This window comes from Onychostoma macrolepis, chromosome 11 (assembly GCF_012432095.1).
Source record: "Onychostoma macrolepis isolate SWU-2019 chromosome 11, ASM1243209v1, whole genome shotgun sequence".
In the NCBI taxonomy this organism is placed as follows: Eukaryota; Metazoa; Chordata; class Actinopteri; order Cypriniformes; family Cyprinidae; genus Onychostoma; species Onychostoma macrolepis.
In genome coordinates, this window is record NC_081165.1 from 15815017 (window position 1) to 15887105 (window position 72089).

The 72089-nt window shown below is 38.6% G+C and overlaps 4 protein-coding genes across 8 annotated transcripts; 2 read left to right on the forward strand and 2 right to left on the reverse strand.

Moving 5' to 3' along the window:
- The first annotated feature begins 929 nt into the window (after window positions 1-929).
- On the forward strand, window positions 930-5783 carry klhdc7a (kelch domain containing 7A). Its single transcript, XM_058792478.1, has one exon. The coding sequence runs from the start codon at window positions 1819-1821 to the stop codon at window positions 4090-4092; it is 2274 nt and encodes a 757-aa protein (XP_058648461.1). The 5' UTR covers window positions 930-1818; the 3' UTR covers window positions 4093-5783.
- A 152-nt stretch (window positions 5784-5935) lies between these two features.
- On the reverse strand, window positions 5936-40178 carry cfap107 (cilia and flagella associated protein 107). Of its 4 annotated transcripts, none has more exons than XM_058792480.1 (4): window positions 40000-40178; window positions 9792-9902; window positions 8048-8222; window positions 5936-6352 (listed from the first exon to the last, which is right to left on the reverse strand). In XM_058792480.1, the coding sequence occupies exons 1-4, from the start codon at window positions 40012-40014 to the stop codon at window positions 6096-6098; spliced, it is 558 nt and encodes a 185-aa protein (XP_058648463.1). In that variant the 5' UTR covers window positions 40015-40178; the 3' UTR covers window positions 5936-6095. The 4 variants fall into 4 exon arrangements, with proteins under 4 accessions (XP_058648463.1, XP_058648464.1, XP_058648465.1 ...); XM_058792481.1 differs by lacking the exon at window positions 40000-40178 and adding an exon at window positions 13914-14030; XM_058792482.1 differs by lacking the exon at window positions 40000-40178 and adding an exon at window positions 13914-13947 and having other exon boundaries at window positions 9792-9906.
- Window positions 40179-41456: 1278 nt separating this feature from the next.
- aadacl4 (arylacetamide deacetylase-like 4) lies at window positions 41457-46411 on the reverse strand. Its single transcript, XM_058791794.1, has 4 exons — window positions 45638-46411; window positions 45108-45333; window positions 44968-45031; window positions 41457-44871 (listed from the first exon to the last, which is right to left on the reverse strand). Exons 1-4 carry the CDS (start codon window positions 45833-45835, stop codon window positions 44088-44090), a joined length of 1272 nt encoding a protein of 423 aa, XP_058647777.1. The 5' UTR covers window positions 45836-46411; the 3' UTR covers window positions 41457-44087.
- A 2661-nt stretch (window positions 46412-49072) lies between these two features.
- On the forward strand, window positions 49073-58761 carry dhrs3b (dehydrogenase/reductase (SDR family) member 3b). 2 transcript variants are annotated; one of them, XM_058790484.1, is made up of 7 exons: window positions 49077-49353; window positions 49680-49779; window positions 54650-54793; window positions 55077-55196; window positions 56652-56890; window positions 57395-57520; window positions 57605-58760. In XM_058790484.1, the coding sequence occupies exons 3-7, from the start codon at window positions 54710-54712 to the stop codon at window positions 57687-57689; spliced, it is 654 nt and encodes a 217-aa protein (XP_058646467.1). In that variant the 5' UTR covers window positions 49077-49353; window positions 49680-49779; window positions 54650-54709; the 3' UTR covers window positions 57690-58760. The 2 variants fall into 2 exon arrangements, with proteins under 2 accessions (XP_058646466.1, XP_058646467.1); XM_058790483.1 differs by having other exon boundaries at window positions 49073-49779; window positions 57605-58761.
- The last annotated feature ends 13328 nt before the right edge of the window (window positions 58762-72089 follow it).

Genomic DNA, 72089 nt, shown 5'->3' on the forward strand with positions numbered 1-72089 from the left:
AAGGATTAGGTCTAAAGCCTAGGTGGGAGATGTGGTTTTATGGGCTTAATAAAATCAGAAAGATAGGCCCCTTGCCATTTCATTTGCCAAAGGGAAAATTACAGACAATTAATTTGGCGGTTTTCAGGAATATCTGGCTCTTTCCTTGGTTCAAAAATGAATAATGAATATGCCAGTTACAATAATGTAAAGTGTATAAACTTTTTTTTAATAACCATTTTTCATGAACACACATTCTCATGCTGTGAGAAAGTTCAATCAATGTTTAAGCGTCCATCACAAACATTTAAAGGTGTTTTCAGATTTTACTTTTAATATACTCATTTAATGACTTTAATAATAAAGTGTGCTTGCAGACTTTACCAGTGATCAGTAAAAAGAAGTGTAGAAAACCTAATTATATAAGTGCCAAAACAGCCTGTTATCTTATCAGAAGGCAATAGCAGTGATTTACTTTGTTTGGATCCCTTGGAAAATTAAATTTCCAGGAATGCAATACGGGGGCTTGACGTAGTCTATTATATCTTCTGTAATTCATATGTTTAGGTTGCATTAGCTGTGCTGTGGAAAGCAAAGAAAGTAGCTCTCTTGAGTGTCGAGTGATTTTGGCGTAGATCATCTTCAGCAAAGCTAAAGTCCATCTGGATTAGTTTGGTCTGACATTAATTTGTTACTTTGACATTCACCACGAGTTTCAGTCTGTTATTAATTTCACAATTCTTTTTCCACAGCATGTTGCCAAATCCATTGTTTCTCCAGATCAAGAACTTTTTCACCCGACACATGATAGGAGGGGCAGAGGGCTAGTAGACCTTTGCGACACATCCGTCAATTATTCAGCAGTAAGCATGCTTGCTGGTTTAGGTTTCCTTAGTGCAGCTACAAGGTGGCTATCACATAGAAAAACAATGTCTGTGTCAAAAAAGAACACCATTCAGTCTAGCCAAGTGTTTATGGCTATTCTGATCATTTTCTATGATGGTAAGTCAATCATATTACAGTTGGTACCATTACAGGTTATGATACCTTACATTTAAAACAGTGTTCTTTTTTAAGGGTATGCAAATAATGCCTTTGGCAAATGCAAAGCTGCCTTATATCATCTCTCAAAGCCTTGCTAATCAACAACACTGTTATCATGTGTTCATGGGAAAGAACTTTGATCCTCAGCATTTGCTGTGCAAACAGCAGCATCCTGGTCACATAGTCTTGTATATCATTTAAATAGCCTATCAGCCATCTCCACCTCTTAAGTAAATTATATTCACCATTCTCACCGATTATGTTTGTAATAGCCAGGGTATGTTAGCTATTTTCATAATCAAATAGACATCATCCATTAAAACAAGATAATCTGGCATAAACACATAGTCATCACTCCATTCCCAATGTAATTAACATGTCTTGTTTTGTTTCATTGGGTTGCACTTTCTCTGCACTGGAGAAATGTCATCTTTATATATTACAATATGTAAGCTGACTTGCTAAAATTTGTAGTTATTGTCAATAAAATGTTAGTTCTTTGAGGAAACTAAAGGGTTAGATTAACCTCTGAAGCCCTGGTGTAGTGTGTTTTCATAGTGATCACCTGCACCAGGTGGAATGATACTGGTCCCCGCCCTCTGAGAACACAGGATGCAAATGCTCTTGTTGTACGTATCAGGTTTTTAGTCATTCTGTGGGAGGAGAGACAGCTGACAGTGTGCTTCTGCTTGCAGATACTAAACTACAACCTACAACACTGGCTGGAATACACTAGAGAACAAGCTTCAAATAAAATCCAATGTCCAGTGGACCACCATAGATTTCACTACAGAGATGCCAATTGCAGAATTGCTTGGAGTGCACTTTGACATGCAGCTCCTGGGCAAACTGACTCTATCCGTGGCTACCATGCTATTTGTTTCCTTGGTTTTCAGATTCTACAACTCCAGGGCACGAAACAGACGGCGAGGGAGTGAAAGAAGGGGTGTGCAGGCAACGCAAACAAGCAACAGCGCCTGCAATACTGTGCAAGAACCACAGAGTAGAGCTGCAAAGGATGAGTCTGACAGGGAAAATCGTTTTCAACAATCTTCAGAGAAACCCTTGCAAGAAAACCTTAAAAATGACAATTCTGCCTTGAAAAGGATTCAGCTTGAATCTATGGACTTGGACAGTTGTGCAAAGGAGGAACCTGCAAGTAAAAGAAACGCATTTGAAGATACAACTGAGGTGAAGAGTGTCAAACCAAAGTTGACCTTACAACTTCCTGGTGTGACCGAAAAAGGTCCAGGAAGTCCAAGTGGTCGCCGATCCCCAGTCCTAATGAAGAAGCTGGAAGGTGGCACGGGTGTTGGCAGGCAGCTGATACAAGACGTTGGTCACCAGGGCATGTTCTCAAGTTTTCAGTCAAAGGCAGAAATCAAAGTAGAGAATGCTGATCTTATCTTGGATGGGCCAGGGAATTTTAGAACAGGTGTCCATGGAAAGATCTACGAGTACTACGTAGAGTCCTCTTCTCATTTCATCTCAGATTTAAGCCCCACCCCGTCTGTCAGTCCAGTTTATGGTCAAAATGAAAACAGCACTTTGTTTAAATCACAATCATTGGATTTACCCAGTTTTAAGGACCGCTCTCGATCGCCAAGTCCACAACCTTCTAGTTTCATAATGCGAGATCTCGAAATTGCACCACGAATTGCCAACGAGTCTCTCTCGACATTCAAACCAACTGTGAGGTACAGCAGGCAAGTAGTCATCCGTCAGGACAGCTATCTAACTGCTGCCAGTGACTCAGAGCTTCCAATCCCATTGCCTACACAGAGGGCTTTAACACCTCGCAGCTGTTCTCCAGCACAACCCAATGACATCCCTTCAAGCCCATTACACTCTGATATAGCAAACCTGGATGCGCCAGAGGAACCACAAGTTGAAACTGTTGCCGGAGCAAAATTCTTACACTTTTCAGAGAACATGGGAAATGCAGAACTAGAGAGTCTAGCAGGGAAGCTCGATTTAGGCAACTGCTTGGAGGCTTTAACACTTGCAAAAAAACATGGTCACACTGCCCTTCAGCAAGCTGCTCTCCGTGTCATGTCTGATAATTACCTTCAGGTCCTCAGAGACCCAGGCCTCTTTGGCAGGCTGAAAGCAGGGGAGCGTGATCACATCCAAACACAACGCATGAGAGGAAGGAAGTGGTTAGTGGTTGCAGATATGGATTGCCCGGATTGGTGTAGACGTCCGTCACAGTCGACAGATTTAAAGTCTGAATCAGTTAATTTGTCCAGCGATATTTATTACTATGATGATTATAAGGACACGTGGCACCTTCATACCCACATTCCCCAGGAGGTGTTATCTAAAGGCTGTGCCATGTGCACCATGGATAATTATCTATTTATTGCTGTGGGTTTCCAAGGCCCAGACCGCGAAGCAACCCCTTCGAAGAAAGTGTACTGTTACAACCCAGTGACTTCCATTTGGAGTGAAATAAGCCCCATGAATGAGGCAAGGCCTCACTGCAAACTCGTGGCTCTGCAGGGCCATCTGTATGCCATTGGAGGCGAATGCCTATCAACGGTTGAGCGCTACGACCCCAGGACAAACCGGTGGACCTTTGTGGCACCTCTTCCTAATGAGACATTCGCCGTAGCTCACAAGGCCACAGCTTGCAACGGTGAACTGTTTGTTGCAGGGGGCACGTTGAGATACACCCTCTTGCGCTATAATCCCAAGACCAACACGTGGCGAGAGAGCATGATCATGGGCAGTAAGGACAAGACCACAGAAATGGTGGCGGTCAGGAACTTCTTGTACCGCTTTGATGTCAGTCCCCTGGGTATCAGCGTGTATCGCTTTCACGCAGTGGCCCGACTGTGGTACGAATGCTCTTCAATACGCCTCCCACATTGCACAGCCTTTCAGTGTGTGACTATGGACAATATTATCTACTGCGTGAGCCGTCAATTTACCTTGAGGTTCCTTGCAGATGAGGTATCTCCAAGCTTTGTTGCACAGGATTTGAAAGTGCTATCTCCAGCTAAAGGTATTTTGTTTCCATTTGTCCTTGTGCTACCTGACAGGACCACTCAACAAACTTGTGTTTAAAAAAAGGTCAGATCTTTCAAGTGGGAGGCTGTCTGGAAAGAATAAACACTCAGGACCATATTATGAACATGTTAAAGGAATGCACCTTTTTTAATTAGTGGCAATTGAGATAAAATATCAAGGCTATTACATGCAATTATTGTACAGCTAGATCACAATTACCCAGCACTTAATGATAAATAAATCTGCTGACGCAGTGGAGGCTATTTGTTTGTGTGGGCCTTCAAACCACTCTGATGTCTAAATCAACCTTTAATTCCTGGAAATGTCTTGTGCAAGTGCTTAAAATGTTTCAGTAAATATACCGCTTTTGAAACACTGTGTGGATAATGTTAACCAATCAATACTGTGTGTAGAATAAAGCCCCACTGCAATTGCGGAGCTGGCATCATAAACAACATCAATGGCTGCCATTAGTACAATTTATGTAAGCTCTCTAATTATATTCATAGCTTTTTTTTTCTTTCCTTTCTGCATATTTGCCGTTGTTTCTCTGCATATCACATGATTAATCTTACATGATACCGTCATGTTGTTATATAAAATGTAAATCTATGTTGTATCATATTTTGTTATGTATTTTTTTCCATGACATTTCTACAAAATTTGTCATTTGTCAGGGGATTTCTTACAGGTCAGTGGCTTTACTCGTGAAGAATCTTTTAATTTCTTAAAGCATTTTATGTCAACACTTTATGGTTCTTTGCAAAGACAGTTTAACATCACAAGCACTTTGGGGAGCCCAGAAGAAACGCTTATCTTTGTGTATTACATTAAACAATATAGAGAGAACTAATGACTTAATGGGTAAGGAAGGAAGAATCTAATGCTTTGCCTCTTCATGCACTTTTCTGTTTCTATCTTCTGAAGAACAGGGAATAAAATTCTCTCATCTATTATAAGTGAGTCTTGGTTCTTGTGTTAGACTTCAATATATAATGAGTTCTGACAAAATGTGTGGTTGCAGCAAGAGGCGTTTGTGTGACCAGGATCTTAATTAAATTTAAATGCAATTATGCTGTCAAAAGCAAAGCAATCACATAATCAATTTATGTTAATGAAAGTATACAATACAATCACCGTGACAATCGCGTATGCATATGTGATCAAAGTAAGAAGGCATGCAGAGGAGTGTGTGCTGTGAAGCAATTCCCTGTGACGTCTCATTGCTCTCTGTGTGTGTAACTCTAGCACCATCATGTGGGGGAGATCTCAAGGTCTGATGGAATCTCAACAGAACTAATTCAGTGACACATATGCAAAAAGACACATAGTTGGAACGTTCCACAGGCTAGCAGAAGAACACCGTGAGATAAAACCTACACAGTAGGAGAAGTGTGAACAGATGGTTGGATGTAAAATATAGTGTCCGATTCCTTGTAATTAAACACTTTGATTCAACATAATTAAACACTTAATGGGATGGGAGTTAGGAAAGTCCCCTTAGAGTATGTCGATGAATGACTCGGCTGTCTGAACTAGCGCTGTGGTCCAAGTTAACTGTTGATTCAATGCTATTTTAGTGCAATAACGAAGCATGTCATTTCCTGAGAAAGAGCTTTGCAGGTTATTTTTTGGTTAACACAGCTGGGTTCTCTTTCACTCACTGTGTGCATGAAAAACCTGTAAAGCTCTTAAATACTGATGACCATTATTATTTCAGAGGGATTCAAACATTTGATTCTCCAACTAAAGCACAAGCTGCTGTTTGGGTCATCTCAAATCATGCTGAAGAACATAATTTTTACACACACTTGTGGAGTTCAGCTTTTCAATTTAATACATAAAAGTGCTGATAATTAATGCATTAAATACTAAAAGTATTTGAACTTTTGGACCACACTGCAGTGTATATCTTTTATTTGTCTTTGTGCAAACACAGTGAAATGCTCCTGTTTCTTTGGTTTTAAGTGCCATTAATCAATAAAACAAGGCATTCCAAGCCCTCTCTCCAGGTTGGGGCCAGTCTGTGCGGTACTGGAGGGCTGAAGGTGGGGTAAGGGTCACAGCAGGCTGGCTGGATTACTGGAGACCTGCCTGCAGGGTTTGTGTTTCAGTGCCAGGTCCTCGTTGCTGAGGTTGGCAGGGAGCTGACTGCTGGAGAAGCGCTTGGGCATGCTGACGTGGTGAGAATAACAGAAGGCGCTGATGGGGTGCAGAGGGTATGAAGCCCTGTACTCGCTTAGTGTGGGCACAACTGCCCGCTGTTGCTCCATGCGAGCCCGCCAAGAAGACGCCAAGCCAAAATTAGTAGGGGGGCCTGTGTGTAAGAAACAAAGGGAGGCAGAGAGGGGAAAAAGAGACACGTCACAAAGAGGAACATGTTCAAACAGACTGTGTGTAGTTTCTGTGCCACTAGCGTCGAAAAAGTAATGATTCAACAAAAAGACCAACATCGAGAATACCACAGAAAGAACAGGGATATTATCACCAGCGAAAACTATTTAAACATTTCTGTTCAACAAAATAAAGCTGTAATAAAATAGAAATATTAGATGAAAATTCAAAGATAATTAGCAAAATTAGAAAAGAAAAAAAAATTGAACTTGCACCGAAGCACTAAAATTACTACCTAGAAATACAACTGAAATAAAAATACACTGTACCTAAATAGTAATATTCAATGAAAGAAGTGCAAAATTACTGAAAACTAAAATTAAAACTACAACAGAATATAAATAATACCAGCCTATGAATGGCTTACTTGTAGTTTTTTAAAGAATGTAAACACATTAGTGTTAAATGGATAGTTACTTTTAAAGGTGAACTGTTAATCACTGAAACTGGATCAAATCAGTAACTTGAACAGTTTAGCGAATCATTCAGAGATGTTTTATGAACTGGATCAGTTGATTCATTCAAGTCAGACAAATTCTTGCCGTGTCCCAATTTGCATACTATCCATTCTAAATAGTATTCAAAATTAGCAATAGTTTGAGTTTGAAGTGCAGATTCATACACACCCTAACGTCTAATATTGCCCACAACGCTGCATGTTGGATGAGGATGCAATTACAACTACAAACTTTAAAAACTACAAACATGGCTTATACAGTATGTGAGATCAACGATTAAGTAGAGCAAGGGGTTTGAGCCATTAATTAATCAGTATCTAACCTGGTTAAAAAATAATAAGTAAGATTACCAATGTTATATTTCATCTGCAACAACATTGTGAAATTTGGTCATAAACTTTAAAATACATCGTTGTACATGAAGAAAGTTCTTGGCATGAAAGACAAGTGACTGGCATATCAATGTGCCTCTCCATTTCTCTCCAATACGGTAGGAAATGAAATGTGAAGGATGTTAACTGAGATAAGATGATTTACAGAGCAGCTTAAAGGATGACAGGATGCACATAACAAAGTGACAGAGTCATGATGAAGTAATATGTCCCAAACCTTGCCTACTATTATGCTACACACTCAGAAGTATGTACTTTTTCTTCAAAAAGAGAGTACATACTTTTAGGGCATAGTATAAGTAGGCAAATTGGGATGCAGCATCAAAAAAATTATCAATCAAACATCACTACTTTTCTAATGAACTTTTATGAGAACAGAGTGAGTGAATTGCTTTGAGTGAATCACCTCACACAAAGCTATACTGTGAGTCACGAGAATCACTTTTAGGGTATTTCCATCTGTTTAAAACTTGAAAACAAATGAAATCATAAGGGTTTGGAACAACATGCATGTGACTTAATTTTGTGTGAACTATTCATTTAAATTACACACTGACAAATCACTGACATCAGTTTCTCATTCACATTTGCCTTGGTTATTTTTGTCTATGCTCTAATAAAGAAATACCGTACATTAAATAAAATAAAAGCCAATGTGTTAATATAACTGATATCCATAACCATTTACAGGGATGTTCTCCAACATTAATTCAAAACGCAGACTGAACTGCATTAAAACCCATCTGGAGTCAAAGGAATGCTTAATACCTTGGATTGGGTGATCTGACCTCTCTGGGACCCTGGCCAGTTTGAAAGAGTTCCAGGAGTGCAGTGTGGGCAGAGAGGAGGAGGCCTGCCGCCCATACGACTCATCATACTGAGACACCAGGCAGTGGGAGGAGGGGACGTCATGATGAGAAAATAACTGCCTTAAGGGAAGACCCTGAATTAAACCCACACACATGGTTTATCAGATCAGTGAAGGACAAAACGGATCATTCACAATGCAAACTAAATATACATTGCTTATAATATGGAATGCCTGACAGAGATTATAATATATATATATATATATATATATACACACACACACACACACACACACACACATACATATATATACATACAGTATATACATATATATATATATATATATATCAATAACAGATTAATTTGAAGTATGTTATATATATATATATATATATATATATAAAACATACTTCCAGTTCTATCATCCTGAAATCACTAGGTTGTTTGAATGGGTTTAAGAGCATGTAAGAATCTTTTGTTGCTCACAGAGCTTATTTTCTGCAATAATCCAAAGACCAATGGAAAACCCTTTAGTGTTTTTGTTGAGGGAACCACAAAAATGTGTCATCCCTGCAGCAAAGTCGCCTAATAAATAAAATATATATGTGACCCTGGACTACAAAACCAGTAATAAGGGTAAATTTTTCGAAATTGAGATTTATACATAATCTGAAAATTGAATAACTAAGCTTTCCATTGATGTATGGTTTGTTAGGATTGGACGATATTTGATATTTGAGATACAACTATTTGAAAATCTGGAATCTGAGGGTGCAAAAAAATCTAAATATTGAGAAGATCGCCTTTAAATTTGTCCAAATTACTAATAAAAAATTAAGTTTTTATATATTTACAGTAGGAAATTTACAAAATATCTCCATGGAACATGATCTTTACTTAATGTCCTAATGATTTTTGGCATAAAAGAAAAATCAATTTTTTTTTTGACCCATACAATGTATTTTTGGCTATTGCTACAAATACACCCCAGCGACTTAAGACTGGTTTTGTGGTCCAGGGTCACATATGTGAACAATACTGATTGTTAGTTTAAATTATTTTGTAATTTTACTTGCATATTATCTTAAAACATCTGCAAAGAAAGAAAATAGCCCATTACAATGTACAAAACAATTCACCTAACAACAAGTTGAACACTGCACAAATATTACAGTAATATGTATTAAAATTAATATTTAGTATTCTTAATTTTCGCTACAATCGATAAATAATAAGCAAAATGGTGCTAGCTGCAAAGCAGCACTGGTTTTTGTTACCCAGATGAGTGGTCTAAAATAAAGCGCAATCAGAATCAAGTTTTCCAGAGTGCTGAGTAATTATATGTAAGTCAACTTATATATTATTATTATTTAAAGTGAAATATGCATTAGCATGCAAAGAATTGCCTCCCACTACTACCAAAGTTTTTGGAACTTAGTTTGAAAGTCAAAATTAATTTTTACTTTTAAACACTTGAATTCACTTGAAGAGATTGCAAATAAAGTATCACAATTATTATTCAGTTTTACAATAACAGTTCAGAACTCCAAGAAGATGCAAAGGACTGTTATTTTGGAGTTTAATAACATGTTTCACGTCTATGTACGCCTGTCGACCAGCATCAAAACCGAATGTGATTTGCTCACTGTTGTGTTTGTGATGTTTGGTAAATGATGCATGAACTGATGAATTTGTCCCAAACCTCTGATCTGCGAAAAGCCCTTTGGCACATGACAGCATCGGGCCTGTGTGACATGTGGGGCATGTAGTCCATCCTGTAGCTGCTGTTCCCCGTCTTGCAGTCCTGAGTAAACTGTCTCAACACACACACATAAGAAAGACAGAAACACTCAGCAAACAAATCCCACGCTCAGCAGAGCTTGCGGTCCCTTATTGATCGTAGATGTACTGTTCCTGACTAGGGGACTGCAGAACGACTTGCATCAATCCCATTTGTCTGCCTCAAGTCTGTGCTGACCAGGCTGATCAGCAGCGCTAATCACTTTTGCATGGATCTGAGCACTGTCTGAGGAACTGCACCCTTTTCAGGGTTTACACATTGCATACTGACAAGTGCTTAAGTAGTGTGTTAACTACTCGAAACAAGAACGATTAGAGATTGTCTAATGATCACCAATATATGTCAGAAGCTAAAAACATTTTTAATGCAATATTGAAATAAATCAGCAACTTTGAATTCAGTATGTTGGAACAAAATTCTTGGTTTCAGTATTTACTACATGTTATTATGATTTTTTTTGAGCCAATAGGTTTTCATCAGATTCACCAAACCTTTTACAAGCAGATGCGAGGACCTGACGATGTGAATGCCAAATATGAGTATTTTCATATTTACTATTAATTCATTTAATAGTTAATACATTTTAAAGTTTTTAGCCCAATTCAGACAGATCCCACTGAACAATATTTAAGCCCAACATTTTTGTTTCTTATTCAAGAAACCTTTTCATTCAAAATAACTATAACTTACAATTTCATGCTGACTTCAAAGTAGTATGGCCAAAGGCAAAAAAAAAATCACTACAAGCACTAGGTCTGCAATATTGAATTGTATCGAAAAATTCAGTATACTGATTTTTTTAAAATAAAATTCAACTTCTGACTTATAATAAAATTATAGCAGGAACAGTGCATAATGACATTTAGCTTCAGTTAGTATCAGTTTAGAATACTAATTAAAATATATTAATTTTAAAAATACAGGAACAAAATTATTAAATAAACATTCTGAAAGCACAGAAGATAGGCCTACGAATGATAATTGAATATAACTTTACAGTAGTAACAGTAAATACTATATTTTATTTTATGATATGAAAAATAGGCTAAATATGATATTTACCATCTAACCATGTCATGTCAACAAATGGCAAAGTGTCCAGGTATTTATTATGACGTTAATTTTTGTGCCACCTAGTGGTTTAAAAGAGAATAAAGTCAAACCCCGTTGTATTCCACTGCTTCTTGAAATCAGCATTGATTAGACTATATTTATGTATTTATTGTAGACTTTGTTATTAAGCGAAACAAACTTTTTGATATATCCACAATATTATATATAGGCCAATAAATAAAAATAAAAACAGATTAGATTCGCGTGCATTTTGTTATAAAATCAAACAACAATAATTGAGGAAAGAAAACAACTTTCGTTACGTCTGTCGAATAATCACGAGAAAATTAAGTAGTTTTTATTTCGAAACCACGAGAAAATTAAGTCGTGATATAAAACAACTTTTGTTATGTCGAGATCACAAGTCAGTTAAGTCGAGAAATCCACACAACACAATTCTATCAATAAACTATGGATACGAAATTACATTAATCTTGATAAAGCAACACATATACCTACATGTAATCTCTCCTCCGCCCAATTATCAATGAGTACTTTGTTGCTGTATTTACAAGGCTGACTCATTCTAAAGCAGCAGAGCCGTCGATGCAAGTGATCGTCTAGAGTTCTGTTGCCATGGATACACCAAACACTGGGGGCGAATTTCAAACTTACGTGAGCATGATCACTATGACATACTTCCTACTCCCTTCGAAGGGCAGAGCTCTTTCAAGTGGGTTCTTTTAAGGGTGTAGGCCAGTGGTTCTCAACCTTTTTTGGGCCAGCGCCCCCCTACCCATTCTCCAGGTCCCTCACCGGCCCCCAACAAATAAAACAGTCTAATTGTCTTCACTGAACATTACAGTTGATTATTATTTCGTGTTTATAATGAAGACTGTTATTTTTACAGTACTATTCAAATGTATGCGGTCATTATGATTTTTAAGAAATTAAGTTAATTTAAGGATACATTGAATTGATCGAATAAGACAGTGAAGTACTTTTTTTTACAGTGAAATATTTGAAAATAAGTGTAATAAGAATAATTTAAGCTTAGTTTTTAAGCATGTTTGGTGATTTTCATTACTACAGCTTCAATGATGATGAGATCTGATATACCTTGCCCCAAATTTAAAGAGACTTGATAAAAAAAAAAAATATCCTGTTTAGACTATATCCACAGGGACATAAAAAAAAAAAAAAAAAACAGATTTTAGTTTGTTCTTCTGTTCCTGGAACTCTTGTCTTGAACACCCTTTACTACTGTCATATGTATGGATGTTTTCAATTAGCCTTCAGTGAAAAATAACAATATGTATCCCTTAGTTTTAGAAAATACCCTTTTTTTGAATTTCCTTTTTTTCTGACATAGTAGACATGGTAATTTTGGTGGGTAAATACCACATTTACACTTGAAAATGGAAGGAATATAAACCCTCTTTTAATATATTTCATAAATTCTGCATGTGACAATATTTCAAAGTTTGCTTACAAATACTTACAAAGTACAACCCCAATTCCAGAAAAGTTGGGATGTATTGTAAAATGCAATAAAATCAAGAACCTGTGATTTGTTAGTTCTCATTAACTTTTATTTAATTGGCAGAAGTACAAAGAAAATATTTCCAATGTACAGTGGTGTGAAAAAGTGTTGGCCCCCTTCCTGATTTTTAAATATTTTGCATGTTTGTCACACTTTAATGTTTCAGATCATCAAACTAATTTAAATATTAATCAAAGATAACACAAGTAAACACAACATGCAGTTTTTAAATGAAGTTTTCTATAATGAAGGGAAAACAAAATCCAAACCCACATGGCCCTGTGTGAAAAAGTGCTTGCCCCCTCCTATTAAATCATGAAAGAACTGTGATTAACCACATTATTTTAGAAAGCTGAGATAAATTTCACTAGACAAACCCAGGCCTGATTACTGCCAAACCTGTTGAATCAAGAAATCACTTAAATAGAACCTGTCTGACAAAGTGAAGCATGTTTAAAGAGCAACACATCATTCTTAAGAAATTCATAAACAGATGAGAAACAAAATAGTTTACATGTATCAGTCTGGAAAGGGTTATAAAGCCATTTCTAAGGCTTTGGGACTCCAGCAAACCATGGTCAGAGCCATTATCCACAAATGGAGAAAACTTGGAACAGTGGTGAACCTTCCCAGGAGTGGCCGGCCTACCAAAATTACTCCAAGAGCACAAAGACGACTCATCCAGGAGGTCATAAAAGAACCCAGAACAACATCTAAAGAACTGCAGGCCTCACTTGCCTCAATTAAGTACAGTGTTTATGATTCAACAATAAGAAAGAGACTGGGCAAAAACAGCATCCATGGGAGAGTTCCAAGGCAAAAGCCATTGCTGACCAAAAATAACACACAGGCTCACATTTGCCAAAAAAATGCAAGCTGCTTTGCAGCTTCAGAACCTGGATGACTTGTTATAATTGCTGGAACAGCCTGGTCTCATGTTTATATGTAGGTATTAATACGTAACATTTACAAACACAAAATTTAAATTTTTGTAAGTTTTTGTTGATGCTAAAACGTACAATTTAGACATATTTCAACATTTAAAACGTACAAATCGATACGTATTTTTAGCTAAAAAACGTAAAAATATTTACGTATCTTTTATATCATTAAGATATTCGAATCAATGCATTTTTATCATTTTATCTACAAGCGATTTAGACTTTTACACCCCTTAACCTACCCCCAACCTAAACCTACCCATTTTATAGCGAATATAAAATGATATCAAACGCAATTGACCGAAACATGCAGGAAAATAACCATTTTAGTAATAATATAGCATTAAAAATGTTTTTATAGTCGCTAATCCCACTCCTACATCTAAGCCTAAACATAGATATTTCTGTACAGTATAAGAAAAACATGAAAGGCAGGTAAATACAATTACAATCATTAATTTATTGCAAAAATGTCAAAAGTACTACCAAAAGTAATCCAAGTGACGATGCGTTGCAACCGCAGTCCTCTCTGGCGGAATACAGTAGGTTTGTGTGAGGTACAGAGCAGAATTTATGTTATTAATCGCTGAAAATATTACCCAGATTATTTTCCTGATCCTCTCCCTCTCAGTGAACTCGTGAAGGCGCTCGCGTGCTGGCATCATTCAAATACACACCTCACCAGAAACACGGCATGTCGCAATCTGTGACGAATGCTGGCGAGAGCCAATGAGCGTTCGATTATCCTGCCGTAAAACCTGTAGTTTGAAGCGGCAACATTTGAATTCGTAACTAACTCGTCAGTCAGCGCGGGCTTTGCAGTTTACTGTCGCTGGACTCGCTGCTCGGGATGGAGATGAAGATCGCCGGATAAAGGCTTGGATTTGGGTCTGTTCCTCGCAGTCGTATGGATTCTGAAGATCTGGATTACAGCGCACGAATAAAATCGTTTCATTTCGTAATTATGTTGTGGTTTTGATGTTTTTTTTATAGTTCTATTGTCAGTCACAGCATGTCGGAGAAAACGCCTTTTGTGGCCCATGGCAAACAAAGTAAACATTACATGACAAGTAAAGGTTAAACGATTTCAAATGTTATTTATTTTAAGGTTTAAAGTGAAGTCTTGTTTAACATTATGTAGGCCTATTCTTGGAAACGTGCTTGCAGCAGAAATCACAAAACAAAACGAAAAGTTATCATTTCGAATTAAGTAAACGAGTAACGTAAACTATTTAATGATGCAATTGAAAACAAGGTAATTGATATGACAACTAATAAAATTAATGCAGTGATTTCAATATTCATAAGAATTTATTTTTAGATGTCGTCAATACGTCAGTTTTGTACGTTTAAATGCTGAAAATACTTAAATATTTGTACGTTTAGATGCTGAAAATACGTAAGTATTGTACGTTTTAGTGCCTGTAAAAACGTAAGTAAATGTACGTTTTATAGAACCACATTTTACGTAAAATACATACGAATTATCATGAGATCACATTGGCTGGAACCATGAATTCTGCACTCTATCAGAAAATCCTGAAGGAGAATGTCCAGCCATCACTTTGTGACCTCAAGCTCAAGTGCACTTGGGTTATGCAGCAGGACAATGATTCCAAACACAGCAGCAAGTCCACCTCTGCATTCTGCAAAGAAGAGTGGGCCAAAATTCCTCCACAGCGATGTGAAAGACTCATTGCCAGTTATCGCAAACGCTTGATTGCAGTTGTTGCTGCGAAGGGTGGCACAACCAGTTATTAGGTTTAGGGGGCAAGCACTTTTTCACACAGGGCCATGTGGGTTTGGATTTTGTTTTCCCTTCATAATAGATAACTTCATTTAAAAACTGCATGTTGTGGTTACTTGTGTTATCTTTGATTAATATTTAAATTTGTTTGATGATCTGAAACATTAAAGTGTGACAAACATGCAAAAAATCAGGAAGGGGGCCAACACTTTTTCACACCACTGTATATATACACTGCCATCAAGATGACGTCTTTCATGGGAAGTCCATGGTTATTAGATCAAGACAATGCAAGCTCTCATTTTGCATCTGCTACAACAACATGGTTTCATAGACACATGTGCATGTGACTGACTGGCCAGCAGATCTGTCTCCTATTGAACATGTACGGCCCATCATGAAAAGAAGAATCAGACAACGATGACCACAGATTGATGGGCATCTGAAGTCTTGTATCTAGTTTGGGCAAGATTTTGCTCACAAAACTTTTAAGAATTAGTATCCTCAATTTCCAAACAATTAAGCATTGTAATTAAAAGGGAAAATTGATGTGACACAGTGTTAAACATGCCTCTGTCCCAGCTCTTTTGGAGTGTGTTGCAGCCATCAAAATCAAAATTAGTTCATATTTACAAAATAAAATTTGGCCAGTATAAACATTGGATATTTTTCTTTGTACTTCAGTCAATTAAATATAGGTTAAAGAGAATGAACACATAACATTTTCTTGATTGTATGGCATTTCACAAAACATCCCAACTTTTTCTGGAATTGGGGTTATAGAAAGATGAAAATGCTGAAAATGCTTCTCATTTTCAAAATAGTTATTATTTTAGTGCAGTCCTGATTTATATCTTTCTTATATAAATTAAATAATTAAATTGATATTCTTGTTATTATCAATTCAATTTCAAATCTTGCTTTTTCTTGTTGTGGTGTGCCAACTATAATAATAAAAATAAAAAATATTTATTGAGCAGCAATCAGCATAATTTTTCTGAAGGATGTGACACTGAAAGCTGGAGTAATAGAGCTTTAGCATGAGAGGAAAACATATTTCAGAATATATTCAAATAGAAAGCAGTTCTTTCAAATTGTAGATTTACTGTTTTTACTGTATTTTCTATCAAATAAATGCGGACTTGCTGCAGAAAGGATTAGACTTATTAATCTTTTTTGAATGGTGGTATAGGCTAGGCCATATTTTATTTATAATATATATCTTAAAAGCATGTATTTTAACCCAACACTGAATGGCACATGGCATCCATGACATATTTGATTTGACTGGACTTGAAATATTATCATAAGTTTCCCAAGCCACGTGAATTTAGAAATTTGTCAATCAGCAAACAAAAATCATTTATATTATTTTTTTCTAAACAAGAAAAAGCATCTGATGCTTCATTGTGTCTAAATGCATATTGGCTTCACGGGAAGTTCATCAGCTGCGCTACAGAAAGCCGAGCGAACACTGAAGTAAAGAGTCGTTGCTATGGAAATGATACACTGTCTAGTCTAGAAGCGGTAGTTTTAACACTACTACACCGGGCGCGAACGGCGCGACACGTTGCGTCAAAGTAGCCTACATGGATCCCCTTATAATAAGTTGTTCAGTAATGAGTGCAAGCGCTACAGTAAACGGATGCCGCGTTCTATTTCTGACGCACTCAACGCGCTTGCGCTACCGACAAGTTGACAAATAGATACAGAAAGTGCGCTTTGATCCAGTGTAGAGACGGTGTTAGGATGTTGCAGACCATTTTGTTTTGCAAGGTTCAGCTCATATATCCTTGGTGTAAACTCGCCTAAACCAAACGCCCCCCAAGAACAGCTCAGCGCCCCCCTTTCAAAAATATTGCTTCCAGCGCCCCCGGATGCCCTCCGAAGTCCGAACGCCCCGTACCACCCCCGTTGAGAAACACTAGTGTAGGCAATTACTGTTTGGTGTAAGCTTTTGGACCTCCCAGGCAAAGGGTCTGTTTGACCAAATGTTACCTTGACAACGCTGCGTCTGCGGGCGGCTTTCAGTTACAACTAACTAACTAAATAAATATTATTCAATATAATTGTGTCTAATTGTGTCTAAATTAAAGTACTTGAGTATAGGCTTTGTAGTAGCAGAAACTGCTGAACATGCAAATAAATAGATGTCAGATTAAAATTTTTGCCTTTTAGTATTCACAGACGGTCCATATCGCGACTTAATACTTTGTTGGCCATTACTTAGATACTTGTATAAAGATTAATGTTGATTATATACCTAGTTCACCCAAAAATGAAAACTGCCATTTAATCTTCCTCCTGTCATTCCATCCCATAAAAAAGTGTGCATCTTCATGACAAGAATGAAGATATTTAACTCAAAACTCTGACACTTCAAAATAAACCATAAAATAAATCCATATGAATGGTGTTGTTTAATCTAGTTTTGGGCCAAAGTGTTCTATGAATGGTAATGGGCAGTTTCAGTTATATTTCCACTTGAACTTGGTTATGCATGGTCTGATTATTAACCATTTTTGATCCGGAAATGTTAACCAAACATGCTGAACCGTGCTTTAGAATGCCTGTAGTTGCTGCCTGTAGTCATTTTTTGCCTAGCCACCAGTAGCTCTGTAGCTGGCCAAGCGTGCTATTTGAGCGAAGTATACAAGTTAATAGTAAAATTAAAAGAAATATTTCATCCTTCATAACTTGGGTGCTATTTACATCTGGTACCATATCTTAACTCTTGCATTACCAAGGCAATGACTGACACATTGTGTTGCATTCCAAAGAGCTCTGTTAACAGCCCAACAGTGAAAAATGAAACCACATCTGTATCGACTTGGGTCGGATCGGCACAGAATGGAATGGTTAAGCAAAGAGAATGGTTTAGCCCTACGTTGGAAAAGTGGTTCAAGTCTTCTAAAGAGACCTGATCGTTATATATGATCAACTGTCTAAAGTTTTGGGTAAATAGACAATCAGTTGAAGGACAGAAATGTCTCTGATTTTATTGAAAATGCCTTCATTTGTGTTCCGAAAATAAAAACTGATGGGTGAGCAAATGATGACAAACATTTCAAGTTTGGGTGAACTAACCCAATGGCATGGCAGTGTAGGCAGGACACATAAAACTGACAACTGATCACCCACATTTCCCTACTAACATTATTTTTGTTTGGTTTTATACTGGTGTCTGACGTTGATGCAGTCTGGGCACTAGCATCTTTTGGGTTGCTGACTATCATTGAAGATGAAGTACTTCTCCAAATCTTCTCTGCCTTGACCCTGTGTCTTCTGCCATCATTGTTCATAGTACTGTAAAGAACAGTCTCCAGAATCTACCTCAACTATTTGCTTCTGGACTGCCATGTGCTACGTTTGGATTACTGCTACATGTGGATTACCCTAATGCCATTAGAAACACTTACAGTGTGTTGCTTGACTTGGGACAGACAAGGCAATCGGTTTGCATGGTTTTAGCAAGGAAATTAAATTGCTGTTCAAGTAAAACCAACAAAGAAATTCTAAAGTGGCAGGAAATTTTACATGATAGCTCAATTTAATTGAGTTGTTTGAAATAGGCTATGCACATAGTGTATTGCAGTTAATCATTCCGAAAATAGTGATTCTGAGTTACCAAAACCAAACCTTGGTTAATACAAATTACTATTCTTATTTCACTTTACCAGTGTTTTTTTTTTTTCCCAAGCCAATTGATTTTTAATGTAAGGTTTACTAATTAGAATTTACTACTCTCTCTCTGGTGCTTTAAAGTGGGGCAAACCATTTTTTTCTTTTCTTTTTTTTATATTTAGATCTTAGAATGTATTTGTATGTAATTGCCAATTACAATTAATATCCAAGGACATGCAGCATCGTATACCATGTTGTTACGCCAGTGGATGGCAACAAGTGACTGTCTTTATGAGTGAACCATTGAATCAATCAGTCAACCGATTCATTCAAAACACTGATTCATTCAGGAACGAATCAAGTGACTGGCTGCTTCCAAAACTGCATAGGCTACTCTCTGAATAAGTACTTTTGAATAGCAATTACATATTATTTATGTGTACTACTAGATATACTGTTATTTTATTATTATTATTTATTGCCCACTATATAAGGAAGCGGGCATATTTGGATGCAACCACTGTATTTATGAGTGAATTTATTAAAAATATTGATTCAATCAGAAAAGAAACAACCATCTTTATGAGTGAATAACTGAATCATTTAGTTAATCAATTCCTTCAAAATACAGACTGCATCTATACTTACCTACTACATATTAAGCTGTTTTGCTGCATGGATTAAAAATAGGCTAATAAAATAATTCACATATCAGACAAAATTGCGTTGCAGAAAATCCTTTAAATCTTAAGGAATTCAGAGCAGAGCAACATAAAAATCTGAAAAAATATAATTGTGCCTGTTTTAGGCTTTTCCTTATTTTTATATTTTAGACGGTGATGAAAAATGACTGGCCATCTCCTCATTGGACGTGCCTTTAGAGAGACATGCATCTTTACGGATTACATAATGAAAGAGTTTTTGTTTTTTCGATTTGAATTATTTCGTTTTAAAGTAGTAATTTAAAGCTTTCTATAGATATATTTATCATATTTGTGACTCAATTCGTTGAGTTTCGGTTCATCATTGTGAAGCGCTCAAGACGAGACGGCAAGCGCATCCTCTGTTTCCTATTTATTTTAATAAAAGCGCAAGGTTTTGTTGATATTGTGAATTCACACAAATAAAAGTAGACCTTTTACAGTTCCGAATGATGTATTACTCTTACCTTTATAAGCAAAAATATTTTAAGTTGTTTACACTATCAAGAAAAAATGCAAGTGACTGCTCTGGCGCCTCCATGTCCTGCAAAGCGCGCTTCAGCTTCCACTCTTCACACAAACGATTAGATATGCACCTAGCGCACATTTATATAGTTCAAACATTTAAACTAACATTGTGATATGCTTGAACTGTTTCTATATATTTTATTTTAGGCAAGTCGTGATACTTAGAGAAGGCTAAATTGATCAAACATAGGCTGTGATAAGCTCACTGTCTGCAGCTGGCCGCTTTGGTCGTTACTTAAAAAAAAAAAAAAAAAAAAAAGTAAAAAAAAAAAACTTTATAAAAAACCGAAATGAAATATAATCGTTGGTTACGTATGTAACCGTGGTTCTATGACTGGTGGAAGACCACCAGAGGGCGCAACAGAGTGGAAAATCTTCCTGTCAAGAACTACAGATCGGCCCATCGTCAGTAAACTTTGCAAAAATTCCAAAATGTCAGATATGGAACACATTTGGTGATTCAACTGATGATCGATGCACCATCGTAAAAACAGTTTCCACCTATTCTGATACAGCGCCCTAGTCGACGGCGCGCGAGCATTTAGAACAGTGTTCCGGACCTCCTGCGAACAGACCAAAAGTCCGGCATCGCCCCCAACGGCCAGACACACAATTTCAGAGTCTGAGGTTGATTGTGCCGTAACCTGCCATTCAACTGTGTCAGGAGATCTGGTCTGATCAGCAACTGGGTTGGCGGACCCGTTAAAAGATGGTGAAGGAGCCGAAACCACGGTTTGTTCGGCCAGCAAGGGGCTATTAATAACAACGGCTGACCCGTTACTCGAATGCGACTGAGAACTAGCCAAATCATCGGGAATGGAGGAAACGCGTATAGGAGACCACTCGGCCAACTGTGGGCCATCGCATCCAGCCCTAGCGATCCCACTTCCTTGCTCAGCGAGAACCATCTCGGACATTGTGTTGACTGACTCCTCACGAACAGATCCACTTCTGCTGCCCCGTACGTGTTCCAGATTAGCTGCACTATCTCTGGATGGAGTTGCCATTCCCCTGTCCGAGGCGCACTTCGTGACAACGCGTCTGCCAAGTTGTTCATGTGCCCTGGTATGTGTATTGCTCTCAGGGAAGACAGATGGGTGTCTGCCCAAACCCAAAGTTCGTGCGCAGCCTGAAGGAGTTTTAGTGACCTCGTACCGCCCTGATGATTTATGTTGAATACAACCGACACGTTGTCTGACCGTATGAGCACATGTTTGTCGCTCAATTGGTTCGAGAAATGAGTTAGTGTTAGGAACACTGCTTTCAGTTCTAGGTAATTGATGTGTTGGGACTGGATCATTGTTCCCCAAGTTCCCCTCACAACCATTTGTTGCCAGACACCTCCCCAGCCTTGCTGACTGGCGGTGGACCCATAGCAACCCCCTGCATAAGAAACTCTGTGCTGCGCCAAGGTTTTAGCGACTGCCGCGCTGCATACGTTACCTTCACTAAGATGTACTTTTGAGTTTTGGCTGACAGATGTCTCCCAATCAGCCAGCGTTGGAAGGGTCTTAGGTTCAGCATGCCTAATCTGACCACCGGCGTCGCCGCGGCCAGCATACCTGCATGCCGTAACAACGTGAGGTGCCTGACTGATCCGCCTGTTTTTATCTTGGTTAACATGGTCAAAATCTTTTGAGCCCTGATTTTCGTAAGAGAAGCGGTCATATTTTGGGAGTTTAGTTGAACTCTGAGAAACTGAATGCGCTGCCCTGGAATAAGCTGACATTTGGTCTGATTGATTGAAAACCCCAGTTTTGCAATATGGGCCAAAAGAAGTCGCAAATTGTTTGTTGCTTTTGTCGGGTTTTCCGCGCACAAAAGCCAATCATCTAGGTATGGAAGCACACATATGCCCTTTTGTTGTAAGGGAGCAAGAGCTGCCTGAACAACCTTCGTAAAGACCCTTGGAGCTAAAGACAGACCAAATGGAAGGACGTTGAATTGAAATGTTCTCCCTTCGAAATGGAAGCGTAGGAAGTGGCGATGATGAGGCGCAATTGGAACATGGAAATATGCGTCCTTTAAATCCACTTTTACCATCCAATGTTGAGGCTCGATTGCTCGTAGGACATCTGACGTTTGAAGCATGCGAAAAGGCAGGTATTTTAGTGTTTTGTTAAGATCTCTCAAATCCAATATAGGACTTTTTTTGGGATGATGAAGTAAACGGAAAAAAACCCCTGCGTTGCGGCAGGTGGTTTTATTTCCTCTATAGCGTCTTTTTCCAGTAGTGTCTGAATTTCCGTGGAAAGAATTCTGTGTTTCTCTGGGTTCGTTGTAATGGAAGGACGAATCCCAGTGTTTACATGGGGCTGGCGACGAAATTGTAGACTGTAACCTTTCAAAATTGTTTTTAAAATCCATTGATTTGTCGTTACTGAACACCAATAACGAATTTGTGATGCTGAAAACCTGTTCGTCGCCGACCTTAGCGAGTCAACGCTGTCTGCGAGTGGATTTGTTGTCTTTGGGGGGACGATTATCAGAGGCCACCGTCGCGTGTCTCGAACGATGATATGGTCTCAGTGGAGGCCCATATGGCCGGGATTGCTGAACCCTATATGATCTATTTGGCGGCAGGCCTCGCCCTGAAATTTGGTGGCGCGAGGGAAATGTAGCCCTGCGGAACGAATAGGGCGAATAACCAGGCACTTTAAATGAAGTGCGCTGCTCCTCTAACTGACACCGTGCTTCTGACGCCACAAGCCTTCGGTCTAACGCCTCCTGACCTGCTGGACCAAATATCTGACCAGGAACCAGAGGAAGCTGACGCAGAGCGGCTCTACAGGATTCAGATAGAGGCGACTGCGCTATCCAAACTTGACGGCGCGCCTGGACCAACGACCCCATAACCTTACCACAGTGACCCGCTATTGAACCCACCGATCGCAGAGCTACATTAACCAATTCGGTGGCTGTAGTGTCTGGAGAGCTGAGCGAGGCATTGATAGCCAGTAACAAATGGGCAAGCGTATTAACAGTTCTACCTAAACAGGCTGTTGAATTGTACATCTTGCCTATCAAGTTGTCCGTCCGTCTACACTCCATATTTGGACATCTTGGATCTTGCCTCAATGCTTCGTCAGGTGGCACGATTAAAGAGGCCACCACTGGTTCTATTGGAGGCATCGGACCCAAACCTATTGTCCCCGGATCCTCCATTGCTGCTAACAGCCGCGAGACCCGATCCAGTCTGGTTGAGTGGGCGGATTTAAATGCTTGCGAGAATACCTCCGTAAAATCTGGAGATTGTGGAATAGTAAATACATTAGGGCGTGGCAGGGAATGGCAAAGGCGATTTGCATGCACAACTCCCGCTGTTGATTTGGGATCGATTCCTAATTTTGTTAAAGCGTTTTTTATAGTGTCTACTAGATCGTCAGACACAAGCGATCCTTCACTCTGACCATCCGCCAAATCATCACTGTCAATCACTCCTGATTCCTTATCTGAAACGGACTGTTCTTCCGAGAACAGCGAGTCTGTGGCTGCCACGGAAACATAATCAATGTTGTCTGAAAATAATGCATAATCTGGCTGCGAGAATGGTGGCATACCGGTCTCCTCGCTGCCTGATTCGGAAACCTCAGGAATTGGCTGGGGTTGCAGTTTGGATAGAAACTCCTGAATCTTTCCTATTTCATCAGCCAATTCATCAACTCTACGAGCAAGTTCTTTTTTACATTTCTTTTGCTTCGGAACAGTAGCAGAGGCTGAAGCCGCAGCCTTTCTCTTCATACCTCCCGTATTACTGCTTGACCCGGCGAGGCGAGCACGTCGCACTGCTAGGGGTATCACGTTGCAATGGATGCATGGATCCTCCAGAGCTTCCCTAAGATGCTCGACGCGTAGGCAGCTCGGACACTGGTCATGCCCATCATCAAGTCCCATCTGCACCTGGCAAGACGAACACTGTGCAGACATTTTTTTTTTTTAATACTTCACATTCCAACGGGCGGTTCGGAAATACCACGCTCACCCGATAACAATGTGTTTTACTAGGTATTGCAGGGATACAGCTGTCGGAACTTAGTCCTAATTAGCTGCACTTCACACCACTGCAGGTTCTCTGACGAGAAGACGAAAGAGGAAGTGATGACGTGTAAGCAGGTACTTATAGACAGACACGTCATTAAGGTCACGAGGTGACAGCTTTTATATTAGGTTCTCGACAAAGGGAAGGACAGGAAGATTTTCCACTCTGTTACGCCCTCTGGTGGTCTGCAGCCAAGGAAATATAACACTTTACCATTACGCCGGTTTCACACCGCAAGCGTGAGCGGCGTGAGCAGCGCGTATTTTTTTCGGCGCCCATGTTAACAAGTGAGTGCATTCACACCGGGAGCAGGAGCAGTGCGTGAGCGTCGTGCAGGAGCGTCGCGTGAGCAGCGCTGCAGCGATGGTTTCGGCGCCGAGTCTATTTTTGCTGCGCCGCTCACGCTCAATTAAAGTGACAGCACACTTTTGATGGACAAAATAAATATTTCACACAAAACGTGCTAAAAATGCACAGAATAAGCATGTCTAGTGTGTTTTAAGACGAATTGGAGTATGTCAGGAAAGAAAATGAACAATTAAAAATATGTGTAGAATATTTACCCATTTTAACTTGTTTTTAATTTTTAATTGCCATAAGCAAATTATAACTTAAAGCATTTTATCAAACTCACAACGAACAATTCATCTTGCTCAGGATCTTAAGTTACAATGGAGTATATACAGTAGGCCTACATAATAAATTCATTATTCATTCATTATTGACAGCTTCTATAAGAAATGGAGATATGGGTAAAAGTATATATTATTAAAAAATAATAATAATTTAAAAAAACAGTATAAACAGCACTTTCTATATTTGAGTATGACTGAAACAACATGATAGGAGATGTTTTTGTTGTTGACCATTTACACGCTAATCCCCAAGACTTCAAAACTTTCAAGTTTATAACTGACCAACTTCTAAAAACAAATTTATAGTTGTCTTTGTAAAGAAATATGTCGCTTTGGAGCCGCTGCTGTGACGCTGAACAAACGCTTCCAGTGTGAATACTCTGGTGAGTCTGCAGCTGCAGTGACGCTGTAGTTACGCTGACGTGATGCTGCCGCGAAGCTCACGCTTGCGGTGTGAAACGGGCGTTCCCCTATCAAAAGCTACTCTCGATGCTGCGCTGAAAGCGCTATGGGAACATTCTTTGTTCGACCGGTTGTTGAAGCACGTGTGTCAAACACGCCAAGAATTGGCTTAAATAACCTCGGTTAGGTGACGTCACTCGATTACGAACACCTGGAGGTTATAAATAGATGTGACGCGGAAACATCCTCAGGTCTTTTGTCTTCAAGGACCGCATTGTTGTGTGCGTGTGTGTGTGAAAAAGAAAGCACGATTAAAAAAAAGCTCGTGGGGATCGAGTGCCGATCTGACCGAGGCGCGTGAGACGGACTTGCCCCTTTCTCTCGCGCTCTCGCCAGATCATGAAGCTCTCGCGTCCGTTTCTCAAGCGCGCTTCGGCGCTTCTTCTGAACGGGCCGAGGAGACTTCATCTCTTGCTTCTGGGGAGGTGGAGAGTGCCACCTCAGAGCACTCCTCTCGTGATGAGAAAGCATATGAGGAGTTACTCGAGGTGGTTACTCGGGCAGTCGATTGGTTACACCTAGACTGGCCGCAGGAGCAAGAGTTCCCCAAGCGCTCAAAGTTAGACGACAGATATCTGTCGGGTGGCGGGGGGAGGGGCCTCAGCGACGGTCTCTCCCCTTTCTCGGTGACCTCCATGACGAGTTAACTCGTTCATGGAACAAGCCATATTTGTCCCGTGTTTTTGTGCCTTCGACGTCGATCTACTCAACTATCGTTGATGGAAAGGCACGGGGCTATATGATGATGCCCCAGATTGAAGAGATGCTCGCGGGCTATCTCTCTCCTGGGACCTCATCATCACTGAAGAAAGCAACTCTCCCCACCAAGCCATGCAGAGTAACATCTTCATTGGTGGGGAAAGCCTTTCAGGCAGCGGGTCAGGCTGGTACTGCTTTGCACACTATGGCAGTTTTGCAGGCATACCAGGCTGACCTGCTGAAAGACTTGAGCACTGGCGGGTCAATTGACGAGAAGGCGTTTTTAGAACTTCGCCGGGCCACAGATTTGTCTCTTCGTGCGACCAAGCAGACGGCCCGTGCTATCGGCCGTTCTATGGCTGCAATGGTTTCCACGGAGAGACATCTGTGGCTCAACCTCACGGGCATCAAGGACAAAGACCGTGCTTTCCTCCTTGATGCCCCCATCTTGCCTTCCAGCCTATTTGGCGACGCCGTCAACACCGTCGTCACTAGGTTTCGGGAGGCGAAGCGCTATGAGGAGGGGCGCGTACAGTTCCAACAGAGAGTAGAGGCTCCTTCCTGGCACCCTCAGGGGGCCGCTGTCCAATCTCCGCCGCCACTGGCGTTTCGGGGACCAGCGGTCTCCAGCGAAATGTTAGGTGTTCGTTTTTCTCCTGCCACGTTTCAGGATGCCAGACATCTAACATCCCCCCATCAAAGCGAAGTGTCAAAACTAGTGCCCCTTTCAGAGAAGCTGGCAGCGTGGAAGCTTCTGCCAAATATCTCTCCGTGGGTACAAAGGACTGTAGAGAGAGGCTACAGGATTCAGTTTACGTACCGGCCTCCGCGTTTCAACGGCGTGGTCTCCACTTCCGTGAAACCGGAACGAGCGCTTTTGTTGACACAGGAGTTGCAAACTCTGCTGGACAAAGGGGCCATAGAACGTGTTCCCCTGCCAGACAGACAGTCAGGCTATTACAGCCGGTATTTTCTTGTTCCCAAGAAAGACGGGGGGTTGCGTCCGATTTTAGATCTTCGCGGGTTGAACCGCTACCTCAGAACATACAAGTTCAAAATGCTGACAATCAAGATGATTGTTTCTTACATCCAATCAGAGGATTGGTTTGTGACTATCGATCTAAAGGACGCTTATTTTCATATAGAAATATTGCCACAACACAGGAAGTTCCTGAGGTTCGCTTTCGGGGGCGAAGCCTACCAATATCGGGTTCTTCCGTTCGGCCTAGTCTTGTCACCCCGCACTTACACCAAATGCATGGATGCAGCTCTGGCTCCTCTACGACTCCAGGGCATCCGCATTTTAAACTACAAAGACGACTGGCTGATTCTGGCTCAGTCTCAGGAGCTAGCGCTTCGACATTGGGATGTCGCCCCAGCTCATCTCGAATCTCTGGGGTTGAGACTCAACGCCAAGAAAAGCGTTCTCTCTCCTGCTCAGAGGACAACGTATTTGGGGGTCGTATGGGATTCGATCACGATGCGGGCACAGCTGTCTCCTGCACGCGTCGAATCCATTCTAAACGCCCTAAAGAACATCAAGCTAGGCCAAAAGATTACTGTTCATTACCTTCAGAGGGTTCTAGGTCTCATGGCAGCTGCATCCACGGTGATACCCTTGGGTCTCCTGCACATGAGATCGTTTCAGTTGTGGCTCAGAGCCAGGGGATTTCATCCAAGGGCCAATCCCCAGAGGCAAATAAGGGTTACGCGCCAGGGGCTTCGTACCCTTTCTATGTGGTTCAGACCCCGGTTTCTGACTTTGGGTCCCACTCTAGGTCCGTGCTGTCGTCGCAAGATGCTAACGACAGACGCATCCCTCACGGGCTGGGGAGCGGTCTTAGATGGCCGTCCAGCCCAAGGGATCTGGAGAGGTCATCTTCTCGAATGGCACATCAATTGCCTCGAAATGAAGGCTGTATTTCTGGCCCTGAAATACTTCCTCCAGCAGTTAAGAGGCTACCATGTCCTAGTGCGGGTGGACAACACGGCGGTAGTCTCTTACATAAATCGTCAGGGTGGACTGCGGTCGCGCCGCTTGAACGAGCTAGCGCACCAGGTTCTGCTTTGGGCACAGGACAAGTTCCTGTCCCTCAGGGCGATTTACATCCCCGGACATATGAAGGTGGGAGCAGACTTGCTGTCCAGACAAGCTGTGATACACGGGGAATGGAAACTCCACCCCGAAGTAGTCAGTCAAATCTGGGAAAGATTTTACGAAGCAGAGGTGGACCTCTTTGCTTCACAGGAGACAGCACAATGTCCCCTCTACTTCTCTCTGACTCATCCAGCTCCCCTGGGTCTGGACGCGATGGCCCATGTGTGGCCCAGACTGCGTCTTCACGCATTTCCCCCGGTCGCTCTGCTCCCAGGAGTCCTGGCCAAGGTCCGTCAAGAGGGGTCTCGCCTCTTACTGATAGCGCCCCGTTGGCCGACCAGGATATGGTTCTCAGATCTAATATCTCTCCTCGACGGCTCGCCGTTGGCGATTCGGTGAGGAGGGACCTTCTCTCAGGCACAGGGGACAATATTTCATCCCCGGCCCGAGCTCTGGAACCTTCATGTCTGGCCCCTGAGGGGGACCAACTGAGACATGCTGGCCTTCCAGCCGATGTAATAGAGACTATTCTGAGCGCTAGGGCTCCCTCCACTAGAAGAACTTATGCCAGTAAATGGCGCGTTTTCGAAAGTTGGTGTACGACACACCATGCAGACCCAGCTCACTGCCAGATTGTTTCAGTACTGGAGTTTCTGCAAGAGAAACTGTCCTCAGGAACATGTCCTAATACTCTCAGAACTTACGTGGCCGCCATCTCGGCTTGCCATGCTCTGATTGATGGGGTTTCGTTGGGGAAACACCCTCTAGTTGCCCGCTTCATTCGAGAAGCTAGCGGTTGAGGCCGCCCGCTAGAGCGACAGTTCCTTCATGGGACCTAGCTATAGTGCTTGAGGGCTTAGTGGACACCCTTTCGAACCACTAGAGTCAGCGCCTGTCAGGCTTCTGACCCTAAAGATGGTTTTTCTAACAGCTATTACTTCTCTGAAGAGAATTGGGGATTTGCAGGCTCTGTCAGTCTCGTCATCCTGCCTAGATTTTGCCCCTGGGCTGGTCAAAGCTATTTTGCATCCTCACCCTAGTTATCTTCCGAAGGTTCCATTCTCGACCATAAATCCGGTCGTTCTCGAAGCCTTCTGCCCTCCGCCGTTCACGACACCGGAGCAGGAGAAACTTCACTTACTGTGTCCAGTACGTGCTCTCCAGATTTACGCCCACCGCACTAGCCAGTGGCGTGAAGTCGGAGCAGTTTTCGTATGTTTTGGAGGCCGCAACCGGGGCGGCTGCCACTCGACAGACTATGTCACATTGTGTGAGGGATGCTATTGCCCTAGCCTATGAGGCGCGTGGTCAAGCTCGCCTCTGGGTGTGAGGCCCATTCAACCAGGGGATTGCATCTTCCATGGCTTTGGCAAGAGGTGTCCCCTTGCAGCAAGTTTGTGATGCGGCAGGTTGGTCCTCTCCGCACACATTTGTTAGATTCTATAGTTTGATGTTCATGTTACTCCGGCTCGCATGTCCTTGAGTCGACATCCCAGAGTCATGTCTGAGACCTCTTTCATGTTTGTGCGCACACACTACACAACATTGGGGGTCCAGACACTTCCAGTGCGGCGGCGTTGGTATTCTCGTTCCCATAAGCGCATTCAGCGCAGCATCGAGAGTAGCTTTTGATAGGGGAACGTCCGGGTTACTTGACTGTAACCCTGTTCCCCAGCGGAACGAGATGCTGCGCCTCAATGCCGCACTGTAAGCGTGACTGGACGTCCTTTCAGACAAAATTTTGACCTGAGGATGTTTCCGCGTCACATCTATTTATAACCTCCAGGTGTTCGTAATCGAGTGACGTCACCTAACCGAGGTTATTTAAGCCAATTCTTGGCGTGTTTGACACACGTGCTTCAACAACCGGTCGAACAAAGAATGTTCCCATAGCGCTTTCAGCGCAGCATCTCGTTCCCGCTTTTTCGGGGAACAGGGTTACAGTCAAGTAACCCGGGACGTTACATAGCCCCAGTAGCCCCTCACTGCAGAACAAAAGATCCAGGGGGCGGGGTTGGATCCACATCCAGGGGATGGAGATTGGTAGGTTTAGGGGTGGAGATGGGTGGGTTTAGGGAATCAGGAAGTGGAGACGGGTAGGTTTAGATAAATGTAAGGTGGGAGGAGTTGAACCAGAAATCCTGCAGGCGTCCCTGTGTGTAGGTAGCCTACTACATTTGAATTCAAACGTACTTCTCGACCGTTAAAAAAATATGTTCTATTTAGTATGAATATGGAATGAATGGAATTCGGACGTAGGCTACTACATCCGCCATGCTGATGTTGTCACATGTCATGTGTCTTCACAACAGCGCGAAAATTTAAAGAGCCCACTCCACTGCGCGAACATCGTTGTTTTTAATTCTAACCGCTTTCATCTGCGTTTTAAGGTCGTTTGGCTCAACAGCTCACAGGAGGCGTCGGTCAGCTGCTGGCAGACCACAGCTTGTAAACTATTTATTAAATATATATTTAGCTAGTAAATTTTACCTCAGGATAAAAGCAACATTAATGCGCGAGCGCGAATCTCTCCTTTGCTCTCGCACAAAACCTGACGTGCGCGCTCAGATACACACTGCTCTAGCCCAGAGAAAGTGCTTTTGCGCTACAATAATGTATGTATTGTTTGTTTGTTTATTATTGTTGTCAGTATTACTTTACAATGGGCTACCAGCAAAAGAACCAAAACCTCGAAAGACATTGAATAAATATAACAAACCAGAGGATAAATGACACTATTTTCACTATTCAGTCAATAAAATTGTTTTGCAACTGAAAATACATGTTATTTCTCAGTATGGAGGTGAAAAACAACGCTGCATGTACTCGAAGCAGTTAAACAGATTCGTTAATAGAAAAGAGCACTGACTCAAACACACGCTTTCTCTCTCTCGGTAGTACGGTACGAGTGAGTTTCTATCTTTTCTTTGTCTTTTGCTGTTTCTTTTTCGACAATTTCTTGTTTGGCAAACGTTTTGCTAAACAACTTGTGGTGCTGATGAAGATCTCAGAACATCGGCGAGACCTGGCCCTGGTATTCACTTTCCGCGTTCCGTTCAGTCTCAAGGCACAGCCGCATCCGCACGGCTTCAACCACGGATGAGTGCGGACGGACGAGCTCGACACATGCGCAGCACCACCTTTACTTGCGCTCTTTCTCAACCTGTTTTTATACAGTCTATGGTTTCAACATGCACCTCGCGCAAACGCGGCTGTCCGCGAGCCGACGTTGGCCTTAGTTGCTGTCCTGAGTAGCGATGTCCGGTAGTGCCTCAGAATGCACCTCGCTTTGCCTCAGTTCAAGCGAAGCAGGAGTGCATTCTTATTAGCATGAAGTAAACATTGAATGACCGTCCGATCCATGTTGAAAGATACGCTACAACTTAATGTATAGTGTCTCAAGTAATCATTCAATGAGTGTTTCAACCACGGAAAGACAGCAGCTAGGAAACATTAACAGCAGAAAATCCATTCAGTGTCCATAAACTAGTGAGAAAAATGTACACTATTTTGCAAAAATTACATTTATATATTTACTCATAATTGCTCTTTTTTATTATAATTAATAAAAATGTATGGCTATAACATTATTTAAAAAATGGTCTAATATGAACTTGTATACAAACCAATTGGTACATTTAACCCTATCAGTAGGGTTCCCTGTATAGTTTAGTTTAGAAAAATTAAGTTTAGTTTTTTTTTTTTTAAGAATTCTCTTCTGCTCACCAAGCCTGCATTTATTTGATCCAAAATACAGCAAAAGCAGTGATATTGTTAAATATTTTTACTATTTAAAATAACTACTTTCTATTTGAATATATTTTAAAATGTAATTTATTCCTGTGATTTGAGATGAATTTTCAGCATCATTACTCCAGTCATCAGAGTCACATGATCCATCAGAAATCATTCTAATATGATTTGCTGTTCAAGAAACATTTTATTATAATTATTATTATTGTTATTATTATAAATATTTAAAACAGTTGAGTATCTTTTAATGAATATAAAGATCAGCATTTATCTGAAATAAAAAGCTTTTGTAACATTATGCACTATACCATTCAAAGGCTTGGGGGAAGAAATTATATAAATGAATACTTTTATTTAGCAAGGATGCTTTATATTGATCAAAAGTGATGATAAAGACATTTATAATGTTACAAAAGATTTCTATTTCAGATAAATGCCGTTCTTCTGAACTTTCTATTCAACAAAGAAACCTGAAAAAATCTACTCAGCTGTTTTCAACATAATAATAACAATAAATGTGTTTTGAGCAGCAAATCAGGATATTAGAATGATTTCTGAAGGATCGTGTGACTGGAGTAGGCTAAAAATGCTCAAAAATTCAGCTTTGAAGGCGAATAAATTTCATTTTAAAATATATTCGAATAGAAAGCATAGTTTTTTAAAATAGTAAAAACAGGCCGATTTTACAATATTATTGCTTTTTTGCTGTATTTTGGATCAAATAAATGCAGGCTTGGTGAGCAGAAGAGAATTCTTAAAAAAAAAAACATTAAAAACCTTACTGTTCAAAAACTTTTGACTGGTTTTGTACTTAATCACAGGCTTGTTAACAATTCCTGAATAATTCTCAATCCAGGGTGAACTGGAAAGCTGGCAGTCCTGTTTCCCTGAACAGTTACAAAATTCACTGTATCCTACAAGTTAATGTGAGATATTTTGCTCCAGCCACTGGTTGAGGCGATAGAAGTAAGATAAATAAGTTTCACTGAAGTTAAGGTAGGAATGAATAGCTGATGTGGGGTAATGTGAAGTAATCGGCAATCGTATATTCATGCTTTTTTTTTTTCCAGGTTGGAGTTATACACTGATTTTCTGTCATGATGGACCCCCTGAATTAGCCTTGGACACCCCATGTATAAAACTTTAGCTCCGCCACTGTCTGTGCCCCCAGACCGCGATTGTGCCCTAGCAACGTCGCTTAGCCCCTGAAAAAAACAATAGAACCCTGCCCAAAACACAACAGAAAATGGTTTAATGGTTATAATGGGAATTGTATTGGTTTTAATGGGAACTATAATGGTGTCTACTGTATGTGATGGATTCTATTTGTGGGATGTTAAATCCTATTGGAAAAATGCCAATTACAGGAATTTTGTAATGGTTTTACTGGAAAAAGCTAATGGTTTATTTAATGAAAACCATTGGAATTTCTGTGAACCATTGGGTTTCTCTTGGGCTTCTATTGTTTTGTTTTTTTTAGCAGGGAACTGACTGAGACGCACCTGCTTTGATAACGGCCTTTGAAAGGATTCAGTTGTTTATTCTCGTTTGGAACGACGAACTCTCCTCCGAAGCGCCATTCACAAGAACAGAAACGCCGTTTGGAGTTTGCTCGTTTAAAAAAAAAAAAAAAAAAAAAAAAAGCGAGATTTCAGCGAAGCTTGATGTTAGTCACGTTTAATGTCATCTTTTAACTTCATGGGACAGTTTCAAAAGTTTGCACACGCAAAAACACATTCAACACACCCACGTTAACTTCAAAAAAGCGTATTACTGTGGTTTTTAAGCAATGGTTTATAAAAGAGAAAGACCGCGCAATCTCTTCACAGAAACACAAAAAATTCATACAACACGCCAAAATTAAACCTAAAATTCATTATAGTAATACAGCTTTTGACATTAAGTGTATCATGGATTAAACAAGAAAGACCACGTGGTAACACTTTACAATAACAGTACATGAATTATCATGTACTAATACCTTAATTAATAATTACTTGACTATGAACTAATGAAAAGTTAAGACATGTATTAATCAAGAACTAATGAAGAACTAACTTAACTACGACATGAGTCATATGAATTACCGCATGAATAACACCACCTTAATTACGTTAATTCCTGCATGTTAGTTAATGTATTAATTAACACTTTGGGGTAAACTAAATCAAACATGCTCTAGAAGAAAGATTCATGAAAATGGCACACTGAAAAATTGTTTATAAATTTTGCACCTGCAGCTGTCACAAACATCAGTGAATGACAGTGGATTTCTTGCAATATTTACGTTTAACCTAACTCATCCAACGCACAATGATGCATTAATTAAAAACAACTTCATCTCATCCTGTTTTGAGTGATTCCACTGCTGCCCTCCTACAATAATGTATTCATTAAGCAGATGCAATTTTCCAAATTAAAATCAGTGTTAGCAGAGTTGATGGTTATGTTATGGATTGGTTTACTGTCTTTATATCATAATAATGCACTGAAATCAGACGTTTGTCTTGTGTTCTTGCTCTTCTTTTGCGCCACTATTGCCCCTTCAAAATGTTAACCTTCCTCCTACCGTTCAGTTCCTTCTCCATCCAAATGCAGCCACATGACCTCTGCTCTTCCACTTTTTTACAAACCACCAAAAAACACCAAATATCTGATTTAGATGAACTGAATATGTATAAAACATGTGTAATTGATAACTTTTTAAAGATGTGCCCCTCCAAGACAAGTCATGACACACTGTAAAAAATAAAAAGTTGAGTTAACTTAAAAAAATGAAGCAACCAGCTGCAAAGCTTTTTTGAGTTTACTGAACTTCAGGCCTACACTGTTAAAAAAAGAAAGAAAGTTGAGCCAACTTAAATTTTTAAGGCAACAAACTTAAAATGCCTTAAAATGTCAAGTTATGTGGACTTAAATTGTGAAGTTGTCTTAACTGACAATAAAGTTGACAGGACTTACAAAAACAAGTGCAATAAACATCATTTACGTTTTGTGAACTTAAATTGTGAAGTTGTCTTAACTAAGAATAAAGCTGAATAGACTAAAGTGCAATGAACAATATCACTTTAAAAATTTAAAATGACAAGTTCACTGTAAAACCCGACTAGTCACGTTAACTCAAATCGTTTGAGTAAACCAATTCTTTGGCTTAAACCATGTAAGTTTTAAAACTTGCAGTTAAGTAATTAAGTGATTAATTAAGTGCTGATTGAGCATTAGTGATGAACACCTGCTGTTAACAAACACAATCACTGACAGAAGAGAAACACAACAACTGACTTTAGACACATGCTTAGATGAAATCAACTGAAATAAAATACATTAAATCTCTCAAGATCTGATTAAACAACCCCACAAACAGCATCACCAGCTCAATTATTAATAACCAGACTGACTTTATTTCTGTCAGACATCTACAGAAGATCTTATTGAGAATTAACTAAGGTTTAGATGTTGATTTATCGTTTCATTTGAAGTAACCATGTTAGAGATCAGTGTCTGCTTTAGTTGGGCTCTTGACCCTTGACTTTTGTGTTAGCTGTTTTTTTTTTCCTGGCTGATGTAACCATGTGTTCTTCCAACATATTAGTTACAAATCAAAGCCTAGAAAATAATCAGTAGTTGGTTGTTATTTGTTTATAATGGCGATCATTTGTTAGTGAACTGATCTCATCTTAGCGTGAACATGGATATGTTGTGTGTCTAATCTCTGACTCAATGGATATTGTATTGATTATAGTAAAAGTGATTCTAAGAGCCACTGGTTCTGCGACAGTCAGTTGATATAAAGGACTTTCCAAGCAGTTTGTCCACAAAAAAAGTTTTAATCTATGGAGCAATTGGACTCACACAGGCATCAAGAATCAGCTTGTGAACCTCAACAATGGTGACTATTACATTTTTTAAATCATGCTGCAATGCATGCTGGGATCCATGGATGAGTTTTGTACTATACTAGTACCCAGCATGCATTGCAGCATGATTTAAAATGTAAAAAAAAATGTAATAGTCACCATTGTTGAGGTTCACAAGCTGATTCTTGATGTCTGTGTGAGTCTAATTGCTCCCATAGATTAAAACTTTTTTTGTGGACAAACTGCTTGGAAAGTCCTTTATATCAACTGACTGTCGCAGAACCAGTGGCTCTTAGAATCACTTTTACTATAATCAATACAATATCCATTGAGTCAGAGATTAGACACACAACATATCCATGTTCACGCTAAGATGAGATCAGTTCACTAACAAATGATCGCCATTATAAACAAATAACAACCAACTACTGATTATTTTCTCTAGGCTTTTGATTTGTAACTAATATGTTGGAAGAACACATGGTTACAACAGCCAGGAAAAAAAAAACAGCTAACACAAAAGTCAAGGGTCAAGAGCCCAACTAAAGCAGACACTGATCTCTAACATGGTTACTTCAAATGAAACGATAAATCAACATCTAAACCTTAGTTAATTCTCAATAAGATCTTCTGTAGATGTCTGACAGAAATAAAGTCAGTCTGGTTATTAATAATTGGAGCTGGTGATGCTGTTTGTGGGGTTGTTTAATCAGATCTTGAGAGATTTAATGTATTTTATTTCAGTTGATTTCATCTAAGCATGTGTCTAAAGTCAGTTGTTGTGTTTCTCTTTCTGTCAGTGATTGTGTTTGTTAACAGCAGGTGTTCATCACTAATGCTCAATCAGCACTTAATTAATCACTTAATTACTTAACTGCAAGTTTTAAAACTTACATGGTTTAAGCCAAAGGGAATTGGTTTACCCAAACGGTTTGAGTTAACGTGACTAGTCGGGTTTTACAGTGAACTTGTCATTTTAAATTTTTAAAGTGATATTGTTCATTGCATTTTAGTCTATTCAGCTTTATTCTTAGTTAAGACAACTTCACAATTTAAGTTCACAAAACTTGACATTTTAAGGCAGCACGAACACTTACTTTTTTAAGTTGAAACAACAACACATTTTTTTTACAGTGTTGAGCGAACTTACAAAAACATTTTTTACCAGCTTCAGCAGATTTTTGAGTTTGCTCAACTTGTTTTTTGTGGGAGATTCTCACATTTCTGTTGTATGAACTTAAAACAACAAGTTGAGAAAACTCAAAAATCTGCCGAAGTTTGTTGCCTTAAAATTTTAAGTTGGCTCAACTTCTTTTTTTTTTTTTTACAGCACTGTAAGCCTATAGGCCTGAAGTTCAGTAAACTCAAAAAAGCTTTGCAGCTGGTTGCTTTATTTTTTTAAGTTAACTCAACTTTTATTTTTTACAGTGCATGATACATTGACAACTCATGAATTCATGTCAAGTTATAAGTAATTAATGATGAGTTAATAATATTGTGCCCCCCCAAGTAAAGTCATGACATTGATACATTAACAAGTCACGAATTAATGTTAAGTTAATGATGAGTTAGTAATATTGTGCCCCTCCAAGTAAAGTCATGACATTATGATACATTAACAAGTCATGAATTAATGTTAAGTTAATGATGAGTTAGTAATATTGTGCCCCTCCAAGTAAAGTCATGACAAAACTTAAAATATTTACGTATCTTTTATATCATTAAGATATTCTTATCAATGCATTTTTATCATTTTATCAATAAGTGATTTAGACTTTTAGACCTCTTAACCTACCTCCAAACCTAAACCTAACGTTACCCATTTTATAAACATGCAAGAAAATAACCATTTTAGTAACAATATAGCATTAAAAAAGTTTTTATAATCGCTAATCCCACTCCTACATCTACACCTAAACATAGCTATTTCTGTACAGTAGAAGAAAAACATGACAGACAGATAAATGCAATTACAATCATTTATTTACAATAGTATAACCTTGAGGTCATAAACGTATGAATTAGCATTTCTGCATTTGACGTTGAGAGCATAGGTCGCAATTTAGATATGTTTTTGAGATGTAAAAACGCAGTTTTACAGATGCTAGAAACATGGCTTTCAAATGAAAGATTGACATCTTCATCTGAGCAGAATTTATGTTGTTAATCGCTGAAAATATTATCCAGATTATTTTCCTGATCCTCTCCTTCTCAGTGAACTCGTGAAGGCGCGCGCGTGCTGGCATCATTCAAATACACACCTCACCAGAAACACTGCATGTCGCAATCTGTGACGAAGGCAGGCGAGAGCCAATGAGCATTCGATTATCCTGCCGTAAAACCTGTTATTTGAAGCGGCAACATTTGAATTTGTAACGAACGCGTCAGTCAGCGCGGGCTTTGCTATTTATGATCGCTCGCTGGACTCGCTGCTCGGGGTGGAGATGAAGATCGTCGAATAAAGGCTTGGATTTGGGTCTGTTCCTCGCAACCGTATGGATTCTGAAGATCTGGATTACAGCGCACGAATAAAATAGTTTCATTTCGTAATTATGTTGCGGTTTTTATTTTTTTTGTTTTTATTTTTTCTATAGTTCTATTGTCAGTCACAGCATGTCGGAGAAAACGCCTTTTGTGGCCCATGGCAAACAAAGTAAACATTTCATGACAAGTAACGTTAAAGCTTAAACGATTTCAAGTGTTATTTATTTTAAGGTTTAAAGTTAAGTCTTGTTTAACTTAGGCCTATTATTGGAAACGAGCCGGCAGCAGAAATCACACAAAACGAAATGTTATTATTTCATATTAAGTAAACGAGTAAACAATTTAATGATGCAATTGAAAACAAGGTAATTGATTTGACAACTAATAATAAAATTAATTCCGCGATTTCAATATTCATAAGGATTAATTTTTGTCAATACGTAAGTATTTGTACATTTAGATGCTGAAAATACGTTAGTATTGTACGTTTTAGTGCCTGTAAAAACGTGAGTAAATGTACGTTTTATAGAACCACATTTTACGTAAAATACATATGAATTATCATGAGATCACGTTGGACTTTACTTGACTGTACACATTATTAATAAATCATTAACAACTCAGACTAACTAACATAAACTCATGTCTTGTTAATGTATCATTATGCCATGACTTTACTTGGGGGGGCACAATATTATTAATTCTTCATTAATTACTTAACTTAACATGAATTCATGAGTTGTCAATGTATCATGTCATGACTTGTCTTGGAGGGGCACATCTTTAAAAAGTTATCAATTACACATGTTTTATACATATTCAGTTCATCTAAATCAGATATTTGGTGTTTTTTGGTGGTTTGTAAAAAAGTGGAAGAGCAGAGGTCATGTGGCTGCATTTGGATGGAGAAGGAACTGAACGGTAGGAGGAAGGTTAACATTTTGAAGGGGCAATAGTGGCGCAAAAGAAGAGCAAGAACACAAGGCAAACGTCTGATTTCAGTGCATTATTATGATATACAGACAGTAAACCAATCCATAACATAACCATCAACTCTGCTAACACTGATTTTAATTTGGAAAATTGCATCTGCTTAATCAATACATTATTGTAGGAGGGCAGCAGTGGAATCACTCAAAACAGGATGAGATGAAGTTTTTAATTAATGCATCATTGTGCGTTGGATGAGTTAGGTTAAACGTAAATATTGCAAGAAATCCACTGTCATTCACTGATGTTTGTGACATAGCTGCAGGTGGAAAATTTATAAACAATTTTGCAGTGTGCCATTTTCATGAATCTTTCTTCTAGAGCAGAGGTCCCCAACCACCGGGTCGCGACCCACTACCGGGCCGTGGAAGAATTCCTACCGGGTCGCGAGAAAGTTCTGGGGAAAATGTGTATAGATATGACGCTCTGTTATTTATTGTGCATAAATGATTTTTCTAATTACTCTTTATTTTCGTTGTATGCGATATCGAGTATCAATTTGACGATAGTTAAATTAGTAAATAAAAGATTGCTCTGATCTGTCATAGGGCTTAAACGGATCGCAGTTGATCCGTGATATACGGACCAGGTCCAGACCCCACCGTTCGGCATGTGATTCGCAGATTAATTTGCCAATTTACACGTTCAATCTATTTAAAACCACAAGAAGAAACGAAACAGAACTCAATTCGTTACTTGCGCGCTGTACTCGCACACACCCGAAGCATGCACAAGCATAGAGACGTGTTTCAGACAGTGCGGCATACCGAATTTATTCCTCTTTCATGTATTCATGTAGTTTATACAGTAGAAGGCGAGCCAATGGATATCACACAAGCAACGTGCAAACTTTGCGCAATAGTTATGCCGGTGAACGTCTTAAAGGAACACTCCACTTTTTTTTGGAAATAGGCTCATTCTCAAACTCCCCCAGAGTTAATAAGTTGAGTTTTACCGTTTTTGAATCCATTCAGCCGATCTCCGGGTCTGGCGATAACACTTTTAGCATAGCTTAGCATAGATCATTGAATCCTAATAGACCAGTAGCATCACGTTCAAAAATGACCAAAGAGTTTCGATAGTTTTCCTATTTAAAACTTGACTCTTCTGTAGTTATCGTGTACTAAGACCGGCGGAAAATGAAAAGTTGCGATTTTCTAGTCCGATTTTGTTAGAACTATACTCTCATTCGGCGTAATAATCAAGGAACTTTGCTGCGTAACATGGCGCAGCAGGCGCAGTGATACGCAGCGCCTGAAAGTAGTCCCCAGCCAGGTACCTGGTTATAATATAGCTGGGGACTACTTTCAGGCGCTGCGTAATATCACTGCGCCTGCTGCCGCGGCAAAGTTCCTTGATTATTACGCCGGACTGGAGTTGGAGAATGAGCCTATTTCCAAAAAAAGTGGAGTGTTCCTTTAACTTCAGTCATATAGAAAGTGAAAGTAAAAAAACTGACGGAGCATTAACAGCGCATATCTCAGAGACAAGAGACGAATCTACTTCAACATGTGCTGATAACAGTATAAATGAATAGAGCTGTTTTAAAGACCCTATCCGCAACCCTATTCCTCTCGCCCATGTTATACCTGTTTGTCACCGTTTGACCCTGCCTGTTATGACCACGTCTCTTGTAAATAAAAGCTTGCACATGGATCCACACGTCTCACGTCTCGTCAGTCCCGTTACATTCATATGACTCATGTCGTAGTTAAGTTAGTTCTTCATTAGTTCTTGATTAATACATGTCTTAACTCTTCATTAGTTCATAGTCAAGTAATTATTAATTAAGGTATTAGTGCATGATAATTCATGTAGCCTACTGTTATTGTAAAGTGCTACCCGACCACGTTCCCTTAACTTAAACAGCTCATTTCCCTCAGACATATTCATGTTTATCGGTCGACTGGGAGAGGGTGTAATCTAATCTTAACTTCTAAAAACTTGGTTTATCGTTTTACCCATTTCAAAGTCATCCATAGAGCATACATAACTCCTTACAAGAGGTTTAAAATTAACCTGCAATCGACCTATAACTGTCATATCTGTAACATTGTACCAGCAGGTACTTTTCTCCACGTTTTGGGAATGTTCAATTGTTGTCGGTCTGTGGACTCATGTGGATTCTGTTTTGTCCTTTTTGCTAAAAATTGAAATTGTTATGGTGTGTCTGTTGGTTCCCCCCTCCCTGTTGTTTGTTTGTGTGGATGTTGTTTTGTTGATTTAAAAAATAAAATAAAAAGTTGATCACAAAAAAAAAAAAAAAAAAATATATATATATATATATATATATATATATACAGTATATATGGATGTTCCCACCATACATTAGAGAGGTATCATGGAATGTAATTGCAACAATATAACATTTTTAACACAAATAAAGTCGTTATATTGTGAATATAGATTTTATTTAACATGTACAATTTTATTAAATTGTTTTAAAAAATACATATTTTGTAGAAAAAAAGTTGTGTCCCCCAAATTCATGTCTGTGGTGTTACAACAATGGATGTCGCCCCTTTAAGCAAAGGGGGAATGCTATTTGGACTACTTCCTGTGTGTAAATGTCACTGCAGGTGCTGGTTGATCTGAGGGGTGCATGCATGGGGACTACAGTCTTTCTTATTAATTTTCTTAAAGTTAGCTACATTTCTGATAATTTCGTGTCACACTTTATGTTGATAACATGCAGATCTGACATATTTTAATCAAAATTTTGATAAATACATACTTATATTTCCAAAATGTCCCCCAATCTTGAAATCATCATGATGGCAGCCTCCATTTTAGAAAAGTCTGAATTTAGGCTGATTTGTCTGTGGTGTTACTGTCTTTTCTGGTAACACCACAGAGCCTATAGTAACTTGCAATATAAAGTCTATATAAATGTTATTTCAAAATGACAGACATAAGTGGCTGTGTCACCAGTGTTTGATTGAAATTATTTAAAAATGTAAATGTTCTTAAGCTTTCATTTTAGTGGATATAGCATATTAAACTAATTTTAAATGCATAGCAATATATTTTATTAGAAAAAAAACAAGCATTTTTACAAATTCTGCCTCTCATTTGCCACCCCAATTGAAGAATGACCCTTAAAATATATGTGTGTAGACTTAATATAATATGTCTTCTCAACTAAGCCCAAGCAATAAAATTAGCTCAACTTAAATATTTTTGCCCTTCCAACATTTTATTAATTGGATATTTTACAGTGCATATCTCACACAGAGATCGCACTTACATAGTGTTTGGAAATATTCATGCATAATTTAGATACATAATCACATGAAATCAGATAAAAAATAAAACATTTTAGAAGAGAACGCAGCATCACAGTTTGTCTGAACCAATGAGCATTAAGCTGTGTGGTCAGTCAGTCGTTTCCCATCATGCCTGATGAGCAACAACAACTCTTTTTCTGAGGACCTCAGAGATCTCCTTTGTCCGTGCCATGATACAATTCCACAAACATGATCGGACTTTGATATATCCCTGTTTTTAAATAACACATATCATGCACTGACACCTGATAGACATCCTGTTGATAGAAAATACCTCTGAGCAGATGGACTCTAACTTCGCCTTCAAATTAACTGCAGATCTTAGCAGTTCACATACTTTGGTCACTCACTGATTTGTAATATTGTATCATTTTCCATAAAAAATAAATGACAAAGTATATATTTTTGTCTCAATTGTTTGATCGGGTTTTTATTTGTCAAACTTTCGGAATTTGCTTTAAAATCCGATTAATTTTGGGTCATATATATATGTAGAAATATAGAAAATTCTAAAGGGTTCAAACTTTCAAGCACCACTGTGTGTGTGTATGTATGTACAGCGCCTTGCAAAAGTATTCATACCCCTTCAATAATAACCCCCCCCAGTTTTGTTATGTTGCTGCCTTATGTTAAACTGCTTTCAATTACTTATTTTCCACACCAATCTACACTCCATACACCATAACGGTAAAGCAAAAAAATGTTTTTTAACATCTTTGCAAATTTATTAAAAATAAAAAAAACTTAAATTTTTCCGTTGCATAAGTACTCATACCCTTATCTGGGTCAGTTGAAATTTAGCTCAGGAGCATTCATATTGCTTGTAGATGTTACTACATTTCGAGTGAAGTTAACCTGTTGCAAATTCAATTGAATGGACATGATTTGGAAAGGCACACACGTCTTAATAAAAGGTCTAACAGCTGATAATGCATATCAGAGCAAAAACCAAGCCCTGAGGTCAAAATAACTGCCTGTAGAGCTCAGAAACAGGTTTGCGTCAAGCCACACATCTGTGAAAGAGTTCAGAAAAAAATTCTGCTTCATTGAAGGGTCACAGAAGCATGTAGTCTCCGTTACTCTTAATGGAAGAAGTTTGAAACAACCAGGACTTTTGCTAGAGCTGGCCTCCTGGCCAAACTGATTAATTGATGGAGAAGGGCTTTGGTTAGAGTGGTGAACAAGAAGCTGATGGTCACTCTAGCCACAGCCTGAGCTTGAACCCAATAAAATATTTCTGAAGAAACCTGAAAATGTGCATCTGCCCCCATCCAACCTGACAGAGCTTGAGAGGTGAGGAGAAGAATGGCAGATAATTGCCAAATGCTGATGAGAAAAGCTTGTCGCATTTAGTTAAGGGTATGGATACTTATGCAATGTACGTATTTCAGTTTTTTTATTTTTAATAAATTCACGAAGTTGTGACAATTCTGTTTTTGCTTTGTCAATATGGTGTATGGAGTGTAGATTGATGTGTGGGGGGGGGAGTAATTTAAAGCAGTTTAACATAAGGCAGCAACATTAAAAAATGAAGGGGTATGAATACTTTTGCAAGGCACTGAATGTATACGTGTGTGTGTGTGTGTGTGTGCTTGAAAGTTTAACAACCCTATAACTCTTCTTTATTGGTTTGTTACTTTTAAAATTTTTCTATGGAGCATTTTTGTTCATTCCCATTTTTTTTCACAAAAAAAAAAAAAAAAACACTAACAGGGCACATTCTGAATCTTTCTGCCAAATCTTTTCGACTTCTCAGTCAGAGAGTCTTTACATATCGTACAATGCTGTCCATACCCTTTTGACAAGACTGAAATGTCAACCTGCCCTGGTTGAAGAAACTGATGACTCCATGGAAGCCATCAGATAGATGTTCCCATGTGACTTCCACTCCTACATCCTTCAGTCGCTTAAGGAAGAGAATGCCATCATCCCTCAGCACATCAAACTCACAGGTCAGGATGAAGGTGGGAGGCGCGAGGCGAAGAATATCATCATCGGCTAGTAAAGGGGAGATCTCTGGATCCAGCCCCCTTTTGATGATGTGATAGACTTCAGCATCATGGCTTGTGATAACCTGCGGACTTCTTACTCCCTTTCTAAACTGAGGTGGAAGATTTTCTGGATCAAGCCATTTCTTGTAGCGAAGTTTTAGCTCGACAGGAACATGCTTGCCTTCCAGAATCTGTTGGCTCACAGACGTATTCCCGTTGAGGTACTGCAGGAAATAGAACACCACTCGGCCTCTGAACAATATGGGCACAGAGTGGTTCTGCTGGTATGAGGGCAGGTGGAAATCTGCCATCTGTAGTGCCGGGTAGATGAGAACCTGGGCACAGGGAGATGGCAGATGACCATCCTGTGTCTTCGACAGCCTCTGGCAGAGAGCGGCTGCCAGGTTCGCCCCTGCACTGTCCCCACCAACTGCCACCCTGCGTGGGTCCACCCCGAAATCGGTTGCTGCTATTGACAGGAAGTGGCGAGTCACGACCTCACAGTCATCTAGGTGTGCAGGGTACCTGTGCTCAGGGGCCAGACGGTAACTAAACATGGGAAACAGAGAAGGAAATCAAGAGGGAAAATTAAACCAGCCAAAACTTGATTTTTACATCAAATGAGTATGCAAAAAGTCACCTTACTCAACAGATACAACTGTGGTGTCACTCTCCAGTGAAATATACCGACACACTTCATCATAATCATCTGTGGAAGATCAAACAATGAAAACCTGAAACTATCAACACAACAGTATTTCACTGTTTCTTTGAGTATATATTACCAATGCAGCCAAACACCCATCCGCCACCATGAAAGTACACCAGGCCCCTTTTCTTCTCTCCTGAGGCAGCAGTAGGCTCATACACCCTCACTGGAACTCCACTGAAGGTCAAGTCCTTAATACGAAGCCCAGGGGGCACTGGCCTTTTGCAGGCCATGATACAACATCTGAACCTTCGTATAAAATTCATCTGATGGCACAGCCCTAATCGCCCCAGAATTTGACCCTAAAAGTGGGTTGAATACAAAACTGACTCGTTGACAATGATTGGTCAATTCATAATGCTCTCTGTGCCATTAAATATGCCACTCAGTGGGTAAAGAATTCCGCTTAGCCATTTAAATTCTGTACTCATATTCTGAGATAAGAAGAACAGATCATATCTCCTTATCATGTCCTTGAGAGAATATCGAGCTAGTGCTTACAGAAAAAACACGTTTAGTCTGCAGTATAAATGAGAATTTAACAAGAAATCAGAATATATGATTGGATTTGCAAGCAAACGCAACACAAATAGCATAAACACTCACCACAACGCTTATCCCCACATACACACAATGAGTCACGCGTAGTTTCCAAGGATTAGCAACTCCAGCAGGAATATTTACATTTCTTAGCTCTAAGTACACTGGGACAAATACCAATAAACAAAAAGCAGCAAAAAGAGCTGCAAATGTAATGAACAGTATTGTGATTACAGTGTGCATGGCTGGTTCAACGTATTGCATTCACAGCAAAAGATGTTCAAATATATGTTCCCTCCCCTTTATAGTGTAGGTACAAGGTTAAGGTGTGCCAGGGTTGCCAGGTCTACTGGTTTCACACCAAGTGTTGATTTATATATTTATTTTCCACAGAAGACAGCTTTAAATTTTAATGTATTTTCAGCCAATCTTCTACAAAGTTAAACAGATTTTATTTTACACTAGAGGTGTTTCAATTGCAATACAGTACAAAGTTCACAAAATAGTGTCAGCCAGTGTTGGGAAGGTTACTTTGGAAATGTAATAGGTTACAGATTACAAGTTACTCTATTTAAAATGTAATAAGTAGTGTAACTATTTCAGTTACTTTATTAAAGTAATGTAACTGGTTACATTTGATTAATTTTTGACCACATTTTCATTTACATTGACTACTACTAACAAATGTTTTCAACTGTTAATTATTTCCAAACATTTAAACCAGACAGGGTTTACCTTACAGTACTATTCAACACTGATTACTGTCCGAATTACAAAATTGTTCATCACTTAAATTAAGATTATATTAATTTAATTTTAAAGCACAGCCACCACAGCCAAAATTTAAATTTTTAAAAGTCCTAGCACCTCTTTTTTTTAACTTTGAGATCATTCTGAGGTTAAATGCAGATTTTAAAAAATAACAAGAAATAGTTTAATAGCTTTGATACTGTTTTTGAAATCAAATATTTGCATAGCTATAAAAGAAAATCAATGCCTTGGAAAAAATAGTTGAAAAAAAAAAAAATAGGACCCAAATAGGAAATAAAACAGTTATCGAATAAGCATGTGTCCTATTTAGTATTATAAACTCCTGAAACACTGGTGTCAATGCAATTTGGGAAAAAAAATCTGTGTGTGTGAGAAAATATTCAAATTTTCATAAGTAACTGTCATTTAATTACACATTTTTTCTCAGTAACTGTAAAGGATTACAGTTACAATTATTATTTATTTTGTAATTAAATTACATAGCACCGTTACATGTAACTAGTTACTCCCCAAATGCTGGTAACAGCCCTAGTAAAAGCATATGGCACTGTATGAATTTATACTAACCAAGTAGATGAAAAGTCTGACCACAGTACAAATGAAATCTGCCAACCCTGACTAATGCCCACTAGGTATGTTCTAACTGACCAGATAAGCTAATTAGTATTTCAACAATGCACATGAAAATATGCTGGCTGAATGTTTACGTAAGAGATAACTGATGGTGGCACAGCTTTAGTGAAGACAAAACACTCATATTCATCAACTGGAAACTAATTCAGTTCCTTTAATCCTATTACTATGCAAATGCAAATGATAAAACTATCTTCCATGACAGACAATGTTTGCACTATGGCTACCTTTGAGAATACATCAGATTTAGTGAACTTTCACTGTTGATCTGCAGATGGCAGTGACACTCTAACTGAAAAGAGAAAGACTTTTTGTTCAGCATCATCATGCTGTTATATCTCCCCAACAAAATGTGCAAGATAAAATAAAGCCATCAAATAAAAACAGAGAATAATGTTTGAACAATATTTTGCAACATACTGTAAGAAAATTAAGTCAGCATCTGTGATTTTGGGCCTGTTTTTTATCAACAGATCCAGAAATGGCCAAATTCAAGTGAAACATGCCTTTTTTCCACCCACCAGACAACCATTAAACCTTCTGAGAGTTGCTGGGCCATTACTAAGAGGCACAGCATAGCACAAAGCAGTCTTTGTGAGGCTGCATTTTGACCCAGTCCTGTCTGAGCAGCCCTCCATTCAGCTTTAAGCAGTAGAAGCAGAGGCCAGGCCAAAAATCACAGACTGGAATCTCCACAACGGCTCCTGGGTTTACTGTGTGAGTTTAAGAGCCATTTACTAAGGTCTCCATGTTCTGGAGGTGCACTGGTCTGCAGGAATCCTTCCTCTGCCTGAGTCTGAGCACTGTGGGCTGAAAAGAGCAACAGGATGTTTACACACATACATCATACATTGAACATTTGGCATGGAAAATAACTAGGCCTAATCATAATAAATCCAATTAAAATACATCACAGGGATATTGCAAAAGCTTCTGTCTGAAGGTAATGCAGTTTTGTTGTTGTTTGTGTTTTGAACAGAAACCTTGCAAAAACGATGCCTAGATCCAGTTTGTATAGGACCATTCTTCTTTTGATTTAATAAATACATTACAATCCACTATAACAGCCTAATGTAGCATTACCTCGAAAAAAAAAATATTGTAAACAAGCTTGCCCACTTGTTTAGCCTACTAGCCTATGCAGTGAACAAAACAAAGGTAGGCCTGCTATTCAAAACAGACATTATAAAGTCATAAAAAGCCATTTAAAAAAAAAAAAAATTGTATATAACACTTAAATATATTTTCTGTTAATATAAATATGTCTTGTCAAACCGGTTCATTTTTTTCCTAGTCAGTTTAACAAATCCTCTGTCGTGTTGACACTTGTGTTAGCTGGCAGCTTTTATTAGTCTTACCTGTAACTGTTTCAAATTCGTCACTAAACAACTAGGTTATTAAACCGGAAAACTTCAAATCCAGTGATTCATTCAACCACATGCAAACGTAACCAATTCGAAACGCATATCGTGCAAAAGAATTGGTGTTTCCTTCGTTTTGAATCGACCTTTTTATGTGAAGGAATCATTTCACTTAACAACCTAAAGAATGAACACGTTTTGTTGTTAAGTCTGATCAAACGGCACTGACTTAACATAAACGAACGTAACTGAATTATCTCGTTTGTTTACCAGAATCTGCTCAGCCGTTTGTCCAGTTCGTCATTTAAACATCTATTTAATTTCATTCACAACAAGAAGAGAAAGTCTCTGAAGAATATTATGAATGTGTCAAAATGACTGAGCATACACAATTAAAATGACTCATTATTTATTTTTTATTTTTTTCTACAGCTTGAGTAAAGTTATGCCCAGTAGCTGACAAAATATTGGGAATTATAATAAGACTTCATTTTTGGGGAAAAAAAAAGATCTGTATGCAATTTTATTAATAGAGGACATGTTTCTACTCGGCGTTGTGTGTTTGTGTGTGTGTGTGTGTGTGTGTGTACGATTCGAATCGAATTATTAATTAAGTGAATAATTAAAGGACTCATTGTAACATAAATGCTCGCTAAGCGAATCATTTTAATGAGCCGATTCAAAAGATTCGAATCACTGGAATGAAGCAAAAATCCCCACCACTAGTTACAATAAGAGCAGGTTGAAAGGCAACGAAATTGCCTATGGCACCACTTCTGGGGGAGGGGACTTAGCCGTCATAAAGAAACCCTCACACCAGCGTTTGATAAAGCAATACTTCTGTCAGTCCTCCAGCTGTCAATCAAGATAAATGGTCTCTTTAAAACCCCTATCAGATCCGCGGTATCGTCATAGTTGGATTCTGGCCGCTGTCAGTAGCGACAGGACGGTGCAAAGCAGCAGCGCACACTTGTCGCAGCAAGAGCTCCGTGGATAAAGAGTTTGTGTGGAATAAAGGTGCGCAAAATGACAGATATTCCGCCGGGGCGCACATAAACTGCGTTGGATTGTGGTAGATAGATGCATTTCACTCTATTTAGTGTCCGTCAATTTTGCAAAATAAGGCGAAATTGCCTTAACCACTACTGTAAAATAGGAGTAAAGGTGATCTCTCCGAGCAAGGATTCAATTAGTTCAGCAATTGTTCCAGGCGAGAACTGAGATAAGCGGATACTGAGACGGAGTGAAATGGATCTGAAGGCGCTGGGCTGCGTGGTGCTCTTACCTATTCAGATATTCTACTATATTGTCAAGACGACCGTGTGCTGGTTCTTACCGAGCAGGCGGAGAGATCTGACCGGAGACGTGGTGCTTATCACGGGTGGCGGACGGGGCATTGGCCGTCACCTGGCTAAGGAGTTCGCCGTGCGTGGAGCTAAAAAGGTAAACATGATGTATCATTACTGTTGGTTATATGGCTTGGTCATACTGCGTAATATTTCAATTCAAAACTTTCCACTGGTGTATCGTGTTAGTATAGCCCCATAGTTTGAATTCCAGGTGGTCTCCCTCTTTCTTTCTCATTATTGTGATTGCTAACTATAAGTCAAAACTATCGGTAAGATTACTCAAAGTTTGATTACATTTTACATTACATTTTATTTGGCATAGAAAACACAAAATTATCAACATAACTGCTATTAATAATTTAGCTATAATGATGCAATGTTACTATCAAGAAATATACATTTATTTACTGTCTTTCCCTTACAAAAAAAGTATCAGTTTCCACCAAAATACAATACAAAATATATTATAGTGTCAGAAGCTTTCAGAATCTAGCTGTAATTTAAATGGTTCACTGCACCTCCTTAACCACTGTTTAATTACACTGAGGAAGAATGCGGATTTGAATAATAGGCTAATTAATGGAAAGTTGCTTTAACAATGATTAAAACATTTTTACAGTCTAGCTGTACTGTAATAATCATAAATGTTGAAACCATAGTATGTATTTGAAAACTGTGGTTATTATGGCATATTTTGTAAGCTAATCCACATTAACACAAATCATTAGCCTAGTAACGGATGCGTTTGTTTTGTTTTGCTAAGTATTAGTCTGTATGGGCTACTCCTCTCCGGGACATTACATCTCTATATAAACCCATTGTCTCAACAGTGCATAGGTCATAACCCCTATGGTCAACAGACCAATCAAAATGTAGAGCTGGAACCCAATGTCTGGTTCAACTTGTAATATAAACTGGGTCAACTAACAAACAGCTATTTTGAGGAAAACATCCTTCTTTCAAACTTTGACAGCTTTCATGTTCAGATTATTACATCAGTCCCACTAGAGAGGCCAGTGGCCAGGTTCATGGTGCCAGCAACTTTGACCTTGACTAAACACTTAGATGATTAGGCTTCTAACTTTTCGTATGAATTTTTACTCTATTACGAGCTCTATCTGGAGTATTTAATGGCTTAATGAAATCTTTCACATTGGCAGTAGTGTAATGTTTTTGTGTCCCAGCAGTCAGATTGGAAAGCACAGTCTAATGAAACAGGACTGTATGCTGAAAGTCAAGAGCTGGGAAGAAATGTCTCAGCTGCCTCACCCACCCAAGACATTGCATTATAAATAGACCCAGTGGCCCAACTGTAATAAACAGAGCTTAATAACTTCTGTAACTGTGACAGGGGCCCCCATGCTTGGCGGCGTTACACCCATGGCTTTACTTTGATTTATACACATTTCCCCTCTAGAGAAGCTTGTGTGTATAGGGCTAAATAAAAACCCATCATAAAAGTCGCAGCACAAACCTTACACAGCAAACAATTCGGAGACCTTATATCCCTGAATGCTCACCGACATGCTCAACGTACCAGGGCAAAGGTCTTTGAAAGAAGCAGCTTTGCAGCAGTACGTTAAAGGAAGCCACTGTGCTTGTCAACACCCCGTTGTTAGCCATTGTCAAGGTGTGAAGGCTTTGGATGAGACACCAGCAGTGGCTATCTTCACAGTTAGCCCATTCTTAAGGAATGCTAAAAAGGCATGAATCATAAATGCACAGGCACAAATTTAACTTGACCACTAGGTGGGGGTTGAAATTTTCCAGAAAGCAGCCATTTATTATGCTGTCCAAAAGGTCAGTAAGTACTCACTGCATGGTAATTCAACACTGGAAACATTTTGCAAAATTTATGTCAGCGCCCACTAACCAAACCCTAAATGTTGATTTGAAGAACCAAGAAAATAAAAAAAAGAGCAAAAATACTTGAGCTCTTAAAAATAATGGTTCTTTATTGGCATCTATAGATCCATAAAGCCAAAGCCATAAAGCCATGGAACCTTTCCATTGCACAAAAGGTAGTGGAAAATCAGATTATTTAAATATTGTTTGCACTAAGAAAGAAATAGAACTTTTCACCAAAAGATTTTTCTCCCAAAACCTTCGTTTGGAACCTGTGTACAGAAGCACCATCATCTGTGGCCATCCATGTGGTCCCATGGCTAATGGCTTAAGGAAGTGTGAAGGAAGTGAGCTCTATGTAAATTGCTTTCTGTATGTGTATGGGCTGGGGGGAGGGTGGCAGGGACCATACAGCTCCCAGCTGGGCAGTGCCCTGTGGCTGACCCTTCTGTCTCCACACTAATTAGACAGCGGCAGGCGACTGCCTCCTGAACTCTTTGTGCCCCCGTCCACATTCAAACCCATTCCATAGGGTGCAAAGTGGATGGTGAAATGCTGACGTTATCATGCCTTTCACCATAAACCAACTTAAATGCTCCTTCATGAGGGCTTCAAACACAGAGCACTCATCATTGTGTTCGTCTTTAAGGAAACACAATGTGTGTCCTCACAGGACTGGATTAAGCACGGTTTGTTTGCTCCTTATTTTCGCATATTATATGCTAATGCAGTGCACTCAGGCATTGCTACTCTAAGGACTTGAGTGATAAGACTTGCTAATGTGATGTGCGCAGATGAAGCTCATAGTGGGATTGTAAGGGAGACCACCTTGTGAGCTCTTGTTCTCTGACAAAAATATCAAGATTGTTGTGAAATCCTATTATAAGCTTAATCAAGACCTTCCCAGTAATTAGCTCAAAGGCCATGCATATAAAGCAGACCCATACAAGAACACACACGCAGGTTTATCAAATAAACGTGCATTAGGCCAAAGAGGTGAAACCACCTACAGATCAGACCACCTTTGGCTTAATTCATCAGCAAACATCACTGATAGGGACTACAGAGATTGTTCCAGGTTAATTAGGACGGCTAACATTAAATCGTTATCTGGTTAGAATTCATTTAGCTAGAAAAACACAGAGTAAAATGGTCTTACATTTTTGGTGAGTAATGTTTCTTCACATTTCAGATTGACCCTAGTAATAGCTCCATTTTTCCATTTAGGAGTTGGCTGAAATACATATCGAAAAGAACACACCACATGTTTAGAGGAAATTTCCACAAACCCTTTCTCGAAAAGAGAAAAACAGAGTTAGACCAATTACAGGCAACCATGGTGAATAAATGTGAACCATTTTTCAGTGACAACCAGCCAGCAGTGTGAAAAAGGTAACTGTACACTTCAATATTCAATTCTTGCCATTAAAAGCAAAGCTTTGTGAAAATAAAAACCTCAAACCAGACCCTGGGTTTAGCTGACAACAGTATTTTGGTTCCAATAAAACTGAATGTTAATGGAGAGCAAGGGTAAGTCCCTTTCACAGGCCATCATTATAAAATATCATATGGTAATATTAGCTCTCCACTAGTTTGTGATGGACATATTTATTCCAGAAATCAGGACATATACAATAGAATAGAGTTTTTTATATTAAGTTAATTATAGTGTTACTGTAGACCAGTGTTATTATTGTTAACTAAAAATTTAAAATTGTTTTCAATAATTGAAATAAAGCTGAAACAAAATTAAATATTAAATGAAAAATGTAAACAACACACACACAATGACAAAAACACATAAAAAATTACTAAAATTAAAACGAAAACTATAAAAAAACAACAGAAAGCCAACCAATAGAAGCCAATTCATAGTACTGTATATACTGTAATACTGCTATAGACTAATCATAACAGAGTTAGTTAGTAAATAAATAAATAAAATAGGTTTAAATATTTTTTCAAACGAGGAAGATTTTGTCATCTTATTGCGCACACACACACACACACGTTGTGTTTCCATGTTTTCTATCATATTACACCAACCCTACACCTAGACCTACCCCTCACAGGAAACTTTCTGCAATTTTAGATTTTCAAAAAACTTCATTCAGTATGATTTATAAGCTTGTTTCCTCATGGGGACCTAAAAATGTCCCAACAAGGTCAATATTTTTTGGTATTACTATCCTTGTTATAAATACCAGGTACACACACACAATTATGAGGTTGTTGAAGCAGAAAATGGCTGGGTCAGTATGCCCAGCAGGCTGTGTAATCTCTATGAGAATTGTCTGTGAGAGATGATGAGGCAGCATCACTGATTTCATTACCTTTCCTTGACCTCTCAGACTGACAAATCTAATTGACCAATCACTGCCCCCCTATGTTCCCTGTCCCAGCCAATCCATTCACATAGGCTTCTCTCTTAATCCTTCTCCAAACTAATAGTGGTCGTGAAAAATAGCCCCACTGTTCCTTCAATGAATGGGACTCTTCTGTTTATACCATACCCAACTACTGTGTTTCAAATGTTGGTGTGGTAAATACTGTATTCCTCTCAAATGGAAAAAGCTTTTGTAAAAATTGTGGTATGACCCTTGTGGCGTGTGGCATAAATTAAATTTGAAATACATTATTATTTTTTTTCCATGGAATACCGTTGTAGAATACCATATTTCTTAGTCCTCATATAGAGTTCCAAGTAAATGTGGTTTTAATTTAAAAAGGACATACTGAAATGCAATAACAGATTATCATCTGACTCATGCTTTCTGTGTCAAAAGTTTTGGCATGAATTATAGGTCACATGTCCTTGTGTTTACTAGTAAACTCCCACATTGAAGAACGCAAGTCATTATAAATTAGGTAAGACACTGTTAAAGCACAACAACTGACAACATGAAATTCTTTCAAGCAAATTAAATCTACTTTGAAACATGAATTCATGTGACTAAGTACTTATCTGTGCTATTGAGCAGTGACGCGTATAGTTTTGCTTTCGGAAAGATGATTTATGGCCAATATGACAGATCACATCATGCTTCGTAAACCTTTATATTTCTTGTCAGTTTTCTGCTCTGGTCCATGTTTGACATGTGGTTCCTATCTCTTAACAGCTAATCCTGTGGGGCCGGACTGAAAAATGTCTGAAGGAGGCATGTGAGGAGATCGCCCTCATGGGGACAGAGTGCCATTATTTTGTTTGCGATGTGGCCAACAGAGAAGAGGTTTACAAGCAAGCCAAGGTTGTCAGAGAAAAGGTATGCCCCATAATATCATACCCTGAGGAGTTTCTTAATTAAGATCATAATAAGATTAGTTCAAACTGGTTGGCTCTAATAACCTGTAATAACCCCAGTGCTGGCTTTGTCTCAGCTCTGTTGACTTCCACCCCCGTAGCCTGGATAGAGATTACACTTCACCTGAAATGTCTGGGTTAGATAAGGCCCAGCAGTATGGCAGGGCTAACTAGCCATGAAAGAGAACAAAAGCACATTTTTGGAAAGAATATCTCACAGTGGGAACTTTTTTTTCTTATGGTAGGTGGGAGATGTTACCATTCTAGTGAATAATGCTGCAGTGGTGCATGGGAAGAGTTTGCTGGACAGTGATGATGATGCTCTTCTGAAGTCACAGCACATCAACACAATGGGACAGTTTTGGGTAAGTATGTAAATGAGTTTGGAAAGGATAAGAGAGGATGAGTTCGTCTGATTCAGTGTTGTCAAAACTAAAACAAACTATTAAAGTTGCATTAATCTAAATGTAACACTTTCTTGTCTTTTCTAGTTTGCTTCCAAATTAAGGTGACCAGACATGCCATCTCTCAGAAATCCTTCTGCCCAGGATTTCATCTGCCGCAGATGTTTGTGCTGCGCTGATCGATCGTTGTATGACATCAAAGTACCGCGAGAGCTATAGAGAGCAGAGCAGATGGCTCCTTATGCTTTTTAATCACTCTCGCGGTACTTTGATGTCATAAAACGATCGGTCGGCGCAGCACAAACAACCAACACCTGGTTATTTTAAACAGTTTAGAAATCCTGGGCAGAACGTGTCCCCAGGAAATGACACATCTGGTCACCTGGTATTGTATATTATGAATATTGTTGGCTCTTGTCTGACATTAAAATTCTGACATTAATTACTTACCATTATGTTATTCCAAACCTGTAAGACCTTTGTTCATCTTCAGGACACAAATTAAGATATTTTTGATGATATCCGAGACTTTCTGACCCTGCATAAACAGCAACGCAACTACCACGTTCAAGGCCCATAAAGGTAGTAAGGACATCGTTAAAATAGTCCATGTCACATCAGTGGTTCAGCTGTACTTTTATGAAGCTACAAGAATACTTTTTGTGTGCAAAGAAAACCAAAATAACGAATTTATTCAACAATTCTTCTCTTTTGTGTCAGTCTCTGCTGCACGTTCACAAGAGTATCACGCATGCGTGTGATGCTGCTGACGCAGGAGCCGGCGTTCTTACGTAGAACCCTGATACGCTGTGGCTTGTTTACAAATAGATGCACACGTATGCGTTGTGGTACTCTCGTGAATGTGCTGCAGAGACTGATATAGAAGAGAAAAATTGTTGAATAAATGCATTATTTTTCTTTTCTTTGCGCACAAAAAGTATTCTCTATGGACTATTTTAACAATGTCCATACTACATTTCTGGGCCTTGAACGTGGTAGTTGCGTTGCTGTCTATGCAGGGTCAGAAAGCTCATTTAATCAAAAATATCTTAATCTATATTAAGTATTCTGAAGATGAACAAAGGTCGTATGGGTTTGGAGAAGCTAAAGTGTAATTTTTGTTCCAAAATCCCCCCCCAAAAAAACATCCCTAATTTGCTATTGGTTAAACAAACAGACAGTCCTACGGCCAAACGCGCACCACTGGTTAATGTTGCTATGTTAGACTAAAACAAATAATGCAATGTTGTAAAAGCACCACAGAACACATTAAAATGAGTTATGAGAAAGTATTTTAAGTTAATAACATAATTTACGTATTAGGTTATGTAATATTTGACATTTTTACCACCTGCCTTCCAAATTCCTATACTTCCAGGGGGGTAATTTACCTTTTAATAATCCTTTCATCCACAGACCACAAAAGCCTTCTTGCCTCGTATGCTGGAACTGCAAAACGGTCATGTTGTGTGTGTCAACTCCATCCTGTCTCTTTCGCCCATCCCTGGTGCTATAGACTACTGCACTTCTAAAGCATCATCACTAGCCTTCATGGAAAGCCTCACTCTGGGGTTGCTGGACTGCCCGGGGGTGGGCTGTACCACTGTCCTCCCGTTCCACACCAACACTGAAATGTTTCAAGGCATGAGAGTAAGGTGAGCTAAAGGGTACAGCACAAATTAATAATTTAAAAATCCCACTCATATAGATGGCTTTTTAAAAATCCAGCAAATAATTGATGGATAAAATCAGTTCAGTATTACCTTTCCTTTTAATTATCCCATTTCAACTGGCAGGAAGCAAAATGGGTTAGATCATCATTTGAAGTACTTTTATGTGAACATTAAATCAAATTGGACCCTATGTACTTTGTTAATGCAAGGTTGTGGTCATATTTTGAATGATTCATCAGTACACATTATTCCAAAAAACTATTTTCTTCATATATTTAATCAAAATGCAATAACTTGGTTTTCAGCTGAAACGACTTTACTTTTTTCTGTTGACGTCACATTACACAGACTTTTTTTTTTTTTTATAATTATAATAACCAATAGCCAAACCGCTTCTTTTAGCAATCTCACATTTGACTTTCTTTGTTTACCATTTCACAATGGTGCATATTTGTAAGTCAATAAAACAACTGATTTTCTCTGCAGGTTCCCCCAACTCTTCCCTCCTCTAAAGCCTGAGGTGGTAGCCCAAAAAACAGTGGATGCCGTTAGGACCAATACAGCCTTTGTTTACTTACCCTGGACCATGCATGCACTCGTTATCCTCAAAAGGTATAGCCTGATACTATTTACGAATATAATTATTTAAGCAAATAAACCCTTACTGATTATATACTTTTTTTACACTTGAAACAGTATACTACCGCAAAGTGCCCTTGAAGAAATCCACAAGTTCTCAGGAAGCTACACCTGCATGAATACTTTCAAGGGACGGACATGAGAGGTCTAGAAACGACAATGGAGTTTCAAATGTAACAATTTTTTTAAGAAAACTGTTTCATGTTTGAACAAGAGCTATGGAGTATGCCAGAAGCAGCGAGTTAGAAGAAAAAGACGGCATGCCAGAGCACATGGTGCCTCATTTCAAGGACCCTTTGCAGGTCACCACTGACTTCTGTGTTGCAGTGTTGGACAAACACAGAACGGACATAAAAAAGCCTCAATCGACCGCTGTACTATATGTTTACTTTTAAGTTTTTAACAATCACATTTTTAACTACTGTCACTGTAAATTCAGCATCTGAATAAAAAGCCTTCTATTGGGATGTTTTAAAATCCAGGCTCACAAAGTAAAGCTGTGGTTGGACTTGCCCTGGGCATCATACGGTTGGAAAGTCTGTGTTGTCCCACGGGGTCCGACAGCGATAAATGCCTCTTCAGCACTTCATACTCACCAACACAACAAGCTTGACCTGCTGCTCCAGCACGTGGGCTGACTCATTCCCCCTGTCAGATACCTTCACTGTGCTGCTGAAAAAAATCTTTTTTGTGTCATTTTTCTTGGTATCTTCTCTTTTGAAAAGATACAACAAAGATGTGAGCTCGGTTTATTTTCAAAGCAGGGTCGAGTTACTTTTTTAACTTTGTGTTGAAGGTTTGGCTCAATTGTAACTGTGCTTTCAAAAGCATGTACTTTGTTCTGAGAACAAAGTTACAGGGAGACCAGGGAAAATGCTGTGCTTTCTTGTGATTTGCTTTATGGCAAGCTGTGAATATTTAACCACAGATCCATCCAACCACTGCTGTGGTATGTAAAAAAAGAGACAAAACAACAACAAAAAAAACATGTGTACCTTTCTAAGATTGCTCCTGCAGTAAAAGTATAGTACAACTCTCTTGATGTGATCTGAGGCTATTTACTAAGGCTGTTGATTTAAAAACATATTTCAATTAAAAATTTTTACCCTGTGTAACATTAAAGCTCTCAAAAGGGCTGTCAATTTAACATGTTGATTTAAAACAACTAATTAATAAAAAGTATCCACAATTTAATCAATGTTATTTAGCAGATGTATTTATTTAGATATTTAAATTAAAATATTTAAATATGTTAATTGTATTGATGTGATAAATCTAATTCAGTTTTTTTTAGTTTGATTGACCAGTGTTGTTAAACTATTAAAAAAAAAAGTATTAATTGAAATAATGCTGAAATAAAATAAAAAAGATGAGAAACTGACACTTAAAAACTGAAATAATATAAATGTAAGTACTAATAATACTAAAACTAAAAATGAACTGAAAACAAATTAGAATTATTTATTTTAAAAACTAATAAAATAATTAATGAAAACTAATAAAATGACAAAAGCCCATAAATGACGAAAACAAACTAAAATTAAAATAAAATTCTAAAAATAAAAACTATTGCCAAAATATCTCTCAACGCTTCGGTCTACTGTGCAAACATGCATATCTGAAGTGCAAAAACCAAGTTCTACCCTCTATGCAAGTCCTAATGATGAGGAATACATAAAAACGTGGGATCTGTCTGACCTCTGGCAGCCAGATAAACCACATAAGAATCATATGAATCACAGTAAACCACAAGCACCTTCTTCAACAATTACAGCTATGCTGCACATCCTGAGTTTGAGAAGAAAATAAATTAAAACATGCTCAGTTAAAGGAAAAATAGGAGTCTCTTGTGGGGACTGGTTTTCATTGCCCCAGAGTGGGCCATTTGAAATGCTGCAAGAAGAACGTAAAGTCGCACGAGGGTCATGAAATTGGGGAGTTGCACGTATGCAAAAGAAAAGAAGGGTTCAGACCCCAGCGGGAAGGTTCAGACCAGGGTTAGTCAAACATAAATCATAGACCTCATTCAGTTCTGACTGCATTCATACTCAATTGCAAAGCCTGCTTGAAATCATTAAACCATGTTTGCAATCCATCCTCAGTGAACAGACTTTGATCAGAATCCCTATGAGCTGGAAAAAGACATATGTGGAACAGAAAAACAAAACAACAAAAAAGACAATGACTTTTCCCAACCCGGAGCAGGATTTATTATTCCCAAACACAGACGAGACATTCTTCATAAAACACATTGCTTATTAATTACTCCTCATATGTGTATCTCCTTCTGAGAAGCCTCGTAAAGGATCAGAGTGAGAGAAAGAATACTGATGATTTAATTCAGAGCGTATCATGATGCCTCCGATCCACTCAGTCCCTGTGGATTCATGAGTGGGAATCTTAATGTTGCAGGTCTGTGGTTATGCATTTATGACGTCTGTATTTTATTCTGCCGAATCTGTTTTCCATATTAGTCTGTAATCCTTTTTTCTTTCAATCCATATTTCCTGGCTCGTGGATCAAGAAGGCTTATGAGGAAATACAAAAAGCTACAGAAATCCTAAAAAATGCACTCTGAAAGGGCAATGTCATGGTTGATGGAATAAGAGAAAACAACATAAATCAATCACGGCAAATATTTGAAACTCAACAAGCTTTAAATGTTACCTTTTTTTCTCCTGCATGCTGCATACTGCATGCGTAATATTCCAAAAGTAAAAAAAAAAAAAAGGCTTTTTTAATTATCACATTCATTGTATTTGGTAATTATGGTTAATCCTGTTAGCTTACATTAGTCTGTTCTTGATGCCTGAATTTGGATGGAATTCACTGTAAATGAGTTTGGACATGTTCCTGTACTTTTGCTATGCTCCTGATTAGCACTGTTGCTAGTTCGACATGCTGTTCATCCATCATTCAGCAGCTGATCTGACAAAATGAGACTTTGCTGACCCCCAGCAAGGGGCTGAACCTCATGCCTCAGTTGCCCTGTCTGCTGAGAGTTATGGGCAACTGAGGTATGAGGTTAAAGGTCATGCATAGTCAGTGTCCTTATGCCAAGACAGAAAAGTTGAGTTTTTATTTACAACTGAATCTACCAAACTGAACATTTATTAAAGGGATATTTGAGTGAAATTATGTGCATATTTATGTTTTCCAAAGCTTTATGTGACAAACAGACCAAAATCATTGACAATAACAACTAAATTGTTCACCAAAGTGCTGTTAACAACTGCGAACAAATAATTTATTCAGCGAGTTCATTCCAGAATCAAAGTTTGATTTGTGAACAAATTCTTCAGACTATTTTTGAGAATTGGAAAATAGTTTACCTATTCAAAGATCTGACTAAAAAGAATGATTTGTTCACACATGAACATGCCAAGATGACAGATGTCAAGATTTAAAAAAAATAATGGTTTACAGTTTAGTCTCTTATGTATGAGTTCAGAAGACTTTGGATATAGTCATATGGACAACATTTATCATACTTTAGTGGTACGTTTTTGATGCTTGAGAGCCTCAGTAATAACTGAAATTATAAGGAAAAGAGCAAGTAAGTCATGAAGTAATGACAGAGTTTTCATTTTTGAGCAAACTATCCCTTTAAGATGAATATTGCTATTTTATATCCATGTGTGTTCGTAGCAAAGAATGAACAGTTACATATAGTTTCCATATCAGACACTACACCTGGTTCTATCAGAGTGCGCAATGCTCCTCTAATGCTTCCTCTATAGATGAAGCATACAGAAGAGCAGTGTTCTTATCAGCAAGCATCTTTCCTGTGAGCTGTGGTGAACTTCCACTCCCGCTATATCTTTTTTCATTAGCATCGCTTTCTGGAACACTGTTATCACTGTAGTAGATCAAAGCAGGAACAACAACAGAACCGCGAACATCACAGCCAGGCGAGAAATTACATAAGGGCTGCACAGCCGTGCCAGATCAGCTCGCCTTTATGGCCGGCCTGTTTATTACACTCAAGCTTTCATCTAGCTGCAAGGGCCTACACCTCTCCTATCGAGATTACAATAGAGACAAAAACAAAGACTTTGCAATGATTCTTTACATTGATCTCTGCATGTGCTCACTTTTGATGGAACAGCATGTGTGTTGTGGGAATTAGTTAAAGGGATAGTTCATCCAGGGTTGCCAGGTCCATGAAACAAAACCATCCAAATTGCTAATCAAAAGTAGCCCAATTGCAGTTTTCCTCGTCTGTCATAATCACATTCCAGGTAGATTGATTTAACCTGCAGACTAAAAAACATCCAGCTGCAACAGTGTATAAATAGCCTAATTCATATGGGAAAACCTCAGATTTGGCAACACTGAATGCATCCAAAAATGTAATTTCTGTCAATTTACTCATGTTTATGTCATTTCAATCAATCCTGTATGGCTTATGCAATGTACAAAAGACACTGATTTTGTGAGTCCAAAACAGTATTGGACCCCAATGACTTTCATTGTATGAACCAATGAACCAATTTTGTTTTACAAAAGCAAAAAAAATGCATACAGGTTTGGAACAACATGAGGGTGTGTAAATTATGACCATTTCCATTTTGGGGTGAAATGAATCCATTAAGATGCTTTAACGGCCTCTATCAAACCCATGAGTTCAGCCGGCTGACACAAAGAAAGAGACGTCCTACATGCTTGGAAACAGAATGAAAGCCTGAAGAAAATGCAAACAGACAGTGGGAGTGGGGTACATGGGTTAAACACAGTTTAGGATTTGGCAATGTATTCTGGGGTCTTTTTAAAGGCCACCAGGCCACAAATTCGGAGCCTCCACTGAAAGAGCTGTTCCCAGATGTATAATTTCGTGCACATTATTTACGACCCAGGCCACTTCCTTGTCAGTTATGCAACCATGCTCCATTCTCAGGCGTTGTACCAGAAAAAAAAAAAAAAAAAAAAAGTTCCCCTTACTGCCAGAGTTCGGAGTTAATCAAGCTAAGACCATTAGTGGGTCATGAAAAGAATACAAGTTCTTCATAGCACCCCGAGCTAATGAGGGAAACAGCTTATAGAGCTTATGCACACTTTCAACACGCAGATCGAGTCATGACTAAGTGAGAGACCAGATGTGTCTGAATGCCGTTGGCCATTCATAAATACCGACTCAGAGGTCTTCCAGAGGAGACAAAGAGAGTTACCTTTCTGTGACCTGTTGCACTGTGTTTGCTCCTGTTGGATTTATTGGCCCGTTTGATGTCAATGTGAGGACCCATGTGGGAACTAAATCTAAAAAAGTGACAGAGTTCTCACTCGCGGTTGCACTCGCCAGATCAATAAATCTGTCAGATCAGACATCATTGATCCTTTGGGAAAGAATTCTTCACTAACAATCACTTTGAGATAACTGGCTTGACGTGCGAGGATGTATAGCAGCTCTGGTAATCAAGTCGTCTGAGGATGGGCTTGCAAAGGATGATAGAGATGTTACTAGAGAGATGCTCTGAATACAGCATAAGTTACACCATTGGTTAGGAAACTGAACTGAGAAGGTGAAATTAAGGGATTTTAAAGGGCAGCATTTAGATCAATTTGCAGCTAGATATCTCGATAAACAATTTGCAAATTAAAGCACTGGATGTTCAAGAAACCAGGCCAAAAATAAGAATGTCTTGCCTTTTCCAGGCTTATTGTTGAACCCAAAACTAACAGATGTCCTTGATGTGAATCACCCTTCACTGCCATAAGCCCACAAATTCCTACACCATTCTTAAAATAAAAAAAATAAAAAAACAGCTTACAGACCATAGGCAGACCAGACTGCGTGAAGCCTAAATATTACTAGTAATCTGCAATCTAAAATATATATATCCTTGTTCCTGTAGCTCAAACAGCAGAGTGTGGTACTAACACTGTCATCTTATGCATGTTAAGTTGCTTAGGGTGAAAGGGTTGTCAGATGCAAAAACATAATGCCTTGTGACCATACATGCTATATCTTGAGTTCTTGGTAGAGATACACAGAATATGATCAGTCATGATGGTTGTGCAAGCTTCTCATTCTGTTGGATAATTAATTAGGGAAGTGACAAATTAGCATTTTCTTGTCATTGAGGCCACAGTATTAATTTAATTGGTTTTAAAGATGATAACTGTTTAGCAAAAGCAGAAATTCCATCAGATTTTGACCAATTAAGCCAAAATTATGTTTGAACAACAGTCCAAGAGAAACTAAATGAAGTAAATGACACAATGATTGAGTGTATTTTGAAACTCCCCTTAATTCAGTTGACAGCACAATGGTTTCCTAACACTGCTGTAATCTTTTGGCCGTCGGTTTTCATCGGAATCAAATATAAATCTACACGTTGGGGTGGAGTGTCTGGCTTCTTTGCAATATTTCTGAATTTACTGCACTTAAAACGATAGAAGGAAATGACTTTTGGAAAGTGTACAAAAGTGCATCAAAGCAAGGACCTGTAAACCAAAAAGAGCCCTGAAACAATGACCTTACTCTGGCCTACAAGGGCCTCAGCTCTTGGCAGCTCATGCTTCCATCTTTCCGAGCTGTCATGGTTCGAGTGATGTGAACTGAAGATGAAGACAAGCATGTCATTTGCTGGAGCAACGCAATACCCGCTGCATGACCCCATTCCCCTGGCTGCCACAGCCAGGCTGGGATGAGCGTAGCTGGGCTGAGGCTCACTGGAACGAAGTCTTGGAATCCCCACATCTGGCTTATATCTGTGGCTTACGGTCATTTGATTTTTGGCTGATGGCTTCCAGTAGTTCCACAAAGGCTGGATTGTTCTGAAGGCTCAGGGCTTTTCTTCTCCACTCAGTACTGGCGCCGGTGACCACAGCTGGGGCTGCTTTTCGCAGACGCAGACGCAGGCTCAGCCCCTCAAGGACTGGAGACAGGGAGGAGATGAGCACAGCCCACTCAATGGGGACACCAAGCTCTTATAGACCATTCCAGCAGTTACTGTCAAAAAAAGACTGTAACGTCAAGTTATTTTCTGGATGTCCACCCCACTTTGATTTACAACGGTTGTGATGTTCCAAAAACTGAACGGATTTCATGGAGAGCAACTGTTGTGAGGGGCTTAGACCAAGTTCCATTGCTCTGGTACATTCCACCTCTTCAGACCCATCCTCCCCTGTTTTTCTGCAGTGCATTGCAGGGCTGACAATTGGGTTCAACTTCAGGTCAAGCTCTTTGCTTGACAATGGGCCAACCAGTCTTGAATCGGATCGGAGCAGGCAGTTTTCCCATAGGGTCCTCACACACACTCAGAGGGGACTTAGCTTAGTGGCCTTTCCTGTTTCAGCCTCTCATACCAATGGAGATCTCAGCATTCTTTCTCTCTTTAGGCCTTTGCAGCTTCCATTCGGCTGTGCTCTTTCTTAACAGCATTTAAACAAGGGCTGTGTGTCCAATCAGGGGAAAACAAACAAAACTAATATCTGATTTCAATTTATTTGTCATTGAATGGCTAATGTAATTTGAGCTTTTTAGCAAGTTCTAATTTTCTTAAAAAGCATATCTCATTTTTCTCAAAAACACATTTTCTTAATCAGTATTTTTAAGAAATATCTAAAAAATATTTACATTAATACTTTTATTCAATAAGGATGCATTAAACTGGTCAGCAAAGATATTTACATCGATTTACAGCTATTGTAAAAAAAAAAAATCTATTGTTGTTTATTTGAACTATCTATTCATCAAAGAATCCTGGGAAAAACATTTTTTATAACTGTTTCCACAAAAATATTAAGCAGCACAACTGATTTCAACATTAATATAAAAGTTATTTCTTTATTAATATAATTTGTAAATAATAATAATAATGATAATAATAATAATAAATGAATAATTGTTTAATGAGCACCAAGTAGCAGTAGTAAAATACAAAAGTTATTTTAAATTAAAACTGTATTTCACAATACTTTTACTGTATTTTCAATCAAATAATTAAAAAAAAATAATAATAAAATAGTACCTAGTCTGACCCTAAATTTATAATACTAATAATTGTATTATCTGAAACTCAAGTTATTTAATATATGTGCATCTCATGTACAGTATTCTTCTTTAAAAGATGTTATTTACTGGGCAATAGCACATATTTTCTGCTGATTTTTTCCCCCATGATATCAGTTTGACACTTATTATTGTAATTGTAATACAGGTTGACAGTAAAAATATTTTTAAAGGAAGTTTGTTTCTTGAGCTCTCTGGTGACAGGGCTGTAGGTATTTGCAGGACAGAATGTGCTGGTGCGGTTGAGCCAGCAGAGGACATGGATCCTACACATTTTGTGTGTGAACTCTGGCTGAACCCCTGGGTTACTGTTTCAGGCACGCTCTGACAACCTCACCCCAATGACCCGGCTCGCGACTACGCAGTTCACCAAAAGGTCCCCTGTTCATGCACACCAGTCCCATCAACCCCCTGCACTACCCCTCCATTATGCCCTACTCTACCCTCTGCCCTGCTCTTCAGTTCTTCTGTTTGCCAAGCCAAGGAGATGGGAATCTGTCTTTGTTGAGCCTTTTAAATATCGACACAAATGTAAAACAATTTGTTTTGCATACCAGACATACTGGTAACACAAACTCTTGCTGGGAAAAAGCGAGTTCAACGAAAGTTTAGATGTCAGCTGAAGTGCAACATTTGCATACATGTTATGCTTTTAGTCCAGGATGTACTTGTGCAATAATATCAACAGATTTCAAAGGCTTGGCTTGCTATAAATGGATAGGAGAAAAAAAAAACTTTCATTTTAGCAATGCAGTGTATACAGCTATAAATTAATTAATTTTGTGGTTATCCATTTATTAGTGTCTTATTTTTATTGGCAAAATGGAGATCATGGGTCACCAGAAAGCCTCAAAGATTAACCTTTAATACAAAAGCAAGTAAAAAAAAATTTAAGACAGGCACTTCAGCATCTGTAATTAAGAGAGGCATTACAGTTTAAACTTGTTTTCTTTTAATCTTTCAGGGTTGAGCTTTCAGTTTGAAGCGTGTATTACGTCACTCGGGTCAAATCTTAATTTAAATTGGAAAAGACTGAAGTATCAAATCGGATTACAATGCTGGCAATAGAAAAGTGAAAGTTTGAGTTTCAAAATCAAGACCAAACTCATTGTCCTATCTGCATGAATGAAAATCTAGATGAAGTGACACCACTTTTAGCTCAACCTTCGAAGATAAAACTCCCTGTAATACCAGCCAGCACATAAATTGACCACAACGTCACTGCACATCTGGGTTCTGCACACTAATGGCAAATAAAACAGCAAGGAAGCTAAACTTCACCACCCACATCCTGATTGATGGCTTGTGAGTTTGCACTTTATAACATCAGGACAATCTGTCTTCCACAAACACTTAACTTAAACGACAAAAAAACCCAAAAAAAAACATTCTATCATAAATTTTATTATAATTCTATTTAAAAAATTCTAACTCTAACTGTAGAGATCAAGATAACAGAATATGTCATCACATTTCACTGCTTTGTTATAAAACATACAGAATAAGTTAAAACCTTAGCTATTACTATTTGTAAACTGCAAAATATAGGTTAAAAAAGACGAGTAACTTTTACTGTAGGGGTGGTGCCTTATCAAATCAGCAAAGTCCCCCACACCTCATACGTTGTTTTTTTTCTTTTCTTTTTTTTCTCCAAGACATCCAGTCCTAAGCCCCAGGGTTCAGTCTTTGTCAACAAACACCTGCTCACTTCAGAAACATGAGTTTCATTCGCAGTGTCACTACATTAACTCACTTCACTGTGTAAGCCAACTCCTCATCTCATTATCTCCCAGCCAACACCCTCCATTACTGTCCCGGGCGTGACATAATGGTACGGTCTACTTATTCAATCAAAAGACTCCTGCTGGTGCTGTCTGTGCAAAGTGCCAGAGAACCGAGGCCACCCCGACTTCTGAAGCATCCAGTGACTGACTGTCTCCTCTCAGTCTGAACCCAGGGCAATATCTGTCTCCATCACCATATGGTCAAACAGACTCTCACCTGGAATCGACAACCTTTTAATATCATGTCACAGACGGTGCTTTAATGATGTGCCGTAAGAAGCTGCTCAGGGTTCATTTGTTCTCTTTTGAGGCGATACGGTGGGTAATTTATAAGTTGGGGTATCTAGGGATTTGCCAATATTAAAATGAATTTCACATTACTGATAAATAATTATTTCTATGCAATTTCATCAAGGTAAAAATGAAAAATAACTTTTATGCATTTTAATTGAATATAAAATGTATTTTGGGGAATTACATGGTTTACACAATTTTAACAAACAAAATAATTAAATTACTATGATGCATATTTGTCAGTCATATTAAATGAAATAGAAAAAAAGCATGACAGTTTATTATTAACTATATCTATCTAATTAATTTATTTAAATAATCATGTTTTGAAAATGTATTTATTCAAATTATTTATAATCTGTTCATTGTGAAAACAATAAAATGTATTTGCTTAAAAAGTATTATCATAACAACAAATATGGCTAGCTGTGAAACAAGCAATATTCAATTAAAATAATTAAGTAAATAATTAAACAGTTAATTCTATCTAAATACTTTAAATCCATTTAAATGCTACTAGAGAATTTTAACATCACAACATAATGTATAGAATTATCAACATTTATTTGCTAGCCATTACATTTAAGTGCTACAGCTGTCCAAACAAGACAGAATGCTGTACTATAAATGTCATGCTATGGAAAATACAGCTCATGAAAAGGTCAAATATGGCACAACTTTTATCCAAACGGTTTTAAATTAATTCTTAAATAGCTTTCCCAGCATTCTCTATCCAGGAGTTCTATGACAAGATGTTTACATTATCCAGGGCCCTGGGGGCTCCCTTTCCAGGTCTCATGGCCTCCACGAGGAGCCCCCACCCCACCACCACCACCTCCCGTCAGTCAGGGAAAGACCTGAACTTGAGATGACCCTGCTGAACGAAGTCCCCTTTGGGTTCATTTAAAGGCCACTGCACCGTTTTACCCTCCCGTCCTTCCCACAGCCCCACTATCATTCCTTGAATTTCCTGTTTCCTTTGGTCTTAGAGTTGCATTCAGTAGACATCTGCATAGAGAACAGCCCGTTCCACCCCACCGCTATCACTCTAACCCCCACCCATCTAAACGCTGTCACCCCCTTTGTAGCCACTCCGTCTGACAGGAGGATGAGATCTAACGTGCTTACCACACCCCTATGACACCAGAGATCCTCCTCCTGTATTGACACATGTACACAATAGTGTTCTTGTCAGAGCTGGCATGCATGCATACATGCACTTCTGTCAGCAAAACCTCTGAGTCAGTGCTCCGCATGGGCGCGAGCATTTGCACCTCATTAAAAGAAGGGCAAGGGCTGGAAAATCAAGAGTCAACTGAGAGAACTTCTCTCTTTCAGCGTTCTCTACATGTGGTTCAAGTTACCCGTTTGCAAAGCTTTTTTTTCATAATACACTCTCAGACATAAAGGTACAAAAGCTGTCACTGGGGCGGTACCTTTTCAAAAGGTACATGCTTGTACCTAAAAGGTCCATTTTGGTACCTTAAACGTACATATTAGTACTTAAAGTGTACATATTTGAACCTAATAGTTACAAAAGTGTACCTTTTGAAAAAGTACTGCGCCAGTGACAGCTTTTGTACCTTTATTTCTGAGAGTGTACCAAAGAGAGATATAAGAGGGTTTACTCAAATAAGGAAATTAGCAAAAAATGTTAAAAGAACTTCATGTTAAAAGAATGTGTTGGGTTCACATGTGTCATAAGACTCATAAGATGAGAGTCTCTTATATCATCAAGGCCACATTACAGCATTAAACACAGTAACAACAGTAATATTGTAAATTACTATTACAATTGAAAATCTAATATAGCTATTATTATTATTATCAGATTAATTTTCAGTTGGTGGATGAAGAGATTCCCCCCTTCCATGTAAAGCGATTTGAGTACCCAGAAAAGCGCTATATAAATGTAATGAATTATTAATTAATTAATTATATATATATATATATTGTATATATATACTTTATTTTTTGAAACTGCATTTGAATGTTTATTGCCTGACCTAGTCAACTTTTTCTGTAAATTCTTTATAGTATACACAATTTTCGCTTAAAAAAAAAATAAATAAATAAAAAAAATTTCTTTGGTAAAGATATTATGCTACAAATGCTGTCAATGCAGTTTAACTTCTTTTGAACCCAGGACATTGCTTTATGCATCACTTGCCATCAGTGCCCTCTTAAACATCTGCACATGTGTCTTTAAAGAAACACTTTCTTAACTCTTTTTTAAATCGATATGAGAAATCTGTGGCAAATCACTTTGAAAATCTGAAGTATGAATCCACATCAGAGAGACCATTAGCAGATGATGCTGCAGTAAGGGAAGCCACAGCCACATTCTGTGTTCCTCTCGCTCAGATGAGGTTGTGGGCTGTGGTGATTAAAGACAGAGCCATAAGTGTCTGCCTAGACCTGGGAAAGCCATTAACAGAGAGTGCCAAGTGAACAGCCAGCATAATGCTGCAGACTTTTCCAATTAGCTCATAAAAGACCAATCACAAAGCAAGGCCTGAGAATGGACTTCCATGGCGATGCAAGAACATTCTCCCCAAGAGTCCTTCAAAATTCAAACCCCTCGGAGAGAAGAATATAGCCAAGGGAAACGATATTTTAGTTACCTTCACCCAGACTAAAGCGCTGCAGAGTGAATTAATACATCTTAAAATGGCCCTTATGAAAATTGGATTTCCATTAAATACCGTAGCAAGGAATTTTAACAAGGTAAAGGCCAATGTCTTGGCAGCCAATATGTGCTTTTCCTGCCATTAGAAAAGTCTAGTGCTCATAATAGGTGCAAATTAGAGTGTTTTCACAATATTAACCTTATGGCTGTCATTAATTTAAAGCAGATAAGACATTGCTATTAAACATCACAGTAATGGAAAACATCTCAGTATAACAACAGCAAGAGACTCATACATACAGTGGATAAGAGTGGACACAATTATTAAAAGAATGTAGCAATGAAATGTCCTCTGACAGATCAATAGATATTTCATACAGAATTTAAGTAGCCTAACACTTGAATTCACACATCATTTTGCCCATTAGCATTTCTCTATAAAGCAGTATAAGGAAGATAGAAGAAGTCTTAAACACCAGCTTTATACAACAGATTATCCTATGTGATTGGGTATTTCTGAAATGAGAACTAATGAGAACAATGAGACAAAATTATGTGGTAAACTGTGTGTGGCCAACATAGCTACAACAAAAATGTGTAAATTGTTAGCCTACACTTGACCTCTTTAACCAAAATGGAGCCCCTAAATGAGGCTGTAAAACTGATTACCAGAAACATAGCCTATAAATAAAAGAGTTCAAATGTAATTAGTTTACTTGTTTAATAATAATAATAAATATTTATTTTATTATTACTATTATTTTATTGTTATTATTACATCCACATTTTCATATGCTCCCGTTAGATGTCGCTACAGCGGAATTATTATTATTAATAATAACAATAATCGACAGGTTTTCAAAGGAAGTGAACTAAGGGTCCTGCACCAACCGAGCAAGTGAAATGTAAATGTATATGCACACAGATCACTTTTTTAGGCACCAGATTTTTTAGTCGTTTTTGCTCACACAGGTCACGAACCGTCTCTTGTGCTTTGCTGCCACCTTGTGGTGACATTAGGTTTCGCACTATCACCCGACCTTCAGCAATATTCTGTCAAACTGAATCAACGATCAGAAATGTAGTCCTGTCAGCCGAAGGACCAAAGCACGGTGATACCAGAAGGAGATATTCATAAACTCATATTCAAGGATAACTTGTTTATCCATGTAAAGCCAAAGATTAAATGCGAATGATATAAGTTAAATGTTTTAAAATCGTGCTGGTCTTTAATACCTGTGATAAGTGTTCTGACTTCACGTGCACCTGTTACTAGCACATTCGGATTCAACAAGGTACTTTTGTTATTATGACATATTTAAACGCCAGAAAATAGGAATGAAATCAAGACCTGGCAGTATTAACAAATTAATAACATTCAACAAACGAAAGCGAATCCGCGTGATGACCCACAGTCGATGGCGTAATATTGGCGCGCTTTGGCAGATGTAATACCTTTGACGATATATAGTCTATTATATATCGTATAATAGCTTTGTTTTTATTATTATTATTGTTTTTATGTTTAATTCTGTTCTATTTATTTATTTTATTTTTTTTCCTGTTTATCTTAATGTGGCTCCCCTGTAGCCTATTCGTAAATCTAAAACCAATAAAAATTATTTTTAAATATATGTAATAGGCTATAAAGGTATAAAATGATATAGCCTAATATAAAAAGATAGCCTATATAAATATATGTAATAGACTATAAAATGATATAGCCTAATATAAAAAGATAAAGCGAAATAACGAATAGCCTAATATAAATATTTTAAAAAAGATGTAAGTTTTGATCTGTACTCGTTTTCTGAATTATTA

Excerpts from the sequence above, each read along its gene's own strand:
- dhrs3b (XM_058790483.1), top strand. The coding sequence starts at position 49,585 with ATGGATCTGAAGGCGCTGGGCTGCGTGGTGCTCTTACCTATTCAGATA. Across the intron at positions 54,794-55,076 it reads CCAAGGTTGTCAGAGAAAAG|GTGGGAGATGTTACCATTCT; the intron begins GTATGCCCCATA and ends TTCTTATGGTAG. Across the intron at positions 56,891-57,394 it reads TTTCAAGGCATGAGAGTAAG|GTTCCCCCAACTCTTCCCTC; the intron begins GTGAGCTAAAGG and ends TTTTCTCTGCAG.
- cfap107 (XM_058792479.1), bottom strand. The coding sequence starts at position 11,528 with ATGAGTCAGCCTTGTAAATACAGCAACAAAGTACTCATTGATAATTGG. Across the intron at positions 9,903-11,462 it reads GGGCGGAGGAGAGATTACAT|TTTACTCAGGACTGCAAGAC; the intron begins GTAGGTATATGT and ends GTGTTGAGACAG. Across the intron at positions 8,223-9,791 it reads GGGCTTTTCGCAGATCAGAG|GGTCTTCCCTTAAGGCAGTT; the intron begins GTTTGGGACAAA and ends GGTTTAATTCAG.
- klhdc7a (XM_058792478.1), top strand. The coding sequence starts at position 1,819 with ATGCCAATTGCAGAATTGCTTGGAGTGCACTTTGACATGCAGCTCCTG.
- aadacl4 (XM_058791794.1), bottom strand. The coding sequence starts at position 45,835 with ATGCAATACGTTGAACCAGCCATGCACACTGTAATCACAATACTGTTC. Across the intron at positions 45,334-45,637 it reads ATGTGGGGATAAGCGTTGTG|GGTCAAATTCTGGGGCGATT; the intron begins GTGAGTGTTTAT and ends ACCCACTTTTAG. Across the intron at positions 45,032-45,107 it reads ATGGGTGTTTGGCTGCATTG|ATGATTATGATGAAGTGTGT; the intron begins GTAATATATACT and ends GATCTTCCACAG.